At 44.5% G+C, this 64,056-nt stretch overlaps 1 protein-coding gene across 1 annotated transcript; it reads right to left on the reverse strand.

Moving 5' to 3' along the window:
- Positions 1-6,695: 6,695 nt before the first annotated feature.
- On the reverse strand, positions 6,696-51,477 carry LOC139268591 (cytochrome P450 4B1-like). Its single transcript, XM_070886963.1, has 12 exons — positions 51,210-51,477; positions 49,134-49,278; positions 45,868-45,912; positions 44,222-44,349; positions 42,695-42,819; positions 31,236-31,387; positions 28,101-28,207; positions 21,976-22,166; positions 18,705-18,838; positions 17,552-17,616; positions 14,654-14,736; positions 6,696-11,203 (listed from the first exon to the last, which is right to left on the reverse strand). The coding sequence occupies exons 1-12, from the start codon at positions 51,381-51,383 to the stop codon at positions 11,032-11,034; spliced, it is 1,521 nt and encodes a 506-aa protein (XP_070743064.1). The 5' UTR covers positions 51,384-51,477; the 3' UTR covers positions 6,696-11,031.
- Between the last annotated feature and the right edge of the window lie 12,579 nt (positions 51,478-64,056).

A 64,056-nucleotide genomic window follows, 5' to 3' on the forward strand; every position in this document is an offset into this window, starting at 1 on the left:
ACACAAAACGTTAGTATGCAGGTACAGCAAGTAATCAAGAAGGCAAATGGAATGTTGGCCTTTATTGCAAAGGGGATAGAGTACAAAAGCAGAGAAGTCCTGCTACAACTGTACAGGGTATTGGTGAGGCCACACCTAGAGTACTGTGTACAGTTTTGGTCTCCTTATTTAAGGAAGGATATACTTGGTTTGGAGGCAGTTCAGAGAAGGTTCACTAGGTTGATTCCAGAGATGAAGTAGTTGACTTATGAAGAAAGGTTGGGCCTATACTCATTGGAGTTTAGAAGAATGAGAAGTGATCTTATTGAAACATACAAGATACTGAGGGGGCTTGACAAGTTGGATGCAGAGGGGATGTTTCCACTCGTGGGGGAATCTAGAACTAGGCATAGTTTCAGAATAAGGGGTCGCCCATTTAGAACTGAGATGAGGAATTTCTTCTCTGAGGGTCGTAAAGCTGTGGAATTCTCTTCCCCAAAGAGCTGTGGAGGTGGGGGGGTCATTGAATATATTTAAGGTGGGGATAGACAGATTTTTGAGCAATAAGGGAGTGAAGGGTTATGGGGAGCGGGCAAGAAAATGGAGCTGAGCACAAGATCAGCCATGATCTTAGTAAATGGCGGAGCAAGCTCGAGGGGCCAAATGGCCTACTCATGCTCCTAATTCTTATGTTCTTATGTCAGTGAACGAGGGAATGGATGTCAGTGAAGGGGCAATGGATGTCAGTGAAAGAGGGAATGGATGTCAGTGAAGGGGCAATGGATGGCAATGAAGGAGAGTGAAATGGATGGCAGTGAAGGGGTAATGTATGATAGTGAAAGGGGAGTGAATTGATTGGCAATATAAGAAATGGGGAAATGGATGATAAAGAAGGTGAGAGGGAAGGTGACAAAAACTGGATGCTTTGGGGAAGAGGGAGAAGTTGAGAACGAATCATTGGTTGCGGAGGAAGGTACAGGCAGTAGGTGAGAAGGATTGGGAATGGAAAGTACCAACTTAAACTGCGGAGAAGGAAGTGCGGGATGGCGAAGAGTGGCAACTTGAACTAGGAAGCGAGGAAAAGTACCAGCTTTATTGTGCTTGAGGAAGAGGAGTGCTAACATGAATTTGGAGCATTGCAGAGTAGAATGTCTCAGTTGAAGGATGGGGTCTGAATGGGATTGTTGGTCTGCAAGGGGTAGATTGGCTTGTGAACTGGGACAATGAAGGGTTGGATGGAGGAGATAACTTTTAAGTGATGGTGTTGATGGTCTGTTAAAAATCCAAATATCAGATTCTTATTTTTAAATTAAAAGTCTGTTCATGTTTAAGTACAAAAGTGTTTAAATGCATAATCTCCAATGTAAATGGTCAAAATTCACCAAAAATGATTCCTTTGGACCCCTGCTCCTAGAAACACCACTAGATATGTTTCTTCAACATTCATAAATCCCCTTCAGGCTTTCATTTTTTTTTTCTTCCTCGAACATAAGTGCAAGAATGTATGGGCTAGACTTTCCACTTTCAGGCTAAGGCCAAAAAAAATGGGCCTTGTTCCAGCGATGCTGGACCTATCGCCTGTGCTGATCGCTGGCTCAAGGTCCATTTTTTTTTTTGCGATTTTCCACTCGGCCTTACCCCAGCGATGTCAAATGGGCGATGTGATTTCTCGGCGATCTCACGATCGCCCAAAGAAAACAGAAGTGAATGAAAGAAAAAGCTTCCCTAGCAACGCTATACTGCGCATGTGCAAGTTGATTTTTCTTTTCAGGTTGATGCTCCTTCCCGCGTTTTCGGAGGTCAGGGTTCATCACACATGCTCAGAAGCTCTGTGAGGGTCGGGGAGAGAGAGAGAGAGAGGAGAAAGCATTTTGTGTTCTGAATAATCTCATATTAATTAATAATGGAGGCATCATTTGAAAGGAGTAGGGCCAAGCCTTTCAGCGAGGAGGCCAATGAGGCCCTGGTGAATGTTGTCCGCACCAGGTGGGAGGATCTGACACGGGGTGGGCATGGGAAACCTCCATGCATATCGGAGGATTTGGGCAGAGATTGCCGACGTGAAGCCCGGACACCGTACCAGTGCCGCAAGTGTTGGAACAGCCTACTGGCAGGTGCGAGAGTAAGTTGAAATTTATATTTATGTATTATTTAATGATGTAAATAGTAACTAGAATCTGCAATGTTATTTGGTTACATTTAAACATAACTAAATTATGAATACATTTATGCAACCCAGCATAAAGTTAAATGTTGTAGTGTGAAATATGCAAATTAATTCTAATTTGTAATAGAACATTTAAATCTGTCAGTCTTAAATGTCTTCAATGTCTTAAATTGCCTGATCCATTTGCTTATGCCGTGCAATGTTATCGTATCATTTACAGAAGATCTCGATCAATAATCGTGAGCAACGCAGGACGGGCGGTGGCTCTGCCATGATGCACAGTTTAAGTGCTCACGAGGAGCTCGCTGTGTCCTTGGTGGGGCCAGAAAGCCGTTCGGTCACATCCTGTGGTGTGGCCGAACCCACCCTTGAGACATGTGAGTAATGAGAAATGTGCATTGTTCAATGTGTGAATCATTAGTAAATACTGAAAATATCATAGTTACGCATGTAATGTTATGCAATTAAAATGTAATTTGATGTTATGCAATGTTATGCAATTACAATGTAATGTTATGCAATTATAATATAATCTGATATATAATGGTGATGTACTATAGATGTTCGAATGAGGTCATGTTAAACCTTGTGATCACCTGTGCATATGGGGTAATGGAAAGCATTGTAATGTTTTGAGTTCGAGAAAAATTGTAATGCAATGATTTGAATAGTTAATCATTGTTTATCAAATTAAAGTTCAAGTGGTCGTCGAGTCAGTGCAGTCCACTACCACTGAACCATCTCCAACATCGCAGGAGGCTGAAGAAGAGGAGCCACTGCAGACTCCTGCTGCTGTGCTTCAGCAGAAGGAGGAGACGGAGACAGAAGAAGAAGAGATTTTTTTTGCGGGGGGGGGGGGGGAAACAACCTGTGGCCATCTCGGTTGAGATGGAAGAAGCACTGGGAAGCAGGTGGCGACGCCAAGGCGCGTCATATTGCAAACGCCGACCCCACGGAGGTCTGGTCAGCGTGGCGAGCAATCGCCTGCCTTGGAGGGCCAGACAGAGAGCTTGATTTCCCTGTGCAGGGAGACGGTCGTGATTGGTCGCGACCTTATCCAGGGGTTCGCAGGATTCTCTTCGAACTGGAGCCAGTTTCCAGCATCCTGGAGCGAGTTCTGCTAGAACTTCTCCAACTGGTCTTCTGAGCAGTCACTGACTGCAAGGGAGACCTTGGAGGCTATTCGGCAGCAGACAGCCGCAACCAATGCCCTATGGCATGCGTTGCTGGCTGGACACGGCACTACACCCTAAGGTGTCGAGTCTGCTCGCAGCGACACCCCGAGCACGCAAGCGAGTATGAAGGGTACAGTTCCTCCGCACTCGGAAGTAGAGCCTCAGGCTTCCACTTCCTCTCCGTCACCTCCACCACGGCAGGAAGTCTCGACATCCCACTCTGCACAACGTCTTGGTGTCGGTCTGCGTAGACCAAAACGGGCGGGTGGGGTGCGAACACGGGATGGGACAGGATCTGGAGGGAAACGTGGCCGCAGGTAGGGAGGGGGGAGTCCTTCTCTATAGTTCACTTGTTTTAAAATGTTTACTTGCTGTTATCAATTTATTATACTCTTGTTATTGTTATTGTTACTAAATTGGCCAATTGTATTCAATAGTTAAATGTTCACTTGTTATCATTACTTAACTGTTCACTTTCCATTCTTTCTGAAATGGTCACTTGTTATCGTTACTGAAATGGTAACTTGTTAGCATGACTGAAATGGTCACTTGTTATCATCACTGAAATGGTCACTTGTTATCATCACTGAAATGGTCACTTGTTCCTTAAAATGTTCAATTTCTTCTTCTAACATTTGGGGATTTTGAGGGAAGGGTGGGTTGGTGCGGGGGGTGGGGGGGTTGGAGGGAGGGTGTTGTTCATTAGTTCTTTAAAAAAAATGTGTTTCTTAATAAAAAAACATTTTTCTACAACTTTTGTACCTTCTTAGTTACATAAATTTTACAATGTACAGTTTTTCATGCATATTTGTTTGTTTATTCTGTTTCCTCACGGAAATGAAACTTTTGATTAACCGTAACTGTAATTGAACGTTTGAATATCAACAATAATAGTTCATACGAAGCGTTCATTGATGAGCTGCTAACGCAAAAGCTTAGCGGCCGTGTAACTGCCACTGGCTACCGGTCTTCGGGAAAGGTGTGGTGGTACCGGTGCTAGATCGCCAGGCTGATTAAGCTCCCCTTTGTCCTCACCCGCGTCCTCTCCCGCCTGTTCCTCCTCTTCATCTTCGCCGTCTTTCTCTTCTGTCTCACCTCCTTCTGGAGGTGGACCTGCAGCATGATCTGGCATTATTTGTCCTCTCTTTATAGCTAGGTTATGCAACATGCAACACACCACAATAAACTCTGCTACCTGATCAGGGTGGTACTGGAGGCTGCCTCCGGAATGATCCAGGCATCTGAAGCGCTGCTTTAAGACTCCAATTGTCTTTTCAACGATGTTGCGAGTCGCTATGTGACTTTCATTATACCGTCTCTGTGCTTCAGTGACAGGATTACGCAGAGGGATCATGAGCCAACTGGCAAGGCCACATCTTTTATCCCCCAGCATTCAACCGTGACCTTCTGGCTGATTGGCAAACAGGTCAGGGATAGCACTTTCACGTAAGATGTGCGCATCATGGATGCTGCCAGGAAATGTAGCATTTACTGTCAGAATTGTTTGATTGTGGTCGACAACAAGCTGCACATTTAGTGAGTGGAACCCCTTTCTGTTACAAAATACCTCCGCGTTCTTTAAGGGTGCTTTCAGGGCAATGTGCGTGCAGTCTATTGCTCCCTGCACCTTGGGGAAGTCAGCTATTCTCGAGAAACCCAAAGCCCTCTCGGTCTGTGCCTCCCTGGTCATTGGGAAGCTTATGAAGTCCATCTTGCGAGCGTAAAGGGCTTCAGTCACCTGTCGAATGCAGCAGTGTGTAGCGTGCTGAGAGATGTGGCAGATGTCGTCAGCTGAAGCCTGAAAAGATCCCGATGCGTAAAAGGCTAAGGCAGCAGTAACCTTAACCTCAACGGACAGTGCAGTTCTGATGGTGCTGGAAGGCTGCAGATCATCCTTGACAAGTTGACATATCTCATCGATGACCTCCTTCCGGAATTGCAACCTCCTAAGACAGGCATTTTCAGACAAGTTCAGGTAGGATTGCTTCTCCAAGTACCTTCGTTGGCTATACGGTCTCCTCCTCTGTCTTCGTCTCTGTCTACGCATTTCTCTGCCACCTCTTCGATTGATCCTTTCAGTAACCAGTGTGTGAGCAGTTGCAATTAAAGGCAGGGAAAGCATGGCCCCATAATCACTATCAATAATTACTTTCACTAATTTTAATAATCTCTCTACTCTATAATCACTGTAGTCTGCCCTCTCTGTACTCTCTAAGCTGTATACCAGTCAGTTTGATAGGCCCCAACAATATCATTAAATAACTTCACTATGTAAAAGCTATTTAATAAATAATTCCAATATATGAGATCTATTTAGCATAAATAAGTTGATAATACCTATTTATATTCCCTGTCCCAAATTTCTGAGGACAATTTTCTTCAATTTTACTCTCTAAATGACTCCCAACTAATTTCCAACCCTTCCTCCGAAGTTCAAAATGGCGTCCGTAGTGCCCATTTCCCTCTCTAAGGCCCTAAAAAAGCAACTATTTTTCAGCACTCTTTTGGGCCTTGCATCGGCCCAGCGAAGTGCATGCTAGGTGCTGAAACTTGGGATGGGCCTTGTGTGGGCGATCATTTGGGCGATCATCTCGGCGATCAAAGTGAAAACTTGGGGGCCTATTTTTCCGCCGATATTTTGGGCCTAGTTTCCACTTTTTGCTCAATATGGGCGATAGAGGTCCATTTTGAGCGATAGATGGGCCATAGATGTGCGATGTGAAGTGGAAAGTCTCGCCCTATATACCTACAGAATAAGTTAGAAAGTCTGTGCAACTGCTTGTTTTCACATACCAGGCTGTTTTTGAGTTGTCAACTTTTTGGGTACTGTGTCAGCTCTTTTTAAGCTGTTGATGAGCATTTGCTAATTTTTTTAGGTTGGCATGTATAGCAGGTGCAGTTTGAACGATGAGAGGAGCATTTATTCCATGTTTATAATTAGTGAGCAGAATAGGTTGGTTGTAGGGCATCCTATAAAACTGATGCAGGCACAGAACTGGCTACCTTTCATGTGCCACTTGCATTACAATGCTGCCTCTGATAAAGCTGGATTTCCAAGGGGCCGCTGAATGCACCTCCACCGGTAGATGTAAATGCCTGTCTCTTGCAGTGCACGGTGCTGGTTGCAATTTTTCTTTTAGCTATGGGTAAGCTAAGCTGCACAATTTTTATTTTGCTGGCCTGCAGACCTTTCCTTGGCATCAGGAAAAGTCCATGGTCAGAAATTTACAGTCACAAACTCAAGTTGTGTACAACGACACAACTGCAATCTTGTGTATGCAAAGTTATTGCCACTTGTGCTCTGAATCTAGCTCCATCATGACCAGGGTAAATCCAGGGCATCAGCAGCATCTTCACATTGTGGAGCTGTTTGTACTGGCATTAACTTTCCCTCGGTGAGTACAGTGAGACTAAAGGCTCGCCTTATTCACCATTTATTTGTTTATTACCAATACAATTCTACTGTTAAATCACATGTAAAATCTCAAGAATAATTTAAACAAAATACAAAGAGCAACTTTCCAAATCCATACAACATACTAATTTCAGCAAGTACTTTCTCCTTTTACAATATGATTAGAGAGAAGCATATTCCTTTACAAATCTCTTTGTCCAGGATTTTCCTGTCACCGGCCAGTTCATAACATCTAAAATAATTGCCACCACTGGTAAACTTTTTCCAGTGCCTATTTCTTGCAAATTTTTTGCAATATACCCAGTGAGAATATAATATTGTAGGTCAGGTAGTGGCCATGATTCAGACTTGTGTGTTTATATTCCAGGATGGTTTGAAGTGGTAGTGGTTCTGTGATAACCTGGAACTCATGACAGTGTGGGTCCTGTAGAGCAGATACCACAGCAACAAGATCAAGGGAGAAAACTAGTATGGATTCACAAGATTTATCAGTTTTAATTTAACAGCACATTATTTCATTAACTTAATTAACAATTAACTAATTTGGAACATACTGAAAGCAATCTCAATAAAATTAATGATTAACTTAATTAACAATCACTAATTTTGTAAGACAATTAATCTCAATAAAACTAATGTATTGACTCCTTCAACTTTTGCTGTTATTTTCTCCCCTGATGCCTCCTCCCTTGAAGGTGATGACTTGTAGTGGAGTGAAGATTAATAAACACTTGATAAACTTGCCTCAATTACTTTTCTTCATTTGCAAGTTTGAACAGTGAGTGTTGATGAAAAGTTCAACCAAGGATCCATTAGAGTTGAGCTGATCCTGTCCTTATGCAGTATCCATGATGTACTCCTAGATGAAGTCACTGGATAGGTATTAGGAGTGGGAACAGTAACAAACTTCTTGTCTTGCTTGTCTAAGGGTGCTGAAGCCAATTATAGTGTACTCCCTCCCCTCACTGCTATCCCAGTGAAATCAGCAAACTCAGCTCAGTACCTCACCACATGATTCACTGAGGCATCAATGGAAAAGATAATTGAGCGGAGTGTAAAATGGGCTGTCGATGCACTAGTGCCTGTTTTGCACTACCCCGCAAATTTATATTCTGGTGTTCCTATCTTCTTATCTTCATTAAAATGTCTTGTTCCTTTTGCTCACAGTAAATTGGATGATACACCATCATGTGGCATTTTAAAGTTTTTCTTTGTATGAATTCTATGGGGGCAATTTCAACTTTTGGTGATCGTGTAAAACAGGTGATACTGGATCGGCTGACAGTTATAAACCTCTCTCAAGTTTTCTTTCCACTGACTTCAATTGAAAAGAAAATCGGAAGAGGAGCATTACTGGATATTGTGTTGCATAGGCAACAAAACCCATTTGGGAGTTTAGGATTGGAGGAGCTGAGGTTGGGGCAGAAGGCGGTGAGGGGAGGGGGTGCTGATTGGTAGGCTGGGAACATGCATTTGAGGGTGACACAGTAGCAGGAGCAGGAAAATTATAACAGAAGATATAATTCTTCATGTCACTGGAAATAGTTTCACATTATTTACAATTAAAACCCTTCATGGTTTTGAATGCCTCTATCAAATCTCCTCTTAACCTTCTCTGCTCGATGTTGGTGGTGGAAGGGCAGGATTGGGGTCCAGTGAGCAACAGGCACAATGTGGGAAGCAAGAGTGGCCAGGAGCAGGCCTGGGAGTTGGAGTTGGGAGGATCAAGGTCAAGAGTTAGGAGAATCAGGGTCTTAATTAGCTAATCAGAGGTAAGTAGCAACAACTTGCTTATATTAGAACAACTTTGAGAATAATTATAATACATTTTACTTTGATTGAGTGACTGAAAAGAGTGATAGATAGGTTTTGGAGGGAGTGTGTTGCAGGGCATGCATGTATGCCACTTCAGGGAGCAGCGCGAGCTGGCGCAGGAGAGCGACAACTTGGAGAAGGGCGACTGGATTGGACTTCACCAAAATCCAGGTCGCTTATTGGAGCGAGGGCAGGTACAGCAGGAGAGGCGGCAAACAGCAGAGAAGCAGCAAGGTCGGGCTAAGGAGCAGCAAGAGATTGTAGAGTGATGTGATCGGGGCCCAGGAGAGGTGTGAGTTCGGGGCCCAGAAGAGTCGAGGGCCCAGGGGCAGCACGGGCCAGCACACACTGCGATATGTGTGTGCACTAGGTCCGTGCAGCAGAGCTGGTCTCCAGTCATCTAGGTTAATCTTTGCCACTGGAACAAGACCTAGCTCTTTCAAGCCTGTGTGGTGGCTGGTGTGCAACGGCCACCACACGTTAAAAAAATCTACACACAGGCATCTTCCACCCTTCAACATGTAGTTCGGAACGTGGAATTTCAGGTCCTTCAGTGAAACACCTGTGAACTCATTCCTTTTTGGTGTGGAAGTGGGTCATCCTTGATACGAGGGACCACCTAAGAAGAAGATGCATGCTATCCACAAGACTTAGAATATTAGTAAATATGTTAATTATCACTTTATAATATATGCTGACTATTATTTTCTTGCAATAAACTGTTGTTTATCACTATCAATTTGCATTAATTAGGTCAGAATCAGCAATCCTTAAATGAAGATACTAATTCAAAGGGCAGAGAAATGGGATTAGATTTGATAGCTCCAGTTAAAGATTTAGTACCAGCATCTGGCTGATGGGCTGAATGGCCTCCACCTGTGCTATAAATGTCTATGATTCTATGGAATGGAATGCCTTGGCTGTTGATGCCTGTCCAGCTGTGCAATATTGCTAGTTCTGGGATCCAGGCATTTTCTTTCTCCTTCTTTCTCTCATTTCTAACAAGAAAACTATAAGAACACCATATAGTGATTAGGCTACCTCATCCTCCAGGGCAGACGTGAACCAGTTTCTCATCGAGGAACTAAATTCAATTTAGCTTTTTCACTGGAGTTATGAATACTGAGATAATGTTGTCTCAAAAATGGAATCTCTAATTTTCTCAGAAATGTGAGAAAGAAATTCTCAGCCCTGGCAACATCCGATAGGCAGACCAGGAACAAAGAGCAGTGGGTTTGCCAAGTAATGGAGATCACAGGTGAGAGGGAGAACAGGTTGCCTTTGTCTGTTATCAAAGACGTGCATTTTGCATTTTTTGCATTTATACTTGTCAATGTGTTTGAAGCTGTCGCAGTTTGTAAAAGAAAAAAGTATAGAATAAAATTACTCCCACCAATTCTGCAGTATATATTATATAAAAAAATATTATATAAATCTTCAGTATCCAGGTTTAGATAACTGTTCTAAACTACCCAAGCTTTATTGTAATGATTTATGTCATCATCTAAACTCCTTGATGAGATTCTTACCATAATCATTGCCAGATCTCCAATATTTTCTATTTGCAATAACACATGAAGTGACACCACAGCACTGGTGAAAAATACTGTCAATATATGTATACCACAATGTTTTAATACTCCTTAAAGTCACAAAGGTGGATTTTGACTGTGTGCTATAGTATAAATCATAGAATCTATACTATCATATCTGTGCTGGCCTATTGAAAGAACTATCCAATCAGTCCCACTCCACCCGGCTCTTTCCCCATAGCCCTGCAAATGTCCCTTTTCAAGTACAATATATATCCAATTCCTTTTTGAATGTTACTATTGAATCTGCTTCCACTACCCTTTTTGGAAGTGCATTAAAAGAAAAAATCTCATCTCACCTCCGATTCTTTTGCCAATTATCTTAAATCTGTGTCCTGCTGATTACCGACCCTCATGCCACTGGAAACAGTTTCTCCTTATTTACTCTATCAAAACCCTTCATGATTTTGAACGCCTTTATTAAATCTCCTCTTAACCTTCACTGCTCGAAGGGGAACGATCCCAGCTTCTCTAATCTCTCCACACTGGAAGAAAGGGCCAGTTGTGCGAGGTGTTGGATGCCAACCGGCTCCTGGGAAACTCCCGGTGATGGTCAACGACTTCAGAAGAGACAGTGAGAAGAACGAGAAGAACAAAAAAAAAGGAAATGTGGCAGGGGGTGGGGAGGGGGGAGGGTGCAGAGAATAATTACGAGTAAAATGAGCTATAGCAAATCAGTAGCCCGTTTTACATCTCTCCCGATTCACTATTAATTACCCGTCTTACACCAGCGCACAAAGTCCAAATCTACTGCACGGTGTTTTACAGTTAAATTATTACCCGCATCCAGATTGATTTGCCTGGTCTTGAAGTTGCTACTTTTAAATTAGTTATTATCTTTGTCAACTAGCAGAAGGAAACTACTGGAGGGATGTGTTAAATTTTCCTTTACTTCTCCAGTTTTTTAATCTTCAGGTACATTCCATTTTTGGATCTGAGGACTATCTGGGGTATTTTAATTGGTAGTTTTGTTTCATCAATTTCCAGTTCAAATCGATTAAGAATCAAAGCAACAGCCACCTTCATTTCATTCATGGCAAAGTGCTGACCAATGCAGTTCCTGCAAAAGAAATCAAATATACAGGATTTACTAGTGGGAGGTTTTCAATCCTTCTTAGGAAATATATGCAATCAGCAAGTTACCCATTCAAAGAATTTAATCATTAAAGGGGAAATGCATTCTCCTGAACTGATGCAATTGAATTCTGCTTTTGATCACTTTGGTGATTCATTTACCATTGCTTCAGACATTTCAAAATTTTTGACAGGGACTGCTACCACGCACTTCCAAATAATGTACCATCATTTGATCTCCTAGCAAAACTATGTCTGTGGCCATTTAGTTCCTCTATCTGCATTGTGAATGGCAGCTTGTCTTCAGAATGTGAAACGAGATTCTGGAGAGCTTTACCTGCAGTGCAACCTTCGCCCACCTCAAATATGATCCCCTGCATTAAAAGGGATGGGGATGGAAACTACCTCATCTTTAGCCTGCCACCCACACTGAGATTAGAGTCAATGATCAACGAACATTTTTGATCAGCCCAATCAGTACAACAGGAACCTCCGTGAATTGAAGTCTGCAGGGTGCATGTTACAGTACACATGGCATTTGACTGGCTATCTGCCACCAGATCCAACTTCCTACTGCAAGCAAACTGCCTTTCCAACTCTGCAGCTAAATCCAGGTCATCCTGGAGGGAAAGGATAAGCCCCAACTTTTCTTTTACACCGCAATCTGGTCTAACCTCACAGCCCACAACATCTATCCTTACCTCTGATAATGATGTAAAGAGATCATGTAATTCTACACTTCCAAAATGGGGGCCTTTTACTTTGCTTTTTATTCTTTTCCACAGCTCTATCATTCCTCTGAACTCCCATCACAATCCAATGCCCATCACCTATCCTTTTCTGCTTCTATGCCCCAGCATGAGACTCATTTCATCCATGAAGCCCACCACTTCTCTCAATAATCTTTCAATCTAGTTCCTAGTGACCCAACTTCCCACCTTTGGACCCATGCTTTCATGATAGTCAGACATTGTCCCCACACCTTTCACGGCACTGTCATCACCTGCCTGCTTAAAAAAGAAAACCTCAAGCCTTCATAAACACAATCTTAACTGTAACTTACTCTTTCTCTCCAAGGTCCTCGGACAGGTTAATACCAATCATTTCTGCACTCATGTCTCTCAACACTCGATAGCTGAATCCAACAAATCTAGTTTCTAATCAGGCCACAGCATTGCATCTGTCCTGATCAAAGTAATCAATTTCAACCTGGGTTGACCTTGCACACCCTTCCTTCTTGATTTCTCTGCTTCAATTTGATATTGTTGACCAGTCCATTGCTCTTTATTACTTCTCCTCCATGGCACTACTCTATTGTGGTTCTACTCCTACATGCCCAAATGCATTCATGTAGGGAGAGAAAGCAGGAAAGGGGTACTGAGGTGAATGATCAGCCATGATCTTATTGAATGGTGATGCAGGCTTGAAGGGCTGAATAACCTACTCCTGCACCTATTTTCTATGTTGCTATGTTTCTATGTTTCTTCTTCCATGCCTGCATGGTCATGTCTGGTGTGTCCAAGAGCTTCATGCTCAATCTCTTCCTGTTCAACATTTACATACTACCCATCAATTACATCATTCTCAAGTACGAGATCAACTCGCACATGAATGCAGACAACATCCAACTTTAGCAATGTGCCACCACCATTAACTCCAGGGCTGCTGTTGTACTATCCGGTTGCATGTTTTCTTCCAACTCAATATTGCCATCTTGCTCAACTCTCATCAGCACCTTCCTGGCTTCTCACTCTGGCAAAATCCAGTGGTGTGCATCCTCAGCATTCAACTTGACCCGGAACTGGATCAAGTTCTTTACTGGGACCTTTGGATTATTGCTAGTCTACACCCCTACCTCACCTCTATCCATGACTTCAGCACAATTAATCAATTACTCTAATCATCTCCTTGCTGGCTTCCACTCTACACCATCTTCAGTTAATCCAGAACTCTCCACCGTGTCCTCTCCTGCACTAAGCTCTGCATTCCCATCACTTTCATTATTACCAAGCTCTGTTGACGTATTGAGCCCAGTGAATGAATCTCAAGGTTCTAATCTTTGGGGTGGAAAATCTGTGGCTTCACCATTTCAGGACAAGTATTGGAATGTGCCTAATCGTGACCTCTGGTGTTAACCCCATCAAAGTTTGTGGGGTTAGGGGGAAATCATCCAATTTAAATATCCTGGGCATGTGTCCAGGAGCATATCTTAGACTCCTGCCTGCCCCAAGAGGTAATAAAATGCAGCAAAGTGTGTCAGATATGGGCATGGGGTGAGGGGAGGTGGGTAGGGGGAGACGGTGATGGCGGTTGCTGCCAGGGCTTTCACAGAAAGACATCAGGAGTACTTGGTTAGCTCTCTTTGTAAGGGGGCCAACGGTTTTAAAAAAAACATTATCTGCCTTCATTGGGGGCTCAGGCCACAATCCAGGCTTGCATTTCCAGATGCCATTTAGCAGGTTGGTACACCTGGCCTCATTTGAACTACTAGTTTTCTGGTATCCACCAGGCCAGAGAAATGCGCACTCCTATGGTATATCCTGGTCCTGACCTAATTTGCAGTCCTTTTGCCACGCTTCCACTAGAGTTACAGATGGGCTGTGCATTTTTGGTCCCTTTGTTTCCAAAATCCTCCATAGCATCACAACTCTTCAACTTATGGAATCTTTTCTAACCAACTTTTCTAAAGTTGCTCTGACTTTATATTATTTGTTCTACACCTCTCTGCACCACCATCAGAGGTCAATCTTTCAGCTATTACAGCCCTGCCCTCTGAAATGCTCTTCCCAAGTTTCTCCATCTTGTTCCCTTTAATCTTGCTTTCATAATTTCCTAACGACCCAACTATTTGATTCTCCCTTTAGTCTCTCCCCACTAAATGTCTTCTCATCCCATCCCAAAGTGCATTGAGACATTCTTGTACATGAGAAACCCGCCATATACATATATATTGTTGATCTAAGTCCTGTAGCTACCAATATCATATGCTATTTAACATTAATATAAGGATATAGAAACATAGAGAATAGGTGCAGGAGTAGGCCATTTGGCCCTTCGAGCCTGCACCACCATTCAATATGATCATGGCTGATCATGCACTTCAGTACCCCTTTCCTGCTTTCTCTCCATACCTCTTCGTCCCTTTCGCTGTAAGGGCCACATCTAACTCCCTTTTGAATATATCTAACAAACTGGCCTCAACAACTTTCTGTGGTAGAGAATTCAACATGCTCACAACTCTCTGAGTGAAGAAGTTTCTCCTCATCTCAGTCCTAAATGGCTTACCCCTTATCCTTAGACTGTGACCCCTGGTTGAACTTGCTCTAGTGAATTGGAATGCACCCATTTAGTGCACCTGCTATAAACTAGGTTCATATAAAAATAATTAGCTTCAAGAACATCATCAAATTAATAATCAACTGCTCTATTTTCCTACCTTGGACCAACAGAGAAAGGTATGTAGGCATGATGGTGCCTGTGTTCTGAATTTTCCGGGCTGAACCTCAAAGGGTTAAATACCTGATTATAAAAAGGCAATAGTATACATTACCAAGCTGGATTAATCAGAAATATGTTGTTTATATAGGATCACAAATTCATCCAAGCACCACCCATTGCTAGGTTACAATAAACTTGCTCAATAAAGAGTTCACTTTGCCTATACTGTTACAAAACCAGCATTACATGTTTACATTGCCACTTAAAAAGCTATAATGCATTGATTTTTAAAGGATACTCAGCAGGAACTTTCCTGCAAATGAAGGGACCCAAATAGTTGTTGCATATCATGGACATCAGATGTGTATATCTCACTCACAAGTGAGATCAATTTTACATTATTCTATTTATATAATACACATTGGATATAAATATATTAACATTTTTGTTTCAATAATAGATATAAACTATTAAATTCCTCTGTAACACACAGAAATACAAAGGACAAAGTACAATAGCACTCTTGTTCAAATCATGTGATTTAACAGTGGGAGATATTTGTCTATCATCATCACGTCCAACTGTAATTAAAGAGCAACTATAAAGGATAGTAAGTAGTGATAACTTTATATATATTATAAATAATAATAACACTTTAGGCATGCTTCAAGGTAACAACATACTTAGAGATTGAGATAACATTGATAAACTACTCAAGCTTTGCTCCGGTTGTTGATGTTACCTATTGATGTATTTCTTCCTTGAAACTTGCTACTACTGACTGTGTATTATCCTATACATGTTTTGTTTCGGTCTCAGCAATTCAAAGGTTTCACAGAAACTCCCTAGCATGGTGGACTTACTTTCATTCCTATCCCACATTCCAACTAGTGATATTGTGATTGCTGAAGGTTGTGCTATGAGAAGCAACGAGGAGCACCATATTTAACAGACAGCCAGAGCTCAGCATCCAATGTAGCAGAAATTTACAGAAAAAGAGACCCTAAATTTCCGTGGGATTCTCCTGATCTTCCACCATTATTTTGGTGGAAGAAGCATTGAGGGATTTGTGTATGGAGTGCTTCCAGCAAGATGGAAATTTACGGCACAGAAGGAGGTTATTCATCCTATTGTGTCTGTGCCGGTTGAAAAAGAGCTATCCAGCCTAATCCCACTTTCCAGCTCTTGGTCCGTAGCCTTCCAGTAAATGGCATTTCAAGGGCATATCCAAGTACTTTTTAAATGTGATTAGTGCTTCTGCCTTTATCACCCTTTCAGGCAGTGAGTTCCAGACCCCTACCACCTTATGGGTGTTAAAAGATCTCCTCAACTTCCCTTTAATCCTTCTACCAATTACTTTAAATATGTGCCCCCTGGTTATTGAGCTCTCTGCTAGGGGAAATAGGTCCTTCCAATCCACTCTATCAAGCCCCCTCATTATTTTATACACCACAATTAAGTCTCCCCTCAGCCTCCTCTGTTCTAAAGAAAAGAACTCTAGCCTATCCAATCTTTCCTCATAGCTAAAATTCTCCAGTCCTGGGAACATCCTCGTAAATCTCCTCTGTACCCTCTCTAGTGCAATCACATCTTTCCTGTAATGCGGTGACCAGAACTGTATGCAGTACTCCAGCTGTGGCCTAACTAATGTTTTAAACTGTTCTAGCTTAACCTCCCTGCTCTTATATTCTATGCTTCGGCTAAGAAAAGAAAGTATCCCGGATGCCTTCTTCACCACCTTATCTACCTGTCCTGCTACTTTTGGGGATCTGTAAACATGCACTCCAAGATCCCTCTGTTCCTCTACATTTCTCAGTAGTCTACCATTTATTGTGTACTCCCTTGCCTTGTTAGCTCTCCCCATGCATTACCTCACATTTCTCTGGATTGAATTCCATTTGCCACTTTTCTGCCCATCTGACACCGGTCCTTTGATATCTTCCTGCAGTCTGCAGCTTTCTTCCTCACTATTAACCACACGGGCAATTTTTGTATCATCTGCAAACTTCTTAATCATGCCCCCTACATTGAAGTCCAAATCATGATATGTACTACAAAAAGCAAGGAACCTATTACTGAGTTCTGTGGAACCCCCACTGAAAACACCCATCGACTATTACCCTTTGCTCCCTTCCACTGAGCTAATTTTGAATCCAACTTGCCACTTTGCCCTGGATCCCATGATCTTTTACTTTTTTGACCAGTCTGCTATGTGGGACTTTGTCAAAGGACTTTGCTAAAATCCATATAGACTACATCAAACACACTATCTTCTTTGACCCTTTTCGTTAACTCCTCAATAAATGTAATCAAGTTAATCAGAAATGACGTTCTGTTAACAAATCCATGCTGACTGTCCTTCTTTCTAAATGATGATTTATGCTGTCCCTCAGAATTTTTTTCAATAATTTTCCCACAATCAAGGTTAGGCTGACTGGCCTGTAATTACTCAGTCTATCCCTTTCTCCCCTTTTAAATAATGGCACAACGTTAGCAGCCCTGCAGTCCTCTGGCACCACACCTGTAGCCAGAGAGGATTGGAAAATGATGATCAGAGCCTCCACAATTTCCTCCCTTGCCTTTCTTAACAGCCTGGAATACACTTCATCCGGGTCTGGTGATTTATCTACTTTCAAAGATGTTAAACCTCTTAATACTTCCTCTCTCTCGATTGTTTATCCCATCTAATATTTCACACACCTCCTCCTTAACTGCAATGTCTCTATCGTCGTTCTCTTTGGTGAAGACGGACGCAAAGTATTCATTAAGAACCATGCCCACGTCTCAGCCTCCAAACAAAGGCACTGGCACAGTTTCTAGCAGTAATTGACTAATGGGAAGGCTTTAATTTAATGATTCTGTTACTTCATATCTCAGTAATGGAAGAGGATATTACCTCAGGATTATCCCAGAACAGTGGATTCCTGTGGAGGCAGTAGATGCTTAATGCAACCAGACAACCTGTGAAAATATAATTAAACAATTTCAGCAGCAACTTCATACTACATGCATATTATTCCTCCTGTTTGCAGTCTTCCTACACTGCACATAATTTCCCTGGCTAGACAGTCTGTCTGTCAGTCAGATGCCAGGCAGTCTGCCCCCCAAGTTCCTGGTAATGATGCCCATGAGGTAGCACTTGGAGGATGTGCAAAAGCCTTCTGATATTCCCCCTTTATGGAAAAGTGCCTGATTTCTACTTGATGCTTTCCCAATGTCTCTCAGACATTCTACTGTGTCACTACATTCACAAATGTGGAACCAGCTGTTGTAGCCATCTCATGTCCCAGCACCAAGAGGTACAAGGCCACCTCCATTAAGTCCCCATAGAGTAGCCTGCCACTATACTTGCTCTTCTTATTCAGGTAGCACTTAGGCACAACAGCACAAGATTAATAATTAATAGATATGCAGCAGATAGCGTCACCAAGAGGAAGCAAAAAGATTTGGGTATGATTGTTGACTATATGTTAAAAATGCCCACTGTGGTGACAACAGGTGGTAGAGAAAATGGAATATTGAGGACATAAACAGATCCGTGGAATTGAAGTCCAAGGAAGTAATGAGGATATTCAATAAAGTACTAGTGAGGTGGGAAAATACTCTCTAAAAAGCAACCCCTTGCTGCATGAGTGTGACATTTACAATTCCCACACCAACTTTGAGATTGCATGCCAAATGCCATTTAGAACGGGATCCGAGACGATTTTGCGCTGGAAATTTGTAAATGCTGGGAACTGCATTGAGATGGCATCCCACATTTCACGCAACATCGCTAAAGCTGTCAGAGACACTCCAAAACCTTAGCAGAAGAATTCCTTCACTTGATTTTCATGAAGTAAACAAATGACTTAATCGCGCCAGAAAGCAACAGTGCTTCACTAACGTGCATGACATCATCATTCACCAAATGTAGCACTCATATTACCTCCGAGCAGAAAGGCAGTTGGTTATAAATAGATTGTATATAATAGGAATGGATACACCAACATTAACTCAGGGCTTGGTAAAAAAAATGCTCATATCATAAAATTGCTGAAATACAAGACCTTTGGGAACTTGCTTCCCATCAGGGAATATGAGTGACTTGGTCAGTTTCCTGGACACTCCTGGTAAAGGGGGGTAAAGCCGTAGAGACTCCTTTAGACACATTGTAGTGTAAGGCATCTTACTCAGGAATTCCCTGCAAATACAGAATAAAAACAGAATTCTTAGGAGTTAAACAAACTGAATTGTCGTACTTCATTTGAGTTAGTTTATTTTCACTGACTGTATAACTGATCTTATGGTCAACCACATACTCGCTGAGGGTCATCTTAACTTTGTGCAATAATGTAAAATGGGCACTAGTGAATCGGCAGCTCAGTTTATATCTCTTCCGATTTCAATGTAAATAAGAATCAGGAGAGATATAAAATGGTCTTCCAATTCGCTATCACTCATTTTATATTGCCGCACAAAATCAAAATGACCCCCACTGCATCATATGTCCCTCACATCCTTACAGGGTTGTGCTTCCACAAAACATTCTCAGCCAGTAGGTATCTAATACTGCTTATAAATTGTTGCCAGCACACATCGAGTGACTGTGTTTATCTCTTTTGAAATAAAGTACAGCACATATAATGCTGTTTCCTATCATAGTGGTGAATTTATGGGGAGTTTCAATGACTTGTCAGCACTGTAGAGTAGTTCTGCAGCCTCCATTTTCAGGTTTTCAGGTCAACATAACAAAAAAAAAATCAGATTATCTGGTCATCACATTGCTGTTTGTGGGAGTTTTCTGTGCGCAAATTGGCTGCCGCGTTTCTCATATTACAACAGTGATTACAATCCAAAAGTGGTCGTGAAAGGTGTTATAATTGCAAATCTTTCTTTTTTTTACTAATTTAAGCATATTTTTAATTCTTCTTTATCAGCCTTGTTCCCTTCTAAACAATTGCAATGTAATTGTATCGAATTCAGACCAAATATGCAGCTTGATTTGTAACAGTGCCACAAGCATCATTTTAAATTAAATCTGCCTCCCTTAACAGGACCAGGAAAGAACCTGGATTTGATACACTATTACGTTTTCAGCTCCAGCACCAAAACACAATATTGGGATCATTTTAATTCTTATCACCAGGCAAAAAATGGGTGGTAACACATCGGCACCAACAATGTTGTTGAGGAGGCAATGAAAAAACTGCTAAATCCAGTGTGGGACTCATTTAAATAATATTGGTTGGCTTAATGAGGCTTGCTATAGTCAACAGCACAACCTTCACAACATAAGCAATTTTCTCCACTGCAATATGTGACACGCCATGAATCAGGCATTTTGCCTGTATCCTGGTTACTTGACCCACATTTGTACATGGTGAGGCTTTGATCTGTCAGAAGAGTCTCATAAAATTGAGGCTTGTCTCAGATTCTACTTAATTTAAAGTAATATTATCGGCTTAATACTTTATATACTTCAATGAGTCTCTATTTACTCATCATCATCATCATAGGCAGTCCCTTGAAATCAAGGAAACATAGAAACATAGAAAATAGGTGCAGGAGCAGGCCATTCGGCCCTTCGAGCTTGCATTGCCATTCAATATGATCATGGCTGATCATGCAACTTCAGTACCCCACTCCCGCTTTCTCTCCATACCCCTGATCCCCTTAGCCGTAAGGGCCACATCTAACTCCCTCTTGAGTATATCCAATGAACTGGACTCCACAACTTTCTGTGGTAGAGAATTCCACAGGTTCACAATTCTCTGGGTGAAAAAGCCTCTCCTCATCTCGGTGCTAAATGGCTTACCCCTTATCCTTAGACTGTGACCCCTGGTTCTGGACTTCCCCAACATCAGAAACACTCTTCCTGCATCTAACCTGTCCAATCCCGTCATAATTTTATATGTTTCTTTGAGATCCCCTCTCATTCTTCTAAATTCCAGTGAGTATAAGCCTAGTCGATCCAGTCTTTCTTCATATGTCAGTCCTGCCATCCCGGGAATTAGTCTGGTGAATCTTCGCTGCACTCCCTCAATAGTAAGCACGTCCTTCCTCAGATTAGGAGACCAAAACTGTACACAATATTCAAGGTGTGGTCTCACCAAGGCCCTGTACAACTGCAGTAAGACCTCCCTGCTCCGATACTCAAATCCTCTCGCTATGAAGGCCAGCATGCCATTTGCTTTCTTTACTGCCTGCTGTACCTGCATGCCTATCTTCAATGACTGATGTACCATGACACCCAGGTCTCTTTGCCCCGCCCCTTTTACTAATCTGTCACCATTCAGATAATATTCTGCCTTCCTGTTTTTGCCCTCGAAGTGGATAACCTCACATTTATCCACATTATACTGCATCTGCCATGCATTTGCCCACTCATCTAACCTGTCCAAGTCACCCTGCAGCCTCTTAGCGTCCTCCTCACAACTCACACTGCCACCCAGCTTAGTGTCATCTACAAACCTGGAGATATTACATGGACTTGCTTCCACTCTAAAAGTGAGTTCCCAGGTGACTGTATAGTCCAGTACGGGAATTACAGTCTCTGTCACAGGTGGGACAGACAATCGTTGCAGGAAAGAATGGGTGGGGAGTTTGGTTTGCCGCACGCTCCTTCCGCTGCCTGCGCTTGTTTTCTGCATGGTCTTGGCGACAAGACTCGAGGTGCTCAGTGCCCTCCCAGATGCTCTTCCTCCACTTAGGGCGGTCTTTGGCCAAGGATTCCCAGGTGTCGGTGAGGATGTTGTACTTTATCAAGGAGGCTTTGAGGGTGTCCTTGAAACGTTTCCTCTGCCCACCTGAGGCCTTGTACATGGCCTTCTTTGACCTCACAAAGGCCTTTGACACTGTTAACTGCGAAGGACTAAGGAGCGTTGTCCTCCGTTTCGGCTGCCCCCAAAAGTTTGTTGCCATCCTCTGCCTGCTCCACGACAACATGCAAGCCGTGATCCTGACCAATGGATCCACCACAGACCCAAACCACGTCCGGACCGGGGTCAAGCACGATCTTCCTCGCTGCAATGCTCCATCTCACGCTCAACTCCATTTACTACCTTTCTAAATGCTAGAACTTTGATCTTTGAGAATCATTTCTCATCCTCTTTATACTGGGATCAGTCCTGCTGCTTTTCTCTTCTTCCCCTTCATTGTCTGAATGTTTCCCCATGTTGTGCCGACCAGAATTAAACACAGTACTCTGTATGTGTTCTCAGCAATTTTGCATGCTAATTCGCATAAAGCACAATGATATCAAACATTTTTCCTGTTCAAGGGTGTTTGATTTTACATCATATAACCACAGATAAAAGCAAGATTTATCCCCAAACTCACCATTCAAATCTATTGTGCCCCTCCAGCAGTTCCCGGATCTCTTCTCTACACTTTTGCTGGTGCTCTGGGTGTTGGGCCAGGCAGTACAAGAGCCAGGAGATTCCACTTGCTGTAGTGTCATGGCCTTCAAACATGAACGTGTCCACCTCTGCTCGGAGGTCTTCATCCGATAATCCAACTCCATTTTCATCCTAAAGCAAAGTGACTGTTACACTGAGTCAGAATCTAATATCTGCCACAGACTTATTTTCATTGGAGAAAAGATGATGGAAAGGGAGACCAATTATTCTTAGTTTACAGAGGATCTATTAGAAAATTAAATGAATTATTTTATTCCCCTCCCTTTCTAATACACTCTCAGGTTTGTTACAGCTAACTGTGAAGTCAAAACACACCTGCAAGAATGAGCCTCTTGTTAAAATGGTTGAACTTAATGGCCTTGAAAATCCACAGGGCGATTTAATGCAGTGCTGCGGGCAGTACTTCCACTCACTGATTCCCTCCAGTGCTAACCCTGCAGTAAATTGCAGGGGTCAGCTCACTTAGTTATTTATTTGTGATTCAATAGCACAATTCTTTAATACAGGAATAGTGCACGGCAGGGAGGTGCTTGGAAATTAGGAATGCTGCCTTTAAAAAGCCAAGAACTACTGAAGATTGCAGCAACAGGCTGGGGAGTAGCAGGTAAGTAGAGAAGTGTTTGGTTCAGTGAGCAGAATGTCAGGTGGTCGAACTGGATGTTAATTTGTGACTTGTAATAATTTTAAGATATATCTTCAAATGGAAAACCTGACAGTGTCACCCAAAAAAGGGACCAAAGTATTGGAAGGAGGCAGAAAAGAAGAGCACACAATGCCAATGAGACCAATCTTCAGACACTCCTGGATGAAATACAGCAAAGTAGAAACAGATCTGAGAAAGATAAGTTTCATGTCCTGTGGAGAGATGTGGCAGCAGCGCCAATTGCCACCTCTCTTATCCCCTAGGACAGCAGACCAGTATTAGAAAAAGTTCAATGGTCCGACAAGGACAGGCAAGGTAACACACCATCAACTCTCCATGGTCTACCTTGGGCATCATGGGGACCAACACACTGCTCATTCTTTAAAATGAAGAGCTGCACTATCATGTATGTACATTCTGTTTGTAGCCACCAGATGGCGTCATTGTTGGAGGCCACTGAGCAGCACGCACATGGTGCTGCTCAGGTATAAAAGGCCAGCCATTTTGAGAGTCAGGCACTTTGGGCCTAAATAAAGCAGAGCCAAGGTTGTACCTTGCTTAGTTAAACAGTACTCAGTTTGAACCTTTATTGCATACATAACATTTGGTGACGAGAATACAAGAACCTTTGTTTGTAAAATGAGCACGATTGGATTTTTAGAGCGAGTTGTGGAGGGAGAAGATTGGGCAGACTTTGTGAGTTGTTTGAACTAGTACTTCATGGCCAACAAAATGAAGGGGGTTGATGATGTAGATCGTCGCTGGGCCCTGTTCCTCACTGTGTGCAGTTCAAAGATCTACGGTCTGATAAAGAATCTACTCATGCCTAGTGATCCAACAGAAAAACGTACGAGGAGTTGTGTACATTGATACGGGAGCACCTCAAGCCAGACGACGGCATCATCATCTCGAGATACAGGTTTTATACACACATTCGATCGGAGGGTCAGAGCGCGGCAGAATTCATTGCCGACCTGAGACGTCTAGCGGGACTGTGCAAGTTCGGGACAGTGTTGGCAGACATGCTGCGGGACTTCTTTGTTATCGGTATCAACCACAAGGTGATCCTGTGCAAACTTCTGGCGGTGGAGGAGTTGGATTTAAAATGGGCCATCAAGATCACTCAATCAAGTATGACGACAGACAGAAGTCTAAAGCAAATAGCGGTGAAGAACCGAACCTCAGCAAGTACTTTACATAAGAACATAAGAATTAGGAACAGGAGTAGGCCATCTAGCCCCTCGAGCCTGCTCCGCCATTCAAAAAGATCATGGCTGATCTGGCCGTGGACTCAGCTCCACTTATCCGCCCGCTCCCCATAACCCTTAATTCCCTTATTGGTTAAAAATCTATCTATCTTTGATTTGAATACATTCAATGAACTAGCCTCAACTGCTTCCTTGGGCAGAGAATTCCACAGATTCACAACCCTCTGGGAGAAGAAATTCCTTCTCAACTCGGTTTTAAATTGGCTCCGCCGTATTTTGAGGCTGTGCCCCCTAGTTCTAGTCTCCCCGACCAGTGGAAACAACCTCTCTGCCTCTATCTTGTCTATCCCTTTCATTATTTTAAATGTTTCTATAAGATTACCCCTCATCCTTCTGAACTCCAACGAGTAAAGACCCAGTCTAATCAATCTATCATCATCATGAGGTAACCCCCTCATCTCCGGAATCAGCCTAGTGAATCGCCTCTGTACCCGCTCCAAGGCTAGTATATCCTTCCTTAAGTAAGGTGACCAAAACTGCACGCAGTACTCCATAGAAACATAGAAACATAGAAAATAGGTGCAGGAGTAGGCTATTCGGCCCTTCTAGCCTGCACCGCCATTCAATGAGTTCATGGCTGAACATGCAACTTCAGTACCCCATTCCTGCTTTCTCGCCATACCCCTACTCCAGGTGCGGCCTCACCAATACCCTGTACAGTTGCAGCCGGACCTCCCTGCTTTTGTACTCCATCCTTCTCGCAATAAAGGCCAACATTCCATTCGCCTTCCTGATTACCTGCTGCACCTGCAAACTAACTTTTTGGGATTCATGCACAAGGACCCCCAGGTCCCTCTGCACCGCAGCATGTTGTAGTTTCTCCCCATTCAAATAATATTCCCTTTTACTGTTTTTTTTTCCAAGGTGGATGACCTCACATTTTCCAACATTGTATTCCATCTGCCAAACTTTAGCCCATTCGCTTAACCTATCTAAATCTCTTTGCAGCCTCTCTGTGTCCTCTACACAACCCGCTTTCCCACTAATCTTTGTATCATCTGCAAATTTTGTTACACTACACTGTCCCCTCTTCCAGGTCATCTATGTATATTGCAAACAGTTGTGGTCCCAGCACCGACCCCTGTGGCACACCACTAACCACCGATTTCCAACCTGAAAAGGACCCATTTATCCCGACTCTCTGCTTTCTGTTAGCCAGCCAATTCTCGATCCATGCTAGTACATTTCCTCTGACTACGCGTACCTTTAACTTCTGCAGTAACCTTTTGTGTGGCACCTTATCAAATGCCTTTTGGAAATCTAAATATGCCACATCCATCGGTACACCTCTATCCACCATGCTCATTATATCCTCAAAGAATTCCAGTAAATTAGTTAAACATGATTTCCCCTTCATGAATCCATGATGCGTCTGCTTGATTGCACTATTCCTATCTAGATGTCCCGCTATTTCTTCCTTATTGATAGCTTCAAGCATTTTCCCCACTACAGATGTTAAACTAACCGGCCTATAGTTACCTGCCTTTTGTCTGCCCCCATTTTTAAACAGAGGCGTTACATTAGCTGCTTTCCAATCCGCTGGTACCTCCCCAGAGTCCAGAGAATTTTGGTAGATTATAACGAATGCATCTGCTATAACTTCCGCCATCTCTTTTAATACCCTGGGATTCATTTCATCAGGACCAGGGGACTTGTCTACCTTGAGTCCCATTAACCTGTCCAGCACTACCTCCCTAGTGATCGTAATTGTCTCAAGGTCCTCCCTTCCCACATTCCCGTGACCAGCAATTTTTGGCATGGTTTTTGTGTCTTTCACTGTGAAGACCGAAGCAAAATAAATGTTTAAGGTCTCAGCCATTTCCACATTTTCCATTATTAAATCCCCCTTCTCATCTTCTAAGGGACCAACATTTACTTTAGTCACTCTCTTCCGTTTTATATATCGGTAAAAGCTTTTACTATCTGTTTTTATGTTTTGCGCAAGGTGACTTTCGTAATCTATCTTTCCTTTCTTTATTGCTTTCTTAGTCATTCTTTGCTGTCGTTTAAAATTTTCCCAATCTTCTAGTTTCCCACTAACCTTGGCCACCTTATACGCATTGGTTTTTAATTTGATACTCTCCTTTATTTCCTTGGTTATCCACGGCTGGTTATCCCTTCTCTTACCGCCCTTCTTTTTCACTGGAATATATTTTTGTTGAGCACTATGAAAGAGCTCCTTAAAAGTCCTCCACTGTTCCTCAATTGTGCTACCGTTTAGTCTGTGTTCCCAGTCTACTTTAGCCAACTCTGCCCTCATCCCACTGTAGTCCCCTTTGTTTAAGCATAGTACGCTCATTTGAGACACTACTTCCTCACTCTCAATCTGTATTACAAATTCAAACATACTGTGATCACTCATTCCGAGAGGATCTTTTACTAGGAGATCGTTTATTATTCCTGTCTTATTACACAGGACCAGATCTAAGATAGCTTGCTCCCTTGTAGGTTCTGTAACATACTGTTCTAAGAAACAATCCCGTATGCATTCTATGAATTCCTTCTCAAGGCTACCCCATGCGATTTGATTTGACCAATCGATATGTAGGTTAAAATCCCCCATGATTACTGCCGTTCCTTTTTCACATGCCTCCATTATTCCCTTGATTATTGTCCGCCCCACCATGAAGTTATTATTTGGGGGCCTATAAACTACGCCCACCAGTGACTTTTTCCCCTTACTATCTTTAATCTCCACCCACAATGATTCAACATTTTGTTCATTAGAGCCAATATCATCTCTCACAACTGCCCTGATATCATTCTTTATTAACAGAGCTACCCCACCTCCTTTCCCTTCTTGTCTATCCTTCCGTATTGTCAGATACCCCTGTATATTTAATTCCCAGTCTTGGCCATCCTGCAACCACGTTTCTGTAATGGCCACCAAATCATACCCATTTGTAATGATTTGTGCCGTCAACTCATTTACTTTATTTCGAATGCTGCGTGCATTTAGGTAGAGTGTTTTAATACTAGTTTTTAAACCATGATTTTTAGTTTTGACCCCTCCTGCAGCCCCTTTATATTCATACATATTGTCCCTTCCTATCACCTTGTGGTTTACACTTACCCCAGTGCTACTCTGCTCTGTTGCCTCCTGCCTTTTGCATTCTTTCTTGGGGCCCTGTACATCTGCGCTCTCACCCACTCTAACAAGCTCAGAGCCCTCTCCTAGGTTCTGAATACTCCTCGCATTGAGGCACCGAGCTTTCAGGCTTGCCTTTTTATTACACTTTGACCCTTTAGAATTTTGCTGTACAGTGGCCCTTTTTGTTTTTTGCCTTGGGTTTCTCTGCCCTCCACTTTTACTCATCTCCTTTCTGTCTTTTGCTTCTGTCTCCATTTTGTTTCCCTCTGTCTCCCTGCATTGGTTCCCATCCCCCTGCACTAGCAAACACTCCCTCTAGGACATTGGTTCCGGTCCTACCCAGGTGCAGACCGTCCGGTTTGTGCTGGTCCCACCTCCCCCAGAACCGGTTCCAATGCCCCAGGAATTTGAATCCCTCCCTGCTGCACCACTGCTCAAACCACGTATTCATCTGTGCTATCCTGCGATTCCTACTCTGAGTAACACATGGCACTGGTAGCAATCCCGAGATTACTACTTTTGAGGTGCTACTTTTTAATTTAGCCTATGAAAGACTGTTTAACTAAGCAAGATACAACCTTGGCTCTGCTGATAAGATCTCAGAGGGGAGTATTGTCATGTATGTACATTCTGTTTGTAGCCACCAAATGGTGTCATTGTTGGAGGCCACTGAGCAGCACGCACATGGTGCTGCTCAGGTATAAAAGGCCAACCATTTTGAGAGTCAGGCACTTTGGGCCTAAATAAAGCAGAGCCAAGGTTGTATCTTGCTTAGTTAAACAGTACTCAGTTTGAACCTTATTGCATACATAACATGCACAACTAACCAATCAAATGGCACTGCAGATATTTTTGAGAATGACATAATGATCATTTTGGTTTAATGCTGAGTGAGAAAAAGCCAATCTTCATAACCATAACCATGACTACATAACCAATCTTCATAACCATAACCATGACTACATAACCAATCTTCATAACCATAACCATGACTACATAACCAATCTTCATAACCATAACCATGACTACTGAAAGGTACCAACCCTTGAACACAGAAGAATATCCAAGAAGTCACGATGCTTCTTTTCTTTGATTCTTTCCAGTTCCTTCTCATCTTTCAGTACCTCCTTCCTCTGGAATATCACGTTGTCTGGCAAAAGAATAGTTTAATTTATATAAATGTACAATATGACAGACTGTGTCCCAGTCGAGGGCTGCGTAGAACAACCGGTACTAGATTATACCTTTCTAATGGCATCAGAGAATGGGAAGCTTATATGAGGAATCAAGGTTCTAAAATCATGTCCTGTCACTCTGGCCAATATGGATCATTGAGGAAGAGGAAGAAGACAGTGAAGATGAAGAGACACCGTCACTCGATCTTACAGTAGCAGCCATCAACTCAGATACTGACACTGCACATATTTCAGAGACTAGGATAGAGGAAGTATCTGCACACGATGAGACACTGGGCACAAGAGTGCAGCAACCAGGGCATGAGTAAAGGATAGTGCAGGTGCTATAGGGCGAGGTAGCACACTAGTTCTTCTGCAGAGGACTCAGATTAGGACTTAGATGAGGACTTCAATGGGCCAGACTACAGAGGAAGGCTGATGGGCGTACATAACCAAATGCTTGGTGCACTGGAAAGCCTGCTAGGACAGAAAGCCTATGCCCAATGTCAAGGAGCATGGAGGAGTCCAGCACCAACTTGACACAGGCCTTTGCACAGAGCTTGGAGCCCCAACATAGAATCGGTTGTCACCTCTATCATTACACCTGTGGGACCCAACATGATGCAGGATCTGATGGCCGAAGTCACAGCTTCCATTGGAGCACAAACAGCTTCCATTAAAGGTCTGAGTGTTGCAGTGGAAGCTCAGGCTGCTGCCTTGCAAGCTCAGACTGCTTCCATCATGGTTCTGGATGCCACTGTTCAAAGGTGTTTCCAGGGCATCACAGGGGTCCATCAATCTATGCTCCAACTGATCCGTAGGATTGCTGAGGCACCACCCCAGGAGAGTGGCAATGGCTCCATGGAACATGAACCTGCTTTCCTCTCTCAGGATGACAGCGTTTCTGCTCCCACCCCTGCCACTTCGCCAGTGCCCTTGCTGTTGCCTGTCAGCCAGCCAGCCCAGACTCCTGCAGCCCAGGCTGACATGATGCAGTCCTGGTAGACTATTGAAACTTTAGACAAGAATAGGGAAACACGTAAAATTGTATCCAGAAGAAATAAGCAAGCAACTAACCTGTAAGTATTTTGTGATTCCTTTAAGTTATGGTGGTATGGGTTGTGTTCAGCTGTGTTTTTTTTATTCATGGATGTGGGCGTCACTGGCAAGGCCACCATTTATTGCCCATCCCTAAACAACTGAGTGGCTTGCTAGGCCATTTCAGAGGGCAATTAAGAGTCAACCACATTGTTGTGGATCTGGAGTCACGTATCGGCCAGACTGGGTAAGGATGGTAGATTTCCTTCCCTGAAAGATATTAGTGAACCAGATGTTTTTCTGGGGGGCATTACTGATATTAGCTTGTTGTTCCAGATTTATTTAAGTAACTGAATTTAAATTCCTCAACTGCCGTGGTGGGGCTCAAACTCACGTCTCCAGACCATTAGTCCAAATCGCTGGATTATCAGTCCAGTAACATTAATCACTATGCTACCGTACCCGTGGGAGATTAAGAGAGGGCATAGGCTGGAGTGTGGAACTCAAAAATGGCAGCGCTGGTGTCCAATCAGCATTGCACACTGAATAACATCATAATCTGCCTGCCCTGCACGCTGTCGGCAGTCGTCAGGTGCGTGGGTGCAAACACCTTTACCACGATGGCGTCCAGTGCCCTTCCCATCAGAAGTGTACGCACGCATCTCGGACTCCATTTTCAAGCATTAGAAGGCCGTGTAGCACCTAAAGATTGGACGCTACACAGCGCAATTTCTCCCCCTGCATCTCGGACTAACAGTCCAAGTGCACAGGGCGAGAGTGCTGGTGGAAGATACATAGAAATTACAACAGAGAAACAGATCATTTGGTTTAATCAGTCCGTCTTGGTGTTTACTTTCCACACAAGCAAATAGTCCTAATCACATTTACCTGCCCTGTTCCCATGTCCCTTCAATCCTTTTTCCTTCATCCATTTCCCCAATCTAATTTTGAATGTTGACATAGTTTCTGCCTCAATCAATGACTCTGGACTTGAATTCCACAGTTCACGACCCTCAGTATAAAGAGGATTCTCCTGCTCTCGGCTCTAAATCTCTTACATATAATTTTGGATCTATAGCCTTCCATTCTTGATCCTCAACTAATGGAAACAGTCTTCTCTGATCTACCCTGTCATTCTTTCATAATGCTGAACACTTCTATCACATCGTCCCATAATCTGCATTGCCCTAACAAAAGTCTTTCAAGGTTCTCCAGTGTGACGTTATGAATAAATAATGTTAGCCCTTTGCGTAAGCAAATATGAGGAATTAACGCCTTTTTAAGGCCCCCTTTACAAAACTGGGCTGCCCTGAACATAACTGGCTCCAGCCCTTTTTTTTAATTCATTCATGGGATGTGGGCATCGCTGGCAAGGCCTATTCCTAATTGGTTAACCCTTAAAGGGACTGCTGGAGGCCACCATCAAAAAGGTAAGTTAAAACAAAATACTGCCCTGAATGTGAAGCCGGAAGGTGCAGGAGTGCTCCTCCTGGGTCCACTGCAGCTGGCGGCCTATACTTGCCCCCTTGCAATCCTCTCCTCCTCCTGATCACCCCCCTCCCTCTCAATCGCTTCCCTCCTTCTCCTGATCACCCCCCTCCCTCTCAATTGCTTCCCTTCTTCTCCTGATCGCCCCACTTCCTCTTAACTGCACCCCCTCCTCTCCCAGGATTTACCCAAGTGCTGCTGTCAGTGGTGCAGTGGCCCAAAATTAAAATATTTTCCATTAGCGAGCTGCCTGGGGACACCCAGCCGGTATCTGCAGCTTTCTGGTCTCAAGTACCGGGTGCGTCTCGGACCTAATCATTCTGGTGCAATTTCCAGGCTAATATTCCGAAAGTATTTCAATGGAAAGCTGGGTAAATGATTTTCAAACTCTTAATATTGATGTTCTTTTTGAATATAATGGCTCAGTGGTATAGCTGGGCCTTAGCCTACCTAGGCATGCTAGTAACTGCTGCTTACCTGTGTGTTGGTGTGCTAGGTCACAGGCTTTCCGGAATCGGTATCCATGAGGGCTGAAGTAGTAGATGAGGTCATAATGATACTGGAAGGTTTTAAATCGGTGACTAGCAAGGAATCCGAGTTCATAAACAGCCTGGATGTACGAGTTATGACTGGAAAATGAAAACAGAATTCAGATCAAAGAATCCTTGAATTTCCATTTGGTTAATAGTTATTATGACACATCATGAAGTTGAAATACTAGCAGTTACATTATTGTATCATAATTGTAAGTTTCCATTCACTTGCTGTCATAAAAAGTGTCAAAATTCACTCAGTACCAGCTGTGGCTCAGTTGGTTGCACTCTCGTCTTTGGGATGTCCTGAGGTCGTGAAAAGTGTTAGTCTTTCTTTCTTCACTGGTCATTCATCTTGTTTCTGTTCTTGGGATCTTGCTGTGCGTAAATTGCTTATACAACAACAGTGAGCATATTTCAAATGTAATTCATTGGATGTGAAGCACTTTGGGACATCTCTGGGAATGTGGTAAAACACTAGAGAGGTGATTCTGAATTAGGCAATACCCAATAAGGAATAGCACTTGCAGGGAACATAGATTGGAAAATCCAATGGAGGGAAAATCATGGCTGACCCGCACTACCGCTGAAACCACCCAATCATAAATTATCCTTTATATGGATGTTAGTTCTTTCTTTCTTGAAGGCAGAATGGTTAATGTTGCAAGTTTGTCACCAAGAGTCAGGGCCAAAGTGGAATTTTAACTCTAACAATTGGACAGGAATGGAGTGGACGAGCAATTAAAATGGAACGGCTTCATTTCCCACTCTGTTCCCATTTTAATGCCGTTGGTTTTGGCGGTGGATAAAGAGCCATATGCGTAGGTATGAATCATGGTCCTATGATGCCATTTCTTGGCAGGGAAGCTGTCTTGACTTTCCCACTAGACAAAATCAGGTCAATGTTGGTCTGCAAACAGAAGATGTCCTTCAGGTAAGTATAAATCTTTCCTTTTGGGGCCAGGAAGAGCAGGTGTGCTCCTTCGGGTCTCACAAGGAAAGTCGTGCCCCTGCCCCCACCTGTCTCAGTCTAACTTCCCTTTCCTCCTATGAGTCCTTCCCAAAACTCCCTTCTCACCACGACCTGACCGCCCGATCTACCCCTGCTAGCTCACTTCTTCACACCTGTTTCACACCTGTTTCGGGCATGAAGTAGACCAGCAACATTCAAATGAAGCCTGGGGTTAAAATACACGCGGTCTGAATCTTTATCTGGTGAGTGCATTCCGCACTGGCCCTGCACCCACTCCTGCCTGAAACTTGCTCCGTGTTAAAATCAATCCCAGTGAAATTCATTGAAATATAGGTTAAAATCTAAGCCAGGCTACCAATGGTAGAGTAGCAGACTCCATCTTAGATTTATCTTCTTTCACTCATGGAGAGGTTTCTTCTTCTTCTACCACCTGTTCTGTCCCATCCCCAGCTTGCCTCGACACACAAGCACGGTATCCCTTTCCCCAATGCTTGCTATTGTGTTCCTAACACAGATGAGACTGCACACAGGGAGGTTAAAGTAATAGTGACCTCAGTCTTTTATTAAGACACTCCAGAGTGAGGAACAGGCTTATATAAAGTGCTCCCAAGGGATGCTGGGATCTCTTGGGACTTCAGGGGATGCGCTTCCTGGTGGCGGAACATGGGAGTGCATGCTTTACAGATACACAACATCACTCACCCCCCAAAGTCAAAGTGAAAACTATTTACAAGGTGAGGCGGTCGGGAGCCTTTCTTTCCCTGGTGGACCGCCTTGGTGCAAATGTTTGTTCTGGTATATTGGCTGTGCCCTCGCTGGGCTGGCGTGTTGTTGGCCCTGCAGGGCTGCTGGGTGAGCCTGGCCTTGCTGGGCTGTTGGGTGTGATGGGTTCAATTTCCTGGTCCGGGATGGTGTAATTGATCCTTTCGGTGTGTGTTGTGGGCTCAAAAAAGATGGTGTCTGCTGTGGGTTGTTCAGGGCAGTCTGTGAACCGCAGCCTCGTTTGGTCCAGGTGCTTTCTGCAAATTTGTCCATTGTCTAGTTTGACTACAAACACCCTACTCCCTTCTTTAGCTATCACCATGCCCGTGATCCACTTGGGACCATGTCCATAGTTTAGCACATGCACAGGGTCATTCAGATCAATTTCACGTGACACAGTGGCGCGACCATTGTTTACATTTTGTTGCTGCCGCCTGCTCTCTACCTGATTATGCAGGTTGGGCTGAACCAGCGAGAGTCTGGTTTTAAGTGTCCTTTTCATGAGTAGCTCAGCCGGGAGCACCCCTGTGAGTGAGTGGGGTCTCGTGCAGTAGCTGAGCAGTACTCGGGGCAGGCGGGTTTGGAGTGAGCCTTCTGTGACTCGTTTAAGGCTCTGTTTGATTGTTTGTACTGCCCACTCTGCCTGCCTATTGAATTCTTTAAATTCGGCACTGGTGAAACATGGCCCGTTGTCACTGACCAGTGTGTCAGGCAGGCCGTGGGTGGCAAACATGGCCCTCAGGCTTTCAATGGTGGCGATGGTGGTGCTTCCCGACATTATTTCACATTCAATCCATTTTGAAATAGCATCCACCACCACCAGGAACATTTTACCGAGAAACGGGCCCGCATAGTCAACATGGATCCTCGACCATGGTCTGGAGGGCCAGGACCACAAACTTAGTGGTGCCTCTCTGGGTACGTTGCTTAACTGAGCACATACGCTGCATTGCCGTACACAGGACTCTAAGTCAGAGTCGATACTGGGCCACCACACGTGGGATCTGGCTATCGCTTTCATCATTACTATACCCGGATGTGTGCTGTGGAGATCTGAGATGAACGTCTCCCTGCCCTTTTTGGGTAGCACTACGCGGTTACCCCACAACAGGCAGTCTGCCTGAATGGACAGCTCGTCCTTTCGCCGCTGGAATGGCTTGATTAGCTCTTGCATTTCAACGGGGATGCTGGCCCAGCTCCCATGTAGTGCACAGTTTTTTTACTAGGGACAGCAGAGAATCTTGGCTGGTCCAAGTCCTAATCTGGCGGGCCGTGACAGGTGATTTATCATTTTCAAACGCTTCCATGACCATCAACAAGTCTGCGGGCTGCGCCACCATCAACAAGTTTGCAGGCTGCGCCATTTCCACCCCCGCGGTGGGCAATGGTAGCCGACTGAGAGCATCCGCACAGTTCTCGGTGCCTGGCCTGTGGCGGATGGTATAGTTATATGCTGATAGCGTGAGTGACCACCTTTGTATGTGGGCTGAGGCATTCGTATTTATCTCCTTGTTTTCAGCGAACAGGGATATGAGGGGCTTGTGATCTGTTTCCAGCTCAAATTTGAGGCCAAACAGGTACTGATGCATTTTCTTTACACCGAACACACACGCTAATGCCTCTTTCTCAATGATGCTGTAGGCCCTCTCGGCCTTAGACAAGTTCCTGGAGGCATAGGCGACAGGTTGCAACTTCCCCGCAACGTTAACTTGTTGAAATACACACCCGACTCCGTACGACGATGCATCACATGCTAGCACAAGTCTTTTACACGAGTTATACAATACAAGCAGCTTGTTGGAGCATAAAATGTTTCTGGCTTTCTCAAAAGCAATTACTTGGTTTTTTTCCCTATACCCAGTTCTCACTTTTACGCAATAAGAGGGTGCTTAACCCCGGTAGGAAGTTACCAAAATAGTTGAGGAGTCCCCCAGGAACGACCGCAGCTCTGTGACGTTCTGTGACCTGGGTGCGTTCCTGATAGCCTCTGTCTTGGCGTCTGTGGGCCGAATGCCGAATGCCATCCGCCACGATCTTTCTCCCCAAAAACTCCACTTCTGTTGCCATGAAGACGCATTTCGACTTCTTCAGCTGCAGCCCTACACGATCCAGTCGCTGGAGGAGCTCCTCCAGGTTTTGTAGGTGCTCGACGGTGTCCTGACCCGTGACCAATATGGCGTCCTGAAAAACCACCGTGCGTGGTACCGACTTGAGTAGGCTCTCCATGTTTCTCTGGAAGAGCGCTGCAGCCGACCGAATTCTAAACGGGCATCTGTTGTAGATGAACAGTCACTTGTGCGTGTTGATGCAGGTGAGGCCCTTCGAAGACTCCTCCAGCTCCTGCGTCATGTCGGCCAAAGTCAGGTCGAGCTTGGTGAACGTCTTGCCTCCTGCCAGCGTCGCAAATAGGTTGTCTGTCTTAGATAGCGGGTATTGGTCCTGTAGTGAGAAACGATTAATAGTTACTTTATAATCACCACAAATCCTGACCGTGCCATCACTTTTGAGTACTGGAACAATCGGGCTGGCCCACTCGCTGAATTCCACTGGGGAGATGATGCCTTTGCGTTGCAGCCTGTCCAGCTCGATTTCCACGCTCTCCCTCATCACGTGAGGTACCGCTCGCGCCTTGTGGTCGATGGATCATGCCTCTGGGACCAAGTGCATCCGCACCTTCGCCCCGGAAAAGTTTCCAATGCCTGCTCAAAAAAGGAAGGAAATTTGTTGAGAACCTGGGTACATGAGGCCTCATCGTCATGTGATAGCGCTCGGATGTCATCCCAGGTCCAGCGGATTTTGCCCAGCCAGCTCCTTTCAAACAGTGTGGGGCCATCGCTCGGGACAATCCTGAGTGGCAGTTCGTGCACCATGCCCTCGTAGGTGACCTTGACTATGGCGCTGCCCAGGACAATGATGAGCTCTTTGGTGTACGTTGTCAGTTTCGTGTGGATGGGGTTCAGGGCTGGTCTGAGTGCCTTGTTGCACCACAGTCTTTCAAACATCTTTTTACTCATGATGGATTGGCTAGCGCCAGTGTCCAGTTCCATGGCTATGGGTAAGCAATTCAATTTTATATTTATCATTATAGGTAGACATTTCGTTGAAAATGTGTGCACTCCATGTACTTCAGCATCTGCCTCCTCTCTCTGAGGCTCGAAATTGCTTTGATCCACCATGGACCGATCTTCTTCTGCCACATGGTGGTTAGCAGGTTTTGCAGAGCTTGCAACTGACTCATTGTTCCACAGATCTTGCAAACATACCCTTTGAAGCGGCATGAATAGGCTGAATGGAAGCCTCCACAACACCAACAAGGTGTGAATTGCCTTGCATTCATCCTTTGTTGCGGACTCAGTCATCTGGGTCACCTGAGGCCTGCTGGTAGTTGCAGACTCGTGGCTTCTGCCCTGTACATTTCTGCTCGCAAACACAGATCCAGTTAATTTATGAACATTGCTAGCACTTGTGTGCTGAGAGATTTGTTTGGTGTTATCACTGGTGGACATAAACGCCTGTACTATCGCAATGGCCTTACTGAGGGTCGATGTCTCTACAGTTAAAAGTTTTTGTAGGATGGTCCCGTGGCCAATGCCCTGTACAAAAAGGTCTCTAAGCATCTGCTCCAGGTAGCCATAAAATTCACATTGTCCTGCAAGTCGCCTTAGCTCAGCAACGTAGCTCGCCACTTCCTGACCTTCAGATCGCTGGCAAGTGTAGGACCAATACCTTGCCATCAGCATGCTCTCCCTTAGGTTAAGATGCTCCTGGACCAGTGTACACAGCTCCTCATACGACTTATCTGTGGGTTTCACCGGAGCCAGAAGATTCTTCATGAGGCTGTAGGTCGGTGCCCCGCAGACTTTGAGGAGGACCGCTCTCCTTTTTGCAGCGCTTCCTTCTCCGTCCAGCTCATTGGCTACAAAGTACTGGTCTAGCCGTTTGACATAGGCTTCCCAGTCCTCACCCTCCGAGAACTTCTCCTGGATGTCCACAGTTTGCTGCATCTTTGCGTTGGATTCGTATACTCATCGCCAGTTGTTGTGTTCCTAACACAGATGAGACTGCACACAGGGAGGTTATATTAGCAGTGACCTCAGTCTTTATTAAGACACTCCAGAGTGAGGAACAGGCCTTCGGGGCCGGCTTATATACAGTGCTCCCAAGAGATGCTGGGATCCCTTGGGACTTCAGGGAATGCGCTCCCTGGTGGCGGAACATGGGAGTGCATGCTTTACAGATACACAACACTTGCTCCCCAGGCAGTCAGATAGGCCTTGACCTTTGTTTGCTTCTTTCTCACTACATCACTTCAAAGCTGCCCTCATGCTTGCTCCTGAGTCTCTGCTGTTTGTATATGTAGAAAGATTGAGTTGTCCACACTGTATGCCCATTTCAATCTCGTTGGTCCATCATAACCATATTAATATATTACTGTCACGTAATGACCAGGAACCCATCTTTGAGTTGTTGCTCTCAACTGCAGCCTTCCCCACTGTAATCAACCACTCAACTTCAGGCCCTGGATTTTTCCGCTCCCTCACCTCGGTTATCCAAAGTCCCATTTCCTGTTTGCCAAAGACAGGTTTCAGGTCCACCCAAGTGCATACACGCCAACTAGAAAACTTGCAATAGCTGGTAAAAAATGCTGACACAGCTGACAAGTCAAGAATGGCCCTGCCCCGACTCAAATTCAGGTCAGGGATTTTTTGGCCTTTCCCCATTTCCGCCCTGCTGCTGCCGACCACCGCAAGTGCGTCATAAAAGCGCACACTGCAGCTATTCCTCACCTCCATTTTACTCCGACCCAAATTCAGCAAAAAAAATCGATGCCCCGCCGAGCGGTGCCCCTGACAGATTTTTCTGCCAGTACACTTTGTCTCCTCTCCCTCGGCCCTGGCGTTGCGGCGGAAATTAAAGGGGAGGGCCGAATGCCGCGGCCGCCAGATAATTTTTTATGTCAGCTGACTTTGATGGCAGCCGGGCTATTGTGTCCCTGGGTTCGGCCGGGCTGTCAACAGTCAACCTGGCAACCACTCTTGGGTGCCAGGCCGCTGGCCCGTCCAAAACCCTCCCTGGTGGCCCAGTGGCCAAAGTTAAAAAATGCCCGATTCTCTCCCCTTTAACAGAGGGGAAAGCGCGAGGTGACGTACACGCGCTGTGACGTCACCGCCACTGATTGACAGCGGCGGGGTCCCGATCCTGCCCCAACCTCCGCCCCTCAGCCTCACTTACCGTCACACTTATGCCCCCTTTATGACCGGCTTCCGGACCAATGCAGAAAAAGCTTCAGAGTCCTGAAAATGGATCGGACGGCCGCCTCCACGCTCCCGGCGGTAAAAACAGGTAAGAAATCACAGGTTCGCCAGCTTTCTGGCATGCCTGAATTTCGGTCCCATGCTTTCAAATTTTTGCATGTTAGTACTGCTCTTAACTATTACTGCTTTAAGAGCAATCTAGCTTTAAATGCAGCACTTTCATCCTTACAGGGGCTTTCTCTGCCACCCGCCTCCATGAATTCTCCAGGCCTCTGAATGTAACTCTCCAATTGCTGATGGGACACGTGCCTTTATCCCACCCAGCAATATTTAAGCTATTAAAGCTGGTCTGGTCTTGCACAACCCAGTACAAGCTGGCACTCTTTCCTCTCTCCCAGATTCCACATTGGCATTGTTGCTCCCCACTCCCTCTCAGTTAATACTGGCACTCATTCTTCCTCCCACCCAAAGCGCTGCTCCCAGCTTATCTCCTTTTCTTCCAAATCACTGCTGTCAGCTTCTGCCCCTTTCCTTCTCTCTCTCCTTATCAGCCATTCCCCTTCTCTCTATTGTCTTCCATTTCCCTCCTCTTCATTGGCATCCACTTCTACCTACTCTTTCTCCTTCACTTCAACCTCGCCTCTCTGATTCATTGCTATCAATTTCCCTCTTTTGCTGCCAGCCATTTCACCCTTTCACTGTCATAATTTCCCCTTTTTTATTGCCAGCCAGTTTTCTCTTTCACTGACAACCATTCCCACCGACAGTGCACAGAGGCTGCAGTCCCTGCCATTAGCACTGGGACATCACTGAGAGGAGAGAGCAACCTAGCCTAGTGCAATATCAGCTGTGCTCAGGTAACAGGGGGACTCCAGGGAGCGTGGTCTTGTCTGCATTATGTTCTAACACACTGACTGGGTGCTAAAAGATTTACTGTCACAGTGAAATGCTGATGGTTAGCAGGGGGCGGTTCTGGACTTGGTTTTGTGGAATGAAGAGGGGCAGGTGGAAGGGCTATCAGTGGGAGAGCATTTTGTACTAGTGATCATAATTCAGTAAGATTTAGGGTAGTTCTGGAAAAGGGGGACCAGGAATAAAAGTTCTCAATTGGGGTAAAGCCAATTTTGCTGAGCTGAGATGAGATTTGGCCAAAGTGGACTGGAAACGTCTACTTGATGGTAAATCCGTGTCAGAGCAATGGGAGGCATTCAAGGAGGAGATCCCGAGGGTACAGAGCAAGTATGTTCCCTTAAAAAAAAGGGTGGGGCTAACAAATGTAGAGCCCCCTGGACATACAGGGTAACTTAAAGAAAAAAAGGAAGCTTATGACAGATACCTAGAAATCAATACTGCAGAAACTCTAAAGAAGTATAAGAAGTGCAGGGATGCAATTAAAAAATATAGCAGGAAAGCAAGGAGAGAGCATGAAAGAATGTTGGCAAGTAAAATTAGGGAAAACCCAAAGATGTCTTATAGAAACATAGAAAATAGGCGCAGGAGTAGGCCATTCGGCCCTTCAAGCCTGCACCACCTTTCAATATGATCATGGCTGATCATGCAACTTCAGTACCCCATTCCTGCTTTCTCTCCATACCCCTTGATCGCTTTACCTGTAAGGGCCACATCTAACTCCCTTTTGAATATATCTAACGAACTGGCCTTAATAACTTTTTGTGGTAGAGAATTCCACAGGTTCACAATTCTCTGAGTGAAGAAGTTTCTCCTCATCTCGGTCCTAAATGGCTTACCCCTTATCCTTAGACTGTGACCCCTGGTTCTGGACTTCCCCAACATCGGGATCATTCTTCCTGCATCTAATCTGTCCGCTCCTGTCAGAATTTTATATGTTTCTATGAGAGCTCCTCTCATTCTTCTAAATTCCAGTGAATATAAGCCTAGTCAATCCAGTTTTTCTTTATATGTTAGTCCTGCCATCCCGGGAATCAGTCTGGTGAACCTTCGCTGCACTCCCTCAATAGCAAGAATGTCCTTCCTCAGATTAGGAGACCAAAACTGTACACAATATTCAAGGTGTGGTCTCACCAAGGCCCTGTATAACTGCAGTAAGACCTCCCTGCTCCTATAAATACAATACATTATAAATACATTAAGAGCAAGAGGCCTATTAGAGACCATAAAGGAAATCTGTGTGTGGAGGCAGAAGACATGGGTAGGATTTTTAATGAATACTTTGTATCCGTTTTCACAAAGAGAGGGGCGATGCAGACTTTTCAATGAAGGAAGAGGAGTGTGAAATATTTGACGAGATAAACATAGTGAGAGAGGAAGTATTAAAGGGTTTAGCAGCTTTGAAAGTGGATAAATCCCCAGGCCCGAATGAAATCTATCCCAGGCTGTTAAGAGAAGGAAAAGAGGAAATAACAGAGGCTCTGGCCATCATTTTCCAATCCTCTCTGGCTACAGGTGTGGTGCCGGATGACTGGAGGACTGCTAACGTGGTACCTTTGTTTAAAAATGGAGAAAGGGATAGACCGAATAATTACAGATCAGTCAGCCTAACCTCGGTGGTGGGAAAAGTATTGGAAAAATTCCTAAGGGACAGGATAAATTTTCATTTGGAAAGTCATGGATTAATCAAGGACAGTCAACATGGATTTGTCAAGAGAAGGTCGTGTCTGACTAACTTGATTGAATTTTTCGAGGAGGTAACCAGGGGGGTCGATGAGGGCAGTGCGTATGATGTAGTGTATATGGATTTTAGCAAAGCTTTTGATAAGGTCCCATATGGCAGACTGGTCATGAAAGTAATACCCCATGGGATCCAGGGCCAAGTGGCAAGTTGAATCCAAAATTGGCTTGGAGACAGGAAGTAAAGGGTAATGATTGAGGGGTGTTTTTGTGACTGGGGTTCCGCAGGGCTCAGTGCTGGGTCCCTTGCTTTTTATGGTATATATCAATGACTTGGATGTAATGTTGGGGGTATGATTAAGAAGTTTGCAGATGACACTAAAATAGGCTGTGTGGTTGATAATGAAGAAGAAAGCTACGGACTGCAGGAAGATATCAATGTACTGGTCAGGTGGGCAGAACAGTGGCAAATGGAATTCAATCCAGATAAGTGTGAGGTAATGCATCTGGGGAGGTCTAACAAGGCAAGGGAATACACATTAAATACTATGACACTGAAAAGTGTAGAGGAATAAAGGGACCTTGGAGTGCAGGTCCACAGATCCCTGAAGGTAGCAGGCCAGGTAGATAAGTTGGGTTAAGAAGGCATATGAAATACATGCCTTTATTAGTCGAGGCTTGAACTGTATAAAACACTGGTTGGGCTGCAGCCGGAGTACTGCGTGCAATTCTGGTCACCACATTACAGGAAAGATGTGATTGCATTGGAAAGGGTGCAGAGGAGATTTACAAGAATGTTGCCTGGACTGGAGAATTTTGGTTGTGAGGAAAGAAGGGAGATGCTGGGTCTGTTATCTTTGGAACAGAGGAGCTAAGGGGAGACCTGATTGAGGTGTATAAAATTATGAGGGGCCTGGATAGAGTGGATAGGAAGGACTGTTTCCCTTGGTGGAGGGGTCAACAACCAGGGGGCATAGATTTAAAGTAATTGTGGGGAGGTTTAGAGGAGATATGAGGGGAAATGTATTCACCCGGAGTGTGGTGGGGATCTGGAACTCGCTGCTTGAAAGGGTGGTATAGGTAGAATACTTGGATGTGCACTTAAAGTGCCGTAACCTACAGGGCTATGGACCAAGAGCTGGAAAGTGGGATTAGGCTGGATCGCTCCTAGTTGGCCAGCACAGACATGATGGGCCGGAATGGCCTCCTTCCGTGCTGTAACTTTCGATGATTCTATGTATACAGTGCTCCAACGTCCCACCGTATGCATGTCAAACATCATAAACCTAATGGCAACGCCACATGCTCTCCCACCCCATTCCCAACCAAAGTTCTCTCTGAATACATTCTCATTTTACATATTCCCAAAGGAAAGAAGTCAAACAGAGAGATGCACAGATGACAACTAGAAAAGTGTATGAGAGTCATAGAAAGAGAGAGAGAGAGAGAGAGAGAGAGGAGGGAGAAGGCGAGAAAAGAGACAAAGTGGAAACTGAATCATCTGATAATGACTATGAGTGATGTTATCATATGAATTTCTCTCTTTGCTCTTTTAACAAAGGTATTAAAATAAATAGCTTAATGCCCTTGTTAAAATAGCGAAGAGGAATTAAATATGAGCACATTAGTGTTCAGACAACATTGTTCACACTAATTACTAGATTCGAGTGAGGAAGACAAATAATTAGAGAGTTGGAGATTAGCAGTAAGACAGTATCAGGAAGAGAGCGACTCAAATGTTATTTTAATTTTTATCTGTGAGCAACTATTCAGAATAAAAAGAATGCATAAAACAGTTACTTTCCAACATTTTCAAGTTCTAACCTTTCAATCTGACAGTTGCTGTGATAACTGAAGGCACATTTCAGAATACTATCCAAAGTCATAAGGCTGATATGATGGTAGAGCTCCACAGAATTTTCTTTTGTGCTGAACAGCTCCCACTTGTCCTGTGAAAGCAGATATAATTACTTCAGAGCTCATCTAGTGGCACAATTACATAATGGAAAATGTTTTCATTTCACATTGATGCTGTAGTCATGATGTAAGCGCAGCCTAAATCTGGAGTCAGGGCTCAGCTTGATACTGGAGCAGATTCGTTGGATGAGAAAGCCCAACTCTGCTCTTCTTAGAAGTCAGTTTAGGCCTTGACACCTGCTTCACACTCCAGGTCAGGGAGAAGCCATTTCAGCCTCCCACTAACACTAATTTTATGGAATGTAAATGCATCACAAATAACCAATAGTGGAGAAAAACGATGAGATTATTAATTAACAGCCGTAAGCTTTAAAACCCTTCTCTATTTCCTTAATTGCAAGATAGCTAAGCTGACCCATTCTTAGCATGGATCCTGCTTTCCGACAGATCCATCATGGGGAAAGGGAGGCAGACGATGGCTAAGTGGAAGAAGAGGATGATGATGAAGAGGGGAAGGAGGTGCAAGAAAGAAGGAAAATCATCCTCATGGATAATGCTGATGAGCATTAAGGAGAGGAGAATAATGAGGGTGAAGGAGAGTTCAAGCCCATCCATGAGTCCCTGGACCTACATTGTGCCCCATGCTCCTCTATCACAACCATCTCCTTGCATCACTTGCTTATTCACTCCCATGTACCATTTCAGATACTTTCACCTGGGGTGGGGGTGGGTGGAAATGAGTGTTAGTGAGCATGTGGCACTGATTGATTCGCAGAGCATAAGGGAACTGGAGGAGTGGGGAGTGGATGAGAATGTGGCACCTTCCCAGAGGAGGCCGCGCAGGAAGCTGACCATGGTTTTGGAGCTTGGGACACAGAACTCATCAATACTTGCCTGAAAAGAAGAATGCTTGAGGAAAACCACATCGACCTAGAGGCTCTGAGATCAGGTTCCGAGAATGTGCAGCAACTGACAGATGTAACTCTTGATTCTACAACTCTCATTTCATTCAATTAAATTGGAAATTTAGATTCCAGATTATGGGGCTGGGGGGGGGGGGGGGTGAATTTCCTCAGGGCTGCTCGTGCTGCTCTACCATAACTTCACCACATAAACAGGGCTCCCGCCAAAATTCTGCCAAAGTTAAGGCAGTGCAGCGAGAGAATCCACAAGGAAATTCACCTCATGAGCAGTCTGGTGCTGAGATCTCAGGCTATTTAAGAAATGGCTCAAACTCATTTTGTGCAAGACTTTTACAAACAAATAAATAGTGGAAACTTTCACCCCATCCGTCTGGGCTGGTTTCAAATACAGGCCCCAGGAGTGAAACATCGGCATGCTTATTCATTGCAATAACCAGTGCTTCCTCCAGAACACCCTGGTCAGAAAATCACAGATCAAAGTGCTATCATCAGAAGCCTCATAAAAACATACCAGCATAATCTTGGTGGACTCTGCAATCTCCTGCACGTATGACTTCAATATATCATAGTGGAATCCAGGTGTCAAGAGTCGCCGATGACGATACCACTTCTGGCCACTGTTTATTAGTAAACCGTCACCTGAAATTCATAGAGCATCACTTCTGAACACAGGGGTTATGTGCCCTCCTATATTGCTTGTGAAATCATTAGCCTTTTGCTCTTATCTTGTAAATAGTTGGATTGTTAATTTTTAGGAAAGCAAACATGGAGACCTCCTGGCCATTTAGTTGGGAAGTGCATTGCATGGTGTGGAAGCTAAGCCAGAGATATCAGGAAGATCCCAGGTTTGATTCTGTAATTTGATTGATCTCAGCCAGGGTGACAGTAGGATTATTCAATGGGTCTCAGAGTCCTTGGGGTGGGAAGGGTAAAAATCAATCAGGATCCCCACTCCAGTGCTATCCAGTGCCTCTTTCTGCAACTGCATCTGTGTGGGTGTCAGGTAAATACCCACCATGCTTCGCTGTCACGCCCCCTTAGTCAAACAGCCTACTATCTCGGCTCACACATGAAGAATGGCCATTTACGGTGGTTGAGGGGGGCGGTGGGGAGAATGGTACTTGCCTGCATGTATGTGAAAGGAATTGTGAAGGCAGATATTTCAGTATCTAGCAATTTAAAAAGACTTAACAGGCAATTTTCAATAAAGACCTAAAAAGTGTTACATATTAGTTACATCTTCACTACAGTACTGCTGTCTCAAATAAATGATATACAGTGTTACACAGGGGACAATTAAAATCAGCAAGGGGATTTACCATCCGACTTCCTGCTCTGTTTCCGGTATCTTCTATTTGAACCTGTTCTGATGAGTAGGCAAGAATGAGACCCACCTGAAAACAGCGGTGCTCTTTATTAAATATGCAGATCGGGGCTTGACTGCTGGCTTAAGAGGGGAGGCGGTTGCGGTTTCCCCATCAGGTGAAGCTGGTAGGAAGAGAAGCCGGGTCCAGAAGAGGCACGTTTTTAAAGCACTTTTATTTACTTTCCTTGTGGGGTCAACAGAAGTGCTCCTCCGGGCACCACAAGGAGAGTTTAGGCCTCTCCTGCCTCTGGCTCCCGCTTCCCGAGACCCGCCCAAAACCCCTCCCTGTGACATACCCGAGTGCCATGGAATGTTGCTTCGGTTTTGGCCTGCGGCCTCCTGCCGAATGGCTTTCTGCTTCCAGCTGCTGCTTCCTGCTGTTTTTGGGCAGACAACTGATCGGTGCTTGCAGATAAGTCCAGAGTGTTAAAATCTCCAGGGCCTCACGCTACTGAGTACAAGGAGATTTCGGCATTCGCCTCGGCTGCTGCCTGCCTGATTCCCACTCCGGGTTAAAATTGGGGGCTATAGTATTCTAAACCAATTAAATAATATAGCATAAATGGTGCTGAAACAGAACAAAACCACAAAAATAAGGAAAGGAAGAAAAATACTTTTCAAAATATACGAGCTATGTTATCTATTTAGAAATAAAGAATATTTTTCTGTGTAATTTAGTGCATGTAAAGTGCTGAACACAGCTACTATCAATGCTACAGAAAGTACAAAGTTCATGTTAGTATGTGGAGCAATGCATTAAGTGTGTGATGACTCGGGCTCATAATACATACCGATCCAAGGAAGCATAAACCGGTAGACCACGTCATCTTTTGGTTCTGTAATATAAATACAACAGTAGATAGTTCTGCAATCACTGTCCAAGTTAAATAACTTGCTCACATCTGCATTATCTATTTGTCTCTGCATTTTAAAAAGCTGGATCATTTCCCTCATTAAAAAAAGTAAAAATCATCATCTGATTTGATTTACAATCAAATAGCCTTGAGATATAGCCCAGTACTTGGTCAGTCTGGTCACACTGATTTGATATTTTTAACTGAATGGCCAATAATCGCCCAAAATAATTTACATTTGCTCAGGGGAACCCCATCATCCTGTACTGGACATCATTACTGTCCACTAACTCATCTGCTTAATGGATCCTTTTGATTTTATTAGTCTATCTTTTGCTCAGCATTTGGTGAGTGACATCAGCAATTTATTTAATATTACAAGAAATATGTTCCCAGTATCTTCTGTATATAATCAGAATCTGCTAAGGTAGCTGATCCCTTGAGGATCTAAACCTTATTTCCCTGGAGGCAACAGGTTTTTATTTGGAATGAGTGATTTGCTGTATTTTGCCTTTGAGTGACGGTAGATTAAGGGGACAGGACCTGTCAGGCAAACATCAGGTAGAAGAAGGATACAGATAGAGGAGTAGATTAAGTGGAAAAGAACTGAAAAGTAAGACTGGGTAGGAAAAGACCAAGAAAAGATTGTTAAAAGGAAAGGAACAGGGAATTAATACTTGGAAGGAAAAGGATAAAAGGATAGGGTGTTTTCAAAGAAGAGGTGATATATAATATATATATGAAAGTGGCAAGTTGGATCCAAAATTGGTTCAGTGGCAGGTAGCAGAGGGTAATGGTCGACAGCTGTTTTTGTGACTGGAATGCTGTTTTCAGTGGGGTTCCACAGGGCTCAGTTCGAGATCCCTTGCTTTTTTGGTACAGGTGCAGCGTTGAGAATCTGGAGTTCCGGATTCCAGACTCCGCGATGATCAGTGGAAGAGTCGTCCGGAATCCATAAAATGTTCCGGAATCTGGACCAGCTGACCCTGCCGACCTCGGGGTCCTGCCATGGCCCGACCTCTGGCCTCACCTCGGGGCCTCCTCGCCAGCCCGTCTGATGACATCCTCGGCGGAGCCCCATCCGACGATCTACTCGACGGACCCCGCCCGACATGAACAGCTCCTTGGCGGGGCTCCGCCCGACGACTTCCTCCTCGATGGGGCCCTGTCCGGCCTGACGTCCTCCTCGACAGGGTCTTGCTACCTGCTTGTCGACCTCCTCGGCGGGGCCGGACAGCCCGAACAGTTCCTCGGTGGGGACCCCTCCCCCCATCCCTTTCTGCCGTTCCGAAATCCAGAAACATCCAAACCTGTGCTTGGAGGTTTCTGGATTCGTGACATCAGAAAGAAAATTGAAAATTCGTAAAAGCCTGGAATTCGGAACGGCCTCGGTCAGACTTAGACTTCAATGTAGGGGCATGATTAAGCAGTTTGCAGATGATACAAAAACTGGCCATGTGGTTGATAGTGAGGAAGAAAGCTGTAGACTGCAGGAAGATATCAAAGGACTGGTCAGGTGGGCAGAAAAGTGTGAAATGGAATTCAATTCAGAGAAATCTGATATATATTTGGGGAGGGCTAACAAGGCAAGGGAATACACAATAAATGGTATGATACTGTGAAGTGTAGAGGAAGTGAGGGACCTTGGAATGCATGTCTACAGATCTCTGAAGGTAGCAAGACAGGTAGATAACGTTGTTAAGAAGGCATACAGGATACTTTCCTTTATTAGCCGACGCATAGAATCGAAGAGCATAGAGATTATGCTTGAACTGTATAAAACACTAGTTGGGCCAGGAGTACTGTGTACAGTTCTGGTCACCACATTACAAGAAAGATGTGAATGCATTAGAGAGGGTACAGAGGAGATTTACGAGGATGTTGCCAGGACTGGAAAATTTTAGCTATAAGAAAAGACTGGATAACTGTGATTGTTTTCTTTGGAATAGAGAAGGCTGAGGGGCGACTTAATTGAGAGGCTTAAAATCATAAGGACCTAGATAGAGTGGACTGGAAGGACCTATTTACCTTAGCAGAGAGGTCAATAACTGGGGGGCATAGAAATAAAGTAATTGGTAGAAGGATTCGAGAAGATGATTTTTCACCCAGAGGGTGCTGGGGATATGGAACGCAATGCCTGAAAGGGTGGTAGAGGCAGAAACTCTCATTGTATTTAAAAAGTACTTGGATATGCACTTGAAGTGCTGTTACCTACAAGGCTATGGACCAAGAGCTGGAAAGTGGGATTAGGCTGGATAGCTCTTTTTCACTGGTGTAGACACAATGGGCTGAATGGCGGCCTCCTGTGCTGTAAACCTCTATGATTCTATGATATAATTATCTTTCAAAGAGCCAGCACAGGGGCAGTGTGCAAAATAGCCTCCATCTACGCTGTTTGATTTTATGATTTGAGTTATTTAGAGGTATATTCCTTGTAAGTATCAAGTGGAGAGGAGCTTGGATGCACTTTGTTTGGAAATGGTAGAAGGGAGTGCAAAGGAGCTTGGAGGCTACAACATAATTAAAGAATGGCAGACAGCAATTTTTGGCCAATGAGAGGCTGTCCTTGGGTGGTACGATCACTAAAACCTAAGCCAAAGCTAGCACTTCATTGTTAAAACTGTTCCAGTAAACACTATTTCCTTTTCTTTTGCTAAACAGATCATATCTCCTCAACTGTTCAAGATATGAATAGACTTCCCTCTGGGAGGCTCTTCTGACAGCTCTTGCTGTTTTGAACAGGACACAAGATAAAGCGTATTGTCTGATCGGTAATTCTTCACTCACTCCTGGCCTGTTTCTTTTCTCTTTCCATTGCAAACCTTGTCATGTCTCTCTATCAATACTATTATAGTCATTGCTCCCCTAAATTTTACACTGGTGGTGCACATATGTATTTTTAAAACATTTAGAATCATGGGGTAAATCATTCCTTTTAAATATCAGTTTTTAAAAAAAATCCTAGTGCTGAAAAATGACTTTACAAGGTACTACAGATATAAAAAATTTCCTAAAGCTTCCATAGAGTAAGAAATGTTAAAATCCCACACGTTAAAGGAGAAAGTTGTTTTTAGCATTGCTTCTCTTGCAAAAAATGACATAGCTATTGTGAACACATTTCCTGCTGGATAAGGTGACAATCTCCTTTGACATTCAGATTAAGTTTTGCAGCTCGTATTTTGAGAAAAATCTGAATTTCTTACCTGAAACTGCAAGTAATGCCTTAGCATAGTCAGGGTGATATACAGCTAAATATGCTGTAAATGGACCGAACCACACTGGGTGGCCATATGGATATTTCTTTGCCCATACCACAGTCTTGTCTAAATCTGTCCCATCTTGAGAAAACTGCAATGAAATTCAACAAGATGAAATAAAACATTGACAAACTGGAAGATTTTACCATTGTAACCGATGCCAGTCTTGACATACTCGGGATAAGTAATCACCAAGTAGGAAGCACATGGCTCAAAGCAGACAAGGTTGACCACTGAAAGTGAACAAAAGCTGCAGCCTTAAATCTTACAAAGGGTGGGGGCGGGGTGATTTTTTGCCAGTTTTCTCTCCTCTCCTGACGGTATTGATTCATACTGGGGGTTAAGTCTATGAATTCGGGCACTTCTCCAGTATATTACTCTGGTAACCATTCTTCACAAGTAACCCTAGACTGTAAAAGTATTAACAGGCTATTCAAGCACGGTAGACATCACATTCGAGCATGATTTTTAAAACATTTTTTGCAGCTGAACTTCAAACTCTTTCCAGCAGGGGTCACCAAATAATGCGTTAGAATCCTGGATGATTTATTCCTCTCTCGGCCGGGGGCACGGAGGCCAAAGTAGCACCCCTGTACTGCTGTCCTAGCTGTGATTTAAGTGTTTGAGCATAGACCAGGAATGACCCTAAGATTTTCCTTGCCTGTATATCTTGGTTCTACAGCTGTCAGTGCATTTACCAACAGAAGCCTCAGTAAGTTGCAATAATCTTTCCAATATTAACAATAATAATACTTGATTTGACATATTCTGCACAATATGCTGAATTAACAACATCCTTGAATTAATTGAATCTTTAATTAAAAAGAACAGTTAAGCTGTTGAGGGTTACAAGAGTCATTTGCAAAGATATGATTTAATACACACCCAGATAGGCACACTTCTAGAGGATTTTTTTTGCTTAGCAAGTTCCTGCACATAATTTCACCAGCGTAATGAAAGCTCAGTGTGAGTCATGACTTATCTCAAGTGCTGGCATCACCATTTAACATAAACAGTTTTAAAGTTCGGGTGGGTAGGCAGGCAGTACAGGAAAAAATAAAAAAGCATAAAAATAATCAAGGACTGTGGAGAGGGAGAGGGAGAGGGAGAGCATTGAGAGAACGTGACATGTGCAAGAGAGTGCGTGTAGAGTAAGGTGTGTAAGAGAGGCAGAAATCTCAGAGGGGGAACAATGTTTCAAAGAGCAAGGTGAGAGCTCAGAGGACAGAGAGGGCACAGGGAACAAGTCAGCCTGAGTTTATAGAACAAGGTAAAACAGAAAGCAAACTATATAATTTAATAAATAGTAAAAGCACTGTATTGGATTGAGAGAACACTAAGTGCTTCACACAATTAACTATTTTTGAATTGAAATGACTCTTATGTAGGCAAACGTGGCAACTATTCTGCAACAGCAGTCTCCGATAAACAGGAGTGAGATGAAGGACCAGCTGATCTTTTTTTGGTGGCATTGATTGAGGGGAGAATGATGGCCAGCAGCAGGAGAACTCAATGCTCTTCTTCAAATAGTGCCATAGATTTTTAACCATAAAGATCTGAACAGAACATTTGCAGGGAGTCTCTCCACAAGTTCACTGAGTGAGATTTCATAAAATTGCATAAAACTATTCATCTCAAAGAAGGCACTCCTGACAATACAGTACAGTACTCCTTCAGTACTGCACGGGCTGACAGTATAGTACTCCTTCAGTACTGCACTGGAGCACCAACCTGGATTATGACCTCAAACACTTATAAGGCTGAAACTCAAAACCTTATTAACTAGAGGTGAGATTTCTATAAACTGAACTGAGCTGTCACAGCAATATATGAAGATATAAAGAAAAAAATGATTTATTTTTCTCGTATCTGCTTGAATTGTGTTTTGAAGCAATAGTAAAAATCAATAAATTAATAAAATCACCAGTATTGGCTATGCTGAGGGTGTGGGCTATGGTGAGAAAAAGCGTTCTCAAAGAACAAAACAACATTATTTGACTTATTGATTGATTTCATACATACCTCCTGTGTATGCCCATATAGCCAGTGCGCTGGGGGTCCGGGGAAAGGGTTCATCGCCGCTATCAACTTCCATCTCTTGCGAAAAAGTTTTAATATTTTGATCAGAATTGATGCTAAACAAATAACAACTATTAGATAAAACAACTGATTTAGATCTACAGTATATGAGAGCATTTTCTGCAAATGTGTGAATGCTATCTTTGCAATGAAGTATCGAAAGAAGAGATGTCAAAAGACTTGCAGGTCTGCAGTCCCAACTGAGGAGAATTCACAACGAAGCTGCCTTTTAATAGCCACGCCTCCAACATAAAACAAATTCTGATAACCAATCCACTCCACATGCTCCAATTCTTAAACCTAATTTTTTTTCTACTGTAATTTCGCAAGTCAACGTTTTATCAATTTACCTGTCATCTGGGTACCATTTTGTCATTGTTTTTACGTTATAACTAAATGTGAAATTTGCAACAGCTATTGGTGGTTACTATTGTGGAGCACAAATACCCTCACTTACATCACTGTGGCAATAACTTGTGGTTATCCTGCAGTAGTACCAACTTATGATCAAGGGAAAATAAATCCACAGCTAATTTGCAATATCTCACTGCAATTTTCCATAGTAAATTTGCACAGACTGTCCAAATATTGCTTAAAAAGGAGGTGGTACCATGATTTTATGTGTTGGATATTATTCAGTGTATAATCTAGAGGAGTTTCCCTGATAACATTTCTTTTTTTTTAAAATGTAATCAATGCTATTACTCCCGGCACTCCCAGGTCAGGCACAGGGCAGGCTGAATTGAGAGTAAAGGTCTTAACCATTTACTTTAATCTTAAACTCAAGCTGTCAGAAAAGCTGCAACTTCACAATGACGTGACATTAGACAAAGCAATTGTTATAATGATTCAGCTAAAAAAATAACAGGTTAACCTTAGTTGCTATGCTCAGGAACAAAGTCTGGTAATGAATGCTACTGATTTCATTCATTCTCAGAAGAAAGTTGAAAAAAAAATCAACTAAGCTTTTATTTTTTGAGGATGATACAGACAAACTACATACTGAAACTCTCGCTTCATGAATAGTGAGAGAGTTTCATGAAACTTTTGACAAAGTCCTCCATGAAAGATTCCTTTAACAATTAACCAATCAGCTGCCCCGAGCCTAGCAAGCCAAACTTCCCCAAGATTCCCCCTGCCCTAGACCTAAACTTGCATCGTTTTCTAATTTCTCTCCCATCTCCCCTCATGCCTTCTCCGAGCTCATCTTGTCTATGAGGCCCATCTCCTGCTCCCTTGACCGTATTTCCACTAAACTGCTGAACATCTAATTTTCCTTCCTGGCCCCCATGTTAGCGGATACTGTTAACGGTTCCCTCTCCTCGGGTACTTCCCCCCCCCCCCCCCCCAACAAATCTGCCATCACCCCCTCAAAAAAACAACCCTTTGCCCCTCTATTGTTGCAAATTACCACCCCATCTTCATCCTCCCAAGTCATCGCCGCCCAAATCCATGCCCATCTTTCCCGGAACTTATGGAGGCTGGGTCACTGAATATATTTAAGACGGAGATAGACAGATTTTTGAGTGATAAGGGAGTAAAGGGTTATGGGGAACGGGCAGGGAAGAAGTGGAGCTGAGTCCATGATCAGATCAGCCATGATCTTATTAAATGGCGGAGCAGGCTCGAGTGGCCAAATGGCCTACTCCTGCTTCTATTTCTTATGTTCTTCTATTAAGTACTGTCCCCCTCTCCTTCAAATCTGCCATCATCACCCCCTCCTCAAAAAACTCAACCCTTGACCCCTCCGTCCTTGCAAACTACTGGCCCATCTCCAACCTCCCTTTCCTCTCCAAAATCCTTGAACATGTCGCCTCCCCAATCCATGCCCATCTTTTCCGGAACTCCATGTTTGAATCCCTTCAATCTGGTTTCCGACCCTGCCACAGTACTGAAACGGCTCTCATCAAGGGTCACAAATGACATCCTTTGTGATTGTGACAAAAGTAAACTATCCCTCCTGGTCCTCCTTGAATTGTCTGCAGCCTTTGATATGGTTGACCATTCCATCCTTCTCCAACGCCATGAAGCCTGCACTTACCTGGTTTCCCTTCCTACCTATCTAATTCCAGCCAGAGAATCACCTGCAACGACTTCTTTTCCTGCTCCAACATCGTTACCTCATGTCCCCAAGGATCTATCCTTGGCTCCTCCTATTTCTCATTTACATACTGCCCCTTGGTGACATCATCCGAAAACACAGCATCAGTTTCCAATGTACGTTGATGACAGCCAATTCTACCTCACCACCACTTCTCTCGACCCCTCCACAGTCTTTGACTTGTCAGACTGCTTGTCCAATATCCAATTCTGGATGAGGAGAAATTTTCTGCAATTAAATATTGGGAAGACCGATGCCATTGTTTTTGAGCCCCACCACAAACTCCGTTCCCTAGCCACTGACTCCATCCCTCTCCCTAACATCTGTCTGAGGTTGAACCACACTGTTCACAACCTTGGTGTCATATTTGACCCTGAAATGAGCTTCCAACCACCTACTCACGGCATAACTAAGACCACCTATTTCCACCTCCATAACATCGCCCATCTCCGCCCTTGCCTCAGCTCATCTGCTGCTGAAACCTTCATCCAAGCCTTTGTTACCTCTCGATTTGACTATTCCAACATATTCTTGCCTTACCTCCCACATTCTACCCTATATAAACTTGAGGTCATCCAAAACTCGGCTGACCATGTCCTAACTCGCACCAAATCCCGTTCATCGATCACCCCTGTGCTTGCTGATCTACATTGGCTCCTAGTTAAGCAACACCTTGATTTCAAAATTCTCATCCTTGTTTTCAAATCCCTCCATGGCCTCACCCCTCCCTATCTCTGTAATCTCCTCCAACCCCACATCCTCCTGAGATATCTGTGCTCCTCTAGTTCTGCCCTCTGAGTATCCCTCATTATAATCACTCAACCATTGGTGGCTGTGCCTGCTGTTGTCTAGACCCGAAGCTCTGGAATTCCCTCCCTAAATCTCTCCACCTCTATACCTCTCTCTCCTCCTTTTAAGACACTCCTTAAAACCTACCTTTTTGACCAAGCTTTTACTCAGCTGTCCTCATTTCTCCTTCTGTGGCTGTGTCAATTTTTTTGTCTTATAATACTCCTATGAAGCACTTTGGGACACTTCACTACATTAAAGATGCTATATAAATACAAGTTGTTGTTGAACATTAAATTAGCTCAGTAGAGTTCCTCATTTAAACTGAAGAATGTCAGCTTGAGGTTAGCTTGCAGATCCCCCTCCCTTTTCTCCCCTCCTCTCCTGAAGTTGCTGAGGTAAAGGGTGGCCTTGCTGTAACATCAGGATCAGTTTCACCTTTGTCGCCTGGAGAGTATCAGGGCGATGCTGATCGCCCATTGGAGAAGTACCCAGTTTTTGTTCCATTCATTTCAATGTACAGACAGAGGATGTCACAAAAGATTTACATAAAGGCTATGAAATTGGGCAAACAAATAGAAAACTGAATTAAATAAAATTGTGCCTCTATACAATGAATGGGGTTAAACTGGGTAATAAAAGTGGACTCTCTACTTTCAATGCCAAGTCAACATGGAGCAATGCATTAAAAAAAAAGATGGGATAAACAGTTATCACAGTAAAGTACAAATCTTCAGAGATTTATGCTTGGGCTTTACAAAGCACTAGTTAGACCACACTTCAAATACTGTTCCGTGTTCATCACCAACACACAAAAAATGTGCAAGAATTGGAGGGAGTGCCAAGGACTGGAATTTCTAGGGTGTATTTAGACTTGTTTTCTTAATTAATATGTTGCATACTTGATCTTGTTCCGGATAATGAAACAGGATAAGTGACCTGAAATTGGGACACGCTTGGGAAATAAATGAACATAAGTTATTTAAGGAGGCATAGAAAATACATAAAGAAAAACAAGAGTCAAAGATGAAGGTGTCTGATTGGAAATTAGTTAAATACAGTGGAATCAAAGGCCCAGAATAATTAGTTGGAAATAAATGAAAGATTAAACAGTCGACCAGTAGTGGAACATATTTAAAAACAAGATAGATAAAGCAATGGTTGCCCTGAATTTTAACAGGAGGGCGGGAATGATGCATGCGAACACCAAAATAGGCGGTGCACCCAGAAGCAAGTCTGAGGTTAAGGTTGGGCCGTCATTTCCATAAGATGGGTTGGCTGGTGGGCCCATGATGTAGCTGCTGCCTGGCATGGTGCAATTTCCAGTGCGACTCTCGGCTGCTATTTAAGGCTTCAATGTACCTCATGGTGGGAGGCTGCATTCACTTAAATATAGTATCGGTGGAAGCTGCTACAGGAAAGCTAGGTGGTTTCAGGATGGCTGACAAGAGAGGAAGGTGGTCCCCAGGTTGTCTGGTGCCTCCCTGGAGGTACTGTTGTCAGCAGTGAGGGTCACTGTATCACCTCTCATCCTCAGTATTAACACACACCCCACTTCCTCCCATTCACTGCTGCCACTCATGCCATCCTCTTCTCATTTGCTATCAATTGCTCAAACCCATACCTCCTCTTCTCTGCACCTTCAAGGCCTCAACCAGTACGTTCAAGCCTTTCATGTGCTGCTATCCAGCCACCCTAACTTCTCCCTTTCTTCTTATCTCAAGGCCCTTCTCATCACTAAGAACAAGTGCTGCCTCTTATGGAGAAGGCACATAAGAACATAAGAACATAAGAACATAAATAGGAGCAGGAGTAAGCCATAAGGCCCCTCGAGCCTGCTCTGCTATTTGATACGATCATGGCTGATCCGATCGTGGACTCGGGTCCAGTTCCCTGCCCGCTCCCCATAACCCCTTATTCCCTTATCAGTTAAGAAACTGTCTATCTCTGTCTTAAATTTATTCAATGATCCAGCTTCCACAGCTCTCTGAGGCAGCGAATTTCACAGATTTACAACCCTCGGAGAAGAAATTCCTCCTCATCTCAGTTTTAAATGGGTGGCCCCTTATTCTAAGATTATGCCCCCTAGTTTTAGACTGCCCTATCAGTGGGAACATCCTCCCTGCATGCACCTTGTCAAGTCCCCTCATAATCTTATGTTTCGATAAGATTGTTATGTATGTATTACTTGCCACCAGAGGGCGCGACTGTTGGAGTCCTAATGGTCACCTGCACACACGTACAGGGCTAGTATAAAAGGGTGGCTGCCATGTTGTTTAGGCACTCTGGAGTTGTAATAAAGAAGACTAAGGTCACACTAAGTTTAGCAACTAGTACTCGGCCTCGTGGAGTTCTTCTATACATAACAATTGGCGATGAGTAACAGAATACGAACCTTCACGCAACCATGGCTGCCATTGGAATATTAGAGAGATTTGTAGAGGGTGATGATTGCGAAGCCTTCGTCGAGCGTCTTGACCAGTACTTCGTGGCCAACGAGCTGGAAGGAGTCACTAATGCAGTCAAGCACAGGGCGGTTCTCCCCACCATCTGTGGGCCTAAAATATAGAGCCTCATCAAGAATCTGCTCACAACGACAAAACCAACAGTAAAGGATTATACAGAGTTGTGCATGCTGGTTCGGGGCCACCTCAAGCCGAAGGAAAGTATCCTCATGGCCAGGTATCATTCTTACACGCACCATCGCTCCGGGGACCAGGATGTGGCAGATTATGTCGCTGACCTGAGGCGCCTCGCGGGACCTTGTGATTTTGGAGCTGCGTTAGAGGAAATGCTGCGGGACTTTTTTGAGCTTGGCATCAGCCATGAGGATATTCTTTGAAAGTTGCTGGCTGCCGAAACCCTAGACCTGAGCAGGGCCATCGCGTTCGCCCAGGCATGCATGGCCACGGACGTTAACACCGAACAGATATCTTCTCAACATCGAAGCTCAATGGCAAGTACTGTGCATAAAATAACATCGCTAGCAAGCCGAACTGCATATGGCAGGGCCTATATGTTTGGCTGCAAGGCCTGTGCTGACTCAAATTCCGCCATTGGGGGTGAATGTGAATCCATTAGCACTGTGTTGGCGCTGTAGGGGTAATTATCGGGCCCATCAATGTCGATTCAAGCACTACGTGTGCAAAGGCTGTGCAACAATAGGGCACCTCCAGCGAATGCGCAAACGTGCTGCGACACTCAACATGGCAGAGGATGATTGATCCGGTGTGGGTCATGCGGCACAGGCAACTCAACCTGAGGAAGAAGTGTATGGGGTATGTACATTCACCACCAAGAGCCCTCCTATAATGCTGAAAGTCAAATTAAATGGAGTTCCAGTATCCATGGAGTTGGACACGGATGCGAGTCAGTCAATAATGAGCTAGGAGGCTTTCGAGAAACTGTGGGGCAATAAAGCACAAAGGCCCAAACTGAGCCAGATTAATGCAAAGCTGCGTATCTACACCAAAGAGCTCATACCAGTCATTGGAAGTGCGGCAGTGAAGGTATCGTATGATGGAACTGTGCGTGACCTATCATTGTGGATTGTTCCAGGCAATGGCCCAACGCTGTTCGGCAGATGCTGACTAGAAAAGATTAGATGGAATTGGAACGACAAAGCACTATCTTCAGTGGATGACGCCTCATGTGCTCAAGTGCTGAGCAAGTTTCCTTCGCTATTCGAAACAGGCATCGGCAACTTCAGACGTCAAGGTTCGGGTCCATCTAGGCCCCGATGCATGGCCCGTCTATCAAGGCTTGGGCAGTTCAGTGCATGATGAGGGAGAAAGTCGAGATTGAACTGGACAGACTCCAACACGAAGGAATCATATCACCAGTCGAGTGGACCAGTCCAATTGTTCCGGTGTTGAAAAGCAACGGCACGGTCAGAATTTGTGGAGACTACAAGGCAACGATTAACCAAGTCTCACTACAGGACCAGTACCCGCTGCCCAAGGCAGATGACCTGTTCGCAACGTTGGCAGCGGGGGAAACGTCGATCACCAAGTTAGACCTAACCTCCGCCTACATGACACAGGAGCTGGATGAATCTTTGAAAAGACTGACGTGCATCAACACAAACAAAGGACTGTTTATATACCACAGGTGCCCTTTTGGAATTCGCTTGGCTGCAGCCATTTTCCAGAGAAACATGGAGAGTTTACTGAAATCTCTTCCCCACACCGCTGTGTTTCAAGACTGCATCCTGATCACTGGTTGTGACACCATCGACCATCTATACAACCTGGAAGAGGTGCTAAGTCGCCTAGACAGAGTGGGACTCAGGCTGAAATGCTCCGAGTGTATTTTCCTGGTGCCAGAAGTTGTATTTTTGGGGAGAAAGATTGCAGCAGATGGCATCAGGCCCACGGACTCAAAGACAGAGGCTATCAAGAATGCACCCAGACCACAGAATATGACGGAGCTACGTTCGTTCCTGGGACTCCTCATCTACTTCGGTAACTTTCTACCCGGGTTAAGCACGTTGTTAGAGCCTTTGCACATGTTGCTACATAAGGGTGACGACTGGGTTTGGGGCAAATCTCAAGTCACAGCCTTTGAGAAGGCCAGGAACCTGTTATGTTCAAATAAATTACTTGTACACTATGACCCATGTAAACGTTTAGTGCTAGCTTGTGATGCCTCATCGTATGGGGTCGGCTATGTGTTACAGCAAGCCAATATATCGGGCAACCTCCAACCGGTTGCATACGTGTCTAGGTCTGTTTGGCTGAGAGAGCCTATAGTATGGTTGAGAAAGAGGCCTTAGCATGAGTATATGGGGTTAAGAAAATGCACCAATACCTATTTGGACATCGGTTTGAGCTTGAAATTTAAACCAAAGATGGGCACGAACATTATCTGCTTATGACTGTTATCCGCCACAGACCAGGCACTGAAAACTGTGCCGATGATCTCAGCCGGCTACGATTACCCACCACTGGGGTTGAAATGGCACAGCCCACAGACTTGCTACTGGTCATGGATGCTTTTGAGAAGAAGGGGTCAGTCGAGGAGGCGGGAGCTCGGAGCAGCACGACTCCAGGGTCGTCGGAGAGGCCTATAAAGGCCAGCGGGAGTCGAGCAGTCAGTCGAGGAGGTCGGAGCAGCGCGAGCCCAGGGTTGTCGGAGAGGCCTACCAGTGCAGCTGCAGCTGGGAGAGAAGGCCAAAAACAAGTAGAAAGAAATCGAAAGGTGACGTCACAGCCAAGTGGGTAAGTGATTGGCTGGTGATTGGTGAGTAGTTTTTTTTTCTTCTTTCCAATATCAGTAAGTAATCTTTAGCATTGTTGCCAATTTAAGCGTATCTAAGGATTAAGTCATGGCAGGAGAGCTCGGACACGTGTTATGCTCCTTCTGTACTATGTGGAAAGTCAGGGACGCTGGACGACTACGGGTGCGGGAAGTGTATCCAGCTCCTGACGGACCGCATTGTGGAACTGCAGCTGTGGGTGGACTCGCTCTGGAGCGTGCACGATGCTGAGAATGATGTGAATAGCATGTTTAGTGAGTTGCTCTTACTGCAGGTAAAGGGTCCACAGCCAGATAGGAAATGGAAAACCAACAGGAAGAGAAGTGCAAGGAAGGTAGTGTAGGGATCCTCTGCGGTCATCCCCCTGCCAAACAGATACACCGCTTTGGGTACTGTTGGGGGGGGGATGACTCATCAGGGGAGGGCAGCGGCATCCAAGTTCATGGCACTGAGTGGCTCTGCTGCACAGAAGGGCAGGAAAAAGAGTGGGAGAGCTATAGTGATAGGGGTTTTGATAGTAGGGGGAATTGATGGGCGTTTCTGCGGCCGCAACCGAGACTCCAGGATGGTATGTTGCCTCCCTGTTGCAAGGGTCAAGGATGTCTTGGAGTGGGTGCAGGACATTATAAAAAGGGAGGGTGAACAGCCAGTTGTCGTGGTGCATATAGGTACCAAAAACATAGGTAAAAAACAGGATGAGGTCCTACGAGGCGAATTTAGGGAGCTAGGAGTTAAATTTAAAAAGTAGGACCTCAAAAGTAGTAATCTCAGGATTGCTACCAGTGCCACGTGCTAGTCAGAGTAGGAATCACAGGAGAGTTCAGATGAATATGTGGCTTGAGCAGTGGTGCAGAAGGGAGGGATTCAAATTCCTGGGGCATTGGAACCTGTTCTGGGGGAGGTGGGACCAGTACAAACCGGACGGTCTGCACCTGAGCAGGACCGGAACCAGTGTCCTAGGGGCAGTGTTTGCTAGTGCTGGTGGGGAGGAGTTAAACTAATATGGCAGGGGGATGGGAACCTATGCAGGGAGACAGAGGGAAATAAAATGGAGTCAGAAGCAAAAGATAGGAGAATAGTAAAAGTGGAGGGCAGAGAAACCCAAGGCAAAAAACAAGGGCCACATTACAGCAAAATTCTAAAGGGGCAAAGTGTGTTAAGACAAGCCTGAAGGCTCTGCTTCAATGCGAGGAGTATGCGGAACAAGGTGGACGAAACAACTGCGCAGATAGCAGTTAACGGATACGATGTGATTGGCAACATGGAGACATGGCTCCAGGGTGACCAAGGCTGGGAACTTAACTTCCAAGGGTATTCAGCATTTAGTAAGGATAGACAGAAAGGAAAATGAAATGGGGTGGCGTTGCTGGTTAAAGAGGAAATTAATGCAATTGTAAGGAAGGACATTAGCTGGATGATGTGGAATCGGTATGGGTGGAGATACGGAATACAAAAGGGCAGAAAACGCTAGTGGGAGTTGTGTACAGACCACCAACAGGTTGGGGACAGCAACAAACAAGAAATAAGGGATGTGTGCAATCATGGGCGACTTTAATTTACATATAGATTGGGCTAACCAAACTGGTAGCAATGCGGTGGAGGAGGAATTCCTGGAGTGTATTAGAGATGGTTTTCTAGACCAATATGTTGAGGAACCAACCAGAGAGCTGGCCATCCTAGACTGGGTGATGTGTAATGAGAAGGGACTAATTAGCAATCTTGTGCGATGCACCTTGGGGAAGAATGACCATAATATGATAGAATTCTTTATTAAGATGGAGAGTGACAAAGTTAATTCAAAAACTAGAGTCCTGAACTTAAGGAAAGGTAACTTTTACGGTATGAGGCGCGAATTGGCTAGATTAGACTGGAAAATAATGTTTAAAGGGTTGACTGTGGATAGACAATGGCAAACCTTTAAAGATCATATGGATGAACTTCAACAATGGTACATCCCTGTCTGGAGTAAAAATAAAATGGGGATGGTGGCTCAACCGTGGCGAACAAGGGAAATTAAGGATAATGTTATAATCCAAGGAAGAGGCATATAAATTGACCAGAAAAAGCAGCAAACCTGAGGACTGGGAGAAATTTAGAATTCATCAGAGGAGGACAAAGAGTTTAATTAAGAGGGGGAAATTAGAATACGAGAGGAAGCTTGCCGGGAACATCAAAGCTTCTATCGATATGTGAAGAGAAAAAGATTGGTGAAGACAAACATAGGTCCCTTGCAGTCAGATTCGGGTGAATTTATAATGAGGAACAAAGAAATGGCAGACCAATTGAACAAATACTTTGGTTCTGTCTTCACGAAGGAGGACACAAGTAACCTTCCGGATGTACTAGGGAACCAAGGGTCTAGTGAGAAGGAGGAACTGAAGGATATCCTTATAAAGTGGGAAATTGTGTTAGGGAAATTGATGGGATTGAAGACCGATAAATCCCCAGGGCCTGATAGTCTACATCCCAGAGTACTTAAGGAAGTGGCCCTACAAATAGTGGATGCATTGGTGATCATTTTCCAACAATCTATCGAATCTGGATCAGTTCCTATGGACTGGAGGGTTGCTAATGGAACACCACTTTTTAAAAAACGAGGGAGAGAGAAAACGGGTAATTATAGACCAGTTAGCCTGACATCAGTAGTGGGGAAAATGTTGGAATCAATTATTAAGGATGAAATAGCAGCGCATTTGGAAAGCAATGACAGGATCGGTCCAAGTCAGCATGGATTTATGAAAGGGAAATCATGCTTGACAAATCTTCTGGAATTTTTTGAGGATGTAACTAGTAGAGTGGACAAGGGAGAATCAGTGGATGTGGTGTATTTGGACTTTCAAAAGGCTTTTGACAAGGTCCCACACAAGAGATTGTTGTTCAAAATCAAAGCACATGGTATTGGGGGTAATGTACTGACGTGGATAGAGAACTGGTTGGCAGACAGGAAGCAGAGAGTCGGGATAAACGGGTCCTTTTCAAAATGGCAGGCAGTGACTAGTGAAGTGCCGCAGGGCTCAGTGCTGAGACCCCAGCTCTTTACAATATATATATTAATGATTTAAATGATGGAATTGAGTGTAATATCTCCAAGTTTGCAGATGACATGAAACTGGGTGGTGGTGTGAGCTGTGAGGAGGACGCTAAGGGGGCTGCAGGGTGACTTGGACAGGTTAAGTGAATGGGCAAATACATGGCAGATGCAGTATAATGTGGATAAATGTGAGGTTATCCACTTTGGGGGCAAAAACACGAAGGCAGAATATTATCTGAATGGCGGCAGATTAGGAAAAGGGGAGGTGCACCGAGACCTGGTTCATCAGTCATTGAAAGTTGGCATGCAGATATAGCCGGTGGTGAAGAAGGCAAATGGTATGTTGGCCTTCATAGCAAGGGGATTTGAGTATAGGAGCAGGGAAGTCTTGCTGCAGTTGTACAGGGCCTTGGCGAGGCCTCACCTGGAATATTGTGTTCAGTTTTGATCTCCTAATCTGAGGAAGGACGTTCTTGCTATTGAGGGAGTGTAGCGAAGGTTCACCAGACTGATTCCAGGGATGGCTGGGTTGTCATGAGGAGAGACTGGATGAACTGGGCCTTTATACATTGGAGTTTAGAAGGATGAGAGGGGATCTCATGGAAACAAAAAAGATTCTGACGGGACTGGACAGGTTAGATGCGGGAAGAATGTTCCCGATGTTGGGGATGTCCAGAACCCGGGGACACAGTCTTAGGATAAGGGGCAGGTCATTTAGGACTGAGATGAGGAGAAACTTCTTCACTCAGAGGGTTGTTAACCTGTGGAATTCCCTGCCACAGAGAGTTGTTGATGCCAGTTCATTGGATATATTCAAGAGGGAGTTTGATATGGCCCTTCTGGCTAAGGGGATCAATGGCTATGGAGAGAAAGCAGGAAAGGGATACTGAGGGAAGGATCAGCCATGATCTTATTTAATAGCGGTGCAGGCTCGAAGGGACGAACGGCCTATTCCTGCACCTATTTTCTATGTTTCATTGGGCCCAAGTTTCGGGCCGCGCCTAGAACGGCGCAGCCCCGACCTGGACGCCCATTTTTCGCGCCACAAAGTGCGCCTAAAAAAAACTTGCAGATTCTCCGGCTCCCTGCCGGTCCTCTGGAGTCGGGCACGGCACCGCATGAGCTGTAGGGGGCGGAGGCAGGTCCCTGCGCTGAAAACAGTGCTGGGACCTCTGCACATGTGCGCTACAGTGGGCGCGCATGTGCAGTAGCTCCAGGCGGCCAAAACTGTGTGGGAGGGGCCTGAAGCACGCAGCCCCTAGCCCTGGCCGAATGGCCTCACTGGGGCTGCGTGCATATGGCTGTCTCCCACGCCCAGCTCCTGCTTTCTCCGGACCCGACTCGACTCCCGCTTCGCTCCCCCCCCCCGCCCTTGGACCGGACTGGACCACCCCCCCCCCCCCCGACCCGTGCTCCTGACACACCCACCCCCCGGACCCGACCCGACCCGCTCTCCAGACCCGACCCAACGCCACCGACCTGTAAATCTGGTACTGGGGACGGGCCCTGCCCGAAGTCTTGGGCTCAGCCCGCCACCCCCCTTCTCCTTCTCCTCCCCCCCCCCCCCTTCTTCTTCTTCTCCTCCCCCCCCCCCCCCCCCCCTTCCCGTCAG

This window comes from Pristiophorus japonicus, chromosome 8, assembly GCF_044704955.1.
Source record: "Pristiophorus japonicus isolate sPriJap1 chromosome 8, sPriJap1.hap1, whole genome shotgun sequence".
In the NCBI taxonomy this organism is placed as follows: Eukaryota; Metazoa; Chordata; class Chondrichthyes; family Pristiophoridae; genus Pristiophorus; species Pristiophorus japonicus.

Bases quoted from the DNA above. Each gene is read 5' to 3' on its own strand.
- LOC139268591 (XM_070886963.1), bottom strand. From the start codon at position 51,383: ATGCTCTCATATACTGTAGATCTAAATCAGTTGTTTTATCTAATAGTT. The intron at 22,167-28,100 runs GTTGGTACCTTT...ACTTTGCTTTAG, and splicing joins ATATTCTTCTGTGTTCAAGG to GATGAAAATGGAGTTGGATT. The intron at 11,204-14,653 runs GTAGGAAAATAG...TTTCTTTTGCAG, and splicing joins CCTTTCTCTGTTGGTCCAAG to GAACTGCATTGGTCAGCACT.